This window comes from Nicotiana tabacum, chromosome 18 (assembly GCF_000715075.1).
Source record: "Nicotiana tabacum cultivar K326 chromosome 18, ASM71507v2, whole genome shotgun sequence".
In the NCBI taxonomy this organism is placed as follows: domain Eukaryota; kingdom Viridiplantae; phylum Streptophyta; class Magnoliopsida; order Solanales; family Solanaceae; genus Nicotiana; species Nicotiana tabacum.
Window position 1 is genome coordinate 81,753,852 of NC_134097.1, and position 72,089 is coordinate 81,825,940.

A 72,089-nucleotide genomic window follows, 5' to 3' on the forward strand; every position below is an offset into this window, starting at 1 on the left:
TTGGTAAACGTTTTCTATAATAAATCAACACCTTTTCTGAAATTTATTTTACTCTGTCAAAGACTATCAATTCTCTTATCAGTTTGTTTTCAAAATCAGTAGTTCTATTCAACACATAGACAAAAGGTTGATTAACTAGCTGGATCAGTCTTAGGCAACTGCATACGAGCAAACCTAATGCGGATTTCTTGTCTAAAAGTATGTGTTGAATCAGTCCACTTATCGCTTTAATTTATTAAGACCAAACCAGTACGTGCAAGACATGCTAAACTATATGCCTTTATTTGATTTAAGGAGGTTTACTTAAGCCCTATTTGCTTACATGCTTTCCCATACTTGTATTATATGTTTTGAATGTCGCCTTAGTATTTTGTCCTTTGAAACTCTCAAAAGACCCCAAATCCCTTTCCCTTTAGGATTAGTAGTCCTAAATGCCTCCTGGACTGATAGGATTGGGACGGGTACTAGCATGCAATAAGTAACGATACCATTCGCGCTTTAATATCTTAACGGGGTGGGGAGGGTAGAATATGGATATGATGACCGGTGCGCTAATATCACGTGCAACCCCTCTTCCGAGGAGTGATTGCTAGATATTGCATTGAAGTAATCCATATTAATCATAAACCTAGGACCCCCTTCCCTTTATTTGCCTTCGTCTTTTTTCGTAAAATTATTTAAAACTTTTTCATAAATTTCTGCCATCTCTACTTACCTTTAAAAGTTTTCAACCTAATTGCAAAGTTGAATGCAAGTCCTTATTTGAGCCTTGATTTTTTATTTGTAAAGTCACAATTGTAACATGGCCGGGAACCACACTAGTGGATCTTGAGGGGTGCCTAACACCTTCCCCTCGAGATAATTTTTAGCCCTTACCCGAACTCTAGTTTTCATCTCAAATCCTTCTAAACATGTCCTAATGCACTATAATCATTAGGTGACGACTCTTCAAAACTCCAAAACACAATTCTCGAAAGGGAATATAGTTGTCCTTCCCAATGTCGTATACCGAATTTCTATCCCCAAAAAGGGTAGAGGAAAAAAGGGGGCGTCGACAGGACTTAGACTCATACAAATATAGAGTCAAGGCTTAGACTCATGCAATTATGGAGTCAAGGCTTAGACTCATGTAAATATGGAGTCAAGGATTAGACTCATGCAAATGTGAAATCAGAGATTAGACTTATGCAAATATGGAGTCAGGACTTAGACTTATGCAAATATGGAGTCAAGCATTTGACTCATGCAAATGTGGAGTCGAGGTTTAGACTCATGTAAATATGGAGTCAGGGCTTAAACTCATGCAAATATGGAGTTAGGACTTAGAATCATGCAAATATGGAGTCAAGGATTAGACTCATGCCAATATGCAAATGAGAGAATAGCAGATAAGGGTAGAGGATATCTTAGCTAGGATATGTTCAACGTCCAACTGCCGGGTGGATGGTGAATTTGCTTTGGGAATGAATGTTATTGTCAAATGTGCCTGTGTTCAAAGAAAAATCGTAAGTTTCATGAGGGGAGGTTGGTTCTTGCTTCGTCTGCCTGACTTGCTCTGCTCCGCTTTGGAAGCCCGTTTTTTTAATAAATCCACTAGGCAGTGTGCCTTGGGCTAGTTTTTATATATATAAATCAAAATAAAAAAACACAAGGTCTGGAGGTCTTACCCTATAAAAGAAATAGAATTTGATGATTACATCCCTCCTATTGTCACTGTTGGATATGAGATACCCAACATTGACATTACAAAATGATCTACTAAGAAAATGTAAAGCAATGTCTAAAGATTGTATAAAAACTAGCCAATTGCATATATATTCACTTCCTGCATTTGCGCAAATTTGGTCTCCAAAATGGCCCTTCAATGTGTTCTACTCACCTGTTTCAAATTCCAAATCTATTGCATGTGATGGTATCCTGTGCATAATCATTTTACATTCCATTGCCATCTCAGCTCGAACTTGCCAAAGGTGTCTATTTCCTGCCTCTATCACTGTCCAATGCCAACTACATGCCCAGATTATTGTCCATATTTTGATCCTGATCCATGTCTGACCATATTCATTCTCTACCTTTCGGAGTTCCTTATATATCCAATTTACCATTACTAATGAGGTGCTCCATGTGCAGCTCTGCAATTCTGTCTTAAAAGCCCTTGAAAAGAACTTCTTCGACCATCTGTACCTGGTTATCTTTTGCAGCATGCCTATTATAATGCCTTCTTCTTTCTAATTCCAACCACATTTAGCTAACCAATCTATTCCAAAGCAATCCTGGGATATTGAAGTAAAGAGTGTTATTGGAGTTTTCCTCCACAGCATACCCTTCGATCCCACTTTATGTAGCCAATTTCCCGTGCCTTTTCTCGATTTCTTGTATATCCATGTAGATGTTCCATTGTTGCATATCCTCTATTGTGCGTCATTTGTCTTGACAAAACTACTGATGATCTCTTTAGTTCTTTGGACACTATGATGACTGCTGAACAACACAGATTTATAACCAAAAACCCCTGCATTATTGATACTCCATAGTGCCCTTAAATTATGCCTTGGTTCTATGTTTATGCCTACCCTTGATTACATTCCTGTGGAATGAGTACAATGTACTAATACCACCAACTGAAAGTTCCTCAAGAGGTAGGGCATAAATACAGTAACTTCTCCAGCAAAAAAGAAAACCATGTTAGTATAAAAAACATCACTATGCTCTCCTCCATTAAGATTTGAACATAGTGGTCCTGAGTGTGCTTTCCTTTATGATCAAAGTTTTTAGCCTTGAATTTTTCCTGGCTCCCTGTATGTGTTTCTAGTGATGGGCACTTCCATTTTGATCTTTTAATGCCTCTCCTTGATTGCCATCCGATACCCCTTATGAAGGCTAGTGTACCTTTCCTTTTCCATAATCTACTGTGTAGTGATGCTGATGTCCATAATTATTGCTCTATTTTTTCATTGTATTCTATCAGTATCTAATTGTCCTTACGTGAATTATTTTTCCTTTACTGACTCCATGGTGTAATTTTCTATCCTGCAGATTTGCTCCAGTCGTGGACATATGTACTGTCCCTTTTGGTAGAAATTTTGTATGAGTCCTGCAGCAGATTTATGTCTATACTTAGTTTGATTGCTTCCTGTGTAGTTATGATGTTAACCTCTAGTGGAGCATTCAGTCCAAGCACTTCATATGATGTTGTTTTAGCTTGCCAAGAGTACTTGCCTATCACATAAAATTTGGGCAGCAGAGTACCTGTCCTCATTTCTATGCATTTGCTTATCTTTGCTTTCCTTCCAGTGGTATGTGTGCCTACCCCTGCTTCCCTCCATTTGGAATGAGTACCAAGTACTAATACCACCAAATGGGAGTTGTTCAGGAGAAGGATCATGACCACAGAAACATTACCTACATAAAAGAAAACTAGGTCAGTAATAAACATGATCATTATACACTTCTCCTTATGGACTTGAGTATACTGATATAGAATGTTTCCAGAATTCCTCCCTTTCTTGCTACTCCTTTCCTTCTCCTCTTCTAAGTTTTTGCAACCTTCACTCTTATGTATGGGCATTGTAGCTTATCACTATTCACAATCTTCCTCCCCTTGATATCAAGCTCCCAGAAACTATGACACCCCAAAGGACCTGTGTCAGTAGCATAATTTGCCAAGTGGTCTACTAGCTGATTACCCTCTCTAAGTGTATGTGAAATTTGCATATTACATCTGCCCATTAAGGCCTTTATCTCCTCAACTTCTGCATCAATTGTCCATGGTAGCCCACACTCCTTGTATCACATTTTTAACCAACATCGAATCTATATGTAAATCAATGAGTATATAATCATTGTCTGCATAGAATTTCAATGCTTCCAAAATAGCCTTCACCTCAGCCTCTGTGTTTGTTCTTTCTTCGACTTCTTTTCCACAAGCATGGATAACATTTCCTTCCTCGTTTCTCAATACATACCCTATCGAGCTTCTTCCTAGATTACCCCTAGATACACCATCTGTATTTACTTTTATCCAGCCCTGCTTAGGAATTTCCCATATAACCTTAGTGTATTTCAACTTAGGTGTATACTCCTCCATCATGGTTATTAAATCTGGCCATTTGTGTGGGATATTCTATAAACTTGGCTTCCTAAATTTCACCAATGATTGAAGCATTGCTGAGACTTGATAAATAACTCTATGGACAGAAACTGGATCCCCATGTTTATAGCCATTTCTCCTTTTCCATAATTCCCACACTATGATCGATGTCAGAGCTTGTATGATTGGTTGTAACCTCGGAACTGTCTGCAAAGTCCAGCATCTCACAATCACTTGATGGAAGGTCAATCTCTCCACATTAATTCCTGTAACTTGTAGGAAATAGTTCCACACCTTTCTAGCAGCATATAAAGTGAAGAATAGGTGTGTCATTGTCTCTTCAGTTTGCAGTACACAACACCAGCATTTGGAAGCCATTAAGTATCCCAATCTTTTGAAAAAGTCATCCAAAGGTAACTTGTTCTTCCAAACCTTCCACATGAAAAATGACACTTTGAATGGCAGCCCCTTTACCTAAATATTTCTATATGCAGTATTAGGATCTCTTCTTCTTCTCACATAATCCCACATAGACTTTGCACTAAAACCACCTCTTGGTTCCAGTTTCCACACAGGTTTGTCCAACATTCCATCATGAATTGGTGGCTTCAATTGATGTTGGATATATTCAGATACATCTACAGGCAACAATTGATTAAGCAGCATCGCATTCCACCTATTCCCTTGTAACACTTCATACACGTTTTGTATAGATTCATCAAAGAAAAAATCAAGTGGAGTGACAAAATAAAGAGCACCTAGACCTGTCCAGTTGTCAAACCAGAACAGTGATGAACCAATCTTTGGTTTCCATGCTATTTGATGCTCTATATTGTCCCTACATTCGAGCATTTTTCTCCACACATGTGATCCACATCTCCAAGGAACGACGATAGCATTCAACTTTTTACAGTATTTTTGACTCATAAAAGCAGTCCACAATGAAGGCTTTGTTCTAAAATTCCACCAAAGTTTGCAAAATATGGCTTTGGACACATTATGTAATGATCTAAATCCTATTCCTCCTTTTTCAAATGGTAAACATAAATTGTCCCACGAGGCCCAATGTCCACTCCTTCCATCTACAAAATTACTCCAAAAAGATTTGGCCAACAACTTATGTATTCTACTGATCACAGATGGTGGGGAACTAATAGAAGATAGCAAATGTATGGGCATAATTTGTAGAACATGTGAAGTAAGGACGGCTCTACCTCCTATAGACAATAACTTCCCCTTCCATGACTAAATTTTATCTAGGATTTTATTGATTAATCCTTGATAATATTCGAGTTTTCTACGAGCATAGAAAATTGGGCATCCCAAATATGTAAATGGAAAGTTTTGTTTCCCTATTCCAGTAACTCTTTCCACTTTCCTTACCACTGCTTCATCCGTTAAATGATGTAAATATACAGCTGACTTATTTTTGTTAATTAGCTGTCTAGATGCTACCTCATATGCTGCCAAAACTTCCGTTATCAATCTTAATGAAGTTTCATCAGAAGAAGAAAAGATGATCGTATCATCTGCATAAGACAAATGATTGATCTTGGGGCTACATTTTGGCATACCATATCCACAAAAGTATAAGTTCAAGTGTAGATCATTTAGCCCTCTTGATAGAGCCTCTGCTGCAATAGTGAATAATGCAGGTGAAAGTGGATCACCTTGCTTTACCCCCCTTGTCGACTTGAAAAAACCATGTGGTTGCCCATTTAAAAACACAGAATACCAGTTAATTAAAATTGTTCCAAATACTAAGCCAATAAATCTCTCATCGAATCTCATCCTCCTCATTAATTTTGTCAAGAAAATCCATGACAATCGATCATATGCCTTGGCCATGTCTAACTTCATAATCACATTAGGACCTGCCTTGGTTCTCAACCTAATATCTGTAACTATTTTCTGAGTTAACAAGACATTTTCTACAATACTTTGACCTTTGACAAATCCTGCTTGTTCGTATGATATGAGATTAGGGAGTAAACTAAACAACCTTTCATGAATCACACGAGATAATACCTTGTTAATGAAGTTGCTAAAGACTAATAGGTCGCATATCTGAGAATGTTTTGATCTCCTTCTTCTTAGGCAACAACACTAGGTTCGTATGTGTAATGAACCTTGGTAATTCCTGCCCAGTAAAGAATGCCTTAACCATTTCAACCACATCAACACCAACTATATCCCAACATGTTTGAAAAAATGGCCATTGAACCCATCCGGGCCACCAGCACTGTCAGCATTAAGTCCAAAGACTACCTTTTTTATTTCTTCAACTGTAGGTATGCTTGTCAACATCTGATTCTGATCTGTAGTGACCATGTGAGGGACATGATTGATTATTCCAAATTCAGTAGGAACCTTATCTTCATGGAACCGAGTTTGGAAAAAATTCACAGCTTCCTTTGCCATTCCTGGTATATCTTCAATCGAGTCTCCATCCTTATTTTGAATTCTTTTCAACTGTAGTCTCTTCCTTTTACCACTGAAGCCCTTCTTTGAGGTCCCCTAGGTAGCACCTGACTGTTATAAAATAGAATTTTCAAAAAATATGCATTCATTGATAAAATAGAGTTGTTTTGGAAGCATATTGATATCTCAAGTAACTTTTGATGAACTCGCGACTGTGACACATTCAAAATGCATTGCAGCTTTCTTATGTTGGAATTTTGAGGGAACTCCTCAAAATTCTGGCCTAGTTTGGTAGATGATTTTTAACCGTTTGAGGATGGCGGACCTTGCTGAATCTTCTTTGGAATTTTGAGAATCCTTCTCAAAATTCTGCCCCAGTTCTTGGCTGATGACTGTCTTCCTGGCATGTGATGGCGTTGGCTGGACTTGCTCCGGAATTTTGAGGACCCTCAAAATTCTACCCCAGTTTCTGATTTTGGGGGAAATGAAAATTTTATTATGATATTACTGAACCCATAAGACTGCCTACGTATCCTCTCTTAGAAGGGAATCAGGTCAAGCATAGTTCAATTACATGAGGAAATAAAAATATGAAATAATCTAGGCATAGTATCTCTTGAATGCGTCTGAATTGATTGGTTTTGGCCAGATATCTCCATCCATCTCTGCAAGTATGAGTGCTCCTCCTATTAGTACTCTATGAACCATATACGAACATTGCCAGTTGGGAGAAAATTTCCCTTTGGCTTCGTCCTGGTGTGGAAAGATCTTCTTCAATACTAGCTACCCTGGTACGAACTATCTTGGTTTGACTCTTTTGTTGAAAGCTTTAGATATTCTTTTCTGATAGAGTTGGTTGTGGCATACTGCATTCTTTATCTTTCTATCGATAAGGACCAATTGTTCATAGAAACTTCTTATCTATTCTGCATCATTGAGTTCAACTTCTTGTATGACTCTTAAAGAAGGAATCTTTATCTTGGCTGGGATGACAACCTCGGTACCATAAACCAGCATGTAGGGGGTTGCCCCAGTTAACGTGTGAACTGTGGTGCGGTACCCTAACAAAGAAAAGGGTAGCTTCTCATGCCACTGCTTGTGATTCTCTACCATTTTCCTTAGTATTTTCTTAATGTTATTGTTGGCGGCTTCTACAGCTCCATTCATCTGAGGTCAGTAGGCAGTGGAATTCTTGTGCTTGATTTTGAAAGTTTCACATATAGGTTTCATCAGGTCACTGTTGAGGTTGGCGGCATGGTCAGTAATAATGGACTCAGGGACCCCGAATCGGCAGATAAGATGATCCTTGATAAAATCTGTGATGACTTTCTTGATTACAACTTTGTAAGATGCAGTTCCACCCATTTTGTGAAGTAATCAATGGTTACCAGAATAAACCGGTGTCCATTTAAATCAGTAGGCTCAATCGAATCAATAACATCCATTCCCTATGTGGCGAATGGCCAAGGTGAGCTTGTTGCATTGAGCTTGTTTGGTAGCACTTTTATCATGTCGGCATGTACTTGACATTGAAAGCATTTGCAGACATACTGAATACAATCCGTCTCCATGGTCATCCAAAAGTAACCTGCCCTGAGTATCTTCTTATCCATGATGAAACCATTCATATGCGGGCCATATGTCCTAGCATGCACATCCTCAAGTAGCTTAGAAGCTTCCTTTGCTTCGACACACCTTAGAAAACCCAAATCCGAAGTTCTTCTGTACAAGATCCCTCTGCTATGGAAGAAATGATTTGACAATCTTCGGATCGTGAGTTTTTGAATGTGATTTGTGTGCTCCGGATATTCTCCTTTTGATAAGTATTCCTTGATGTCATGGAATCAAGGCTTTCCATCAACTTCTTCCTCGACATGAGCATAATATGCCGGCTGATTATGGATCCTCACCTGAATGAGATCAATATAGTTCATATCTGGATGCTGTATCATTGGTGACAAAGTGGTTAATGCGTTGGCAAACTCGTTATGAATTCTGGGCAAAAGTCGAAATTCTATCTTCGTGAACCTCCTTTTCAATGCCTGCACATGGTGCAAATATGGCAATATCTTGGAATTCTTGGTAGCCCATTCTCCTTGCACTTGGTGCACAAGCAAATCTGAATCGCTGATCACCAATAACTCCTGAATGTTCATGTGGACTGCCATGTTGAGCCCTAGTATGTAGGCTTCATATTTCGCCATGTTGTTGGTGTAGGGAAATTTGTGTTTAGCAGATACCGGATAATGCTGACCCTTTCTGATACCAAAACTGCTCCAATGCCTATCCCTTTGAAATTTGCGGCTCCATCAAAGAACATCCTCCAACCGTCATATGCTTCAGTAATGTCTTCTCCTACGAATGATACTTTTATATCAGGAAAATACATTTTCAAGGGTTCGTATTCTCCTCCTACTAAATTTTTAGCGAGGTGATATGCCAATGCTTGTCCCTTGACTGCCTTTTGAGTTACATAGATGATGTCGAACTCACTCAGTAGTATCTGCCATTTAGCCAACTTCCTAGTAGGCATGTGCTTCTGAAATATGTACTTCAGAGGATCCATCCTGGATATGAGGTATGTAGCATAGGCACAGAAGTAATACCTCAACTTCTGGGCTGTCCAGGTCAAAGCACATCAACTGCGTTCGAGCAGAGAGTACCGTGCTTCATAAGGTGTGAATTTCTTACTCAGGTAGTATATGGCTTGCTCTTTTCTTCCTGTCTCATCATGTTATCCCAAAACACATCCGAAGGCTCTATCTAACACGGATAGATAAAGTAGCAAAAGGTTGTCCTGGTTCTGGCGGGACCAAAACTGGCGGTGTGGACATGTATTCCTTGATCTTATCAAAAGCTTTTTGACAATCCTCGGTCCAACTTGTCTCGACATCTTTCCTCAGCATCTTGAAGATGGGTGCACATATTATCGTAGAATGTGCTATGAATCCGCTGATGTAGTTGAGCCGTCCCAGGAAGCTCATCACGTTCGTTTTTCTTTTGGGTGGTGGTAACTCTTGAATAGCTTTGACTTTAGTCAGATCTAATTCTATCCCTCAGTGACTAAAAATGAATCCTAATAACTTTCCTACAGGAACCCTGAATGCACACTTTGCGGGGTTCAACTTCAAATTGTACCTCCTGAGCCTGTCGAAGAATTTTCTCAAGTCTGCTATGTAATCTGCGGCATCCTTGGATTTGATAATGACGTCATCCACATATACCTCTATTTCTTTGTTTATAATATCATGGAAAATGGTTGTCATGGCTCTCATGTAAGTGGCCCCAGCATTCTTTAGACCGAATGACATCATCTTGTAATAGTATACACCCCAAGACGTAATAAAAGCTGTGTTCTCATCATCTTCTTCATCCATCCAAATATGGTGATAACCTGTGAAGCAATCTACAAAAGATTGGAGTTCATACTTGGCATAGTTATCGATTAAGATGTGTATATTTGGCAGTGGGAAGTCGTCTTTGGGACTTGCTCTGTTTAAACCCCGATAATCAACACATACTCGGACCTTCCCATCCTTCTTTGGAACTGACACAATATTAGCTAACCATGTTGGGTACTCAACCACCCTGAGAACCTTGGCTTTGATTTGCTTGGTAACTTCTTCCTTTATTTTCAAACTCATGTCTGGTTTGAATTTTCTGAGTTTCTGCTTGACTAGCGGGCACATGAGATTGGTAGGCAACTTGTGAGCTACTATAGATGTGCTCAAACCAGTCATATCGTCATACAACCATGCAAAGATGTCCTCATATTCCTTTAGAAAATGGATATATTCTTCCTTCTCTATTGGTGACAAATGAATGCAGATGCGAATTTCTTTGACGATCTCGGCGTCTCCTAAATTTACTGCTTCTGTTTCGTCCAAGTTGGATTTAGGCTTGTTCTCAAAATTTCAGCTTCTCTGACAATTTCCCCGGGTATCTCATCTTCTTCCTCTGAGTCACTATTCTCATGTTGCGTTGCCTCATTACATGTCACAGTTACTGGTTCATCGGGAAAAGTAATAATAACACTGTAGAAGGGAAAAGTATAAAATAGTAATGAATAATGATAAAGGATAAATGCATTTGATTAAAACTGAGAAAATTGTTCAAACAAAGCTTGGCTCGGTAAATCGAGCGTTTATTTTGAAACAAAGAAATATTAAAACAAAATTGCCGGAAATTTTAAATGCCTAGAACGACTATAGAAATAAATCCCGCCCAGCTACCCAGGGACTCGGCGGGCTCGGGATGGTGTAGCGGTCCAGTTTCTAAGGATAGCTCCCTTCGGCACAGTCTTAATGGTGAGGCCTTCTTCCTCCCCCTTCTCAATTATGGCACTACAGTCCATATCCTTATCTTCTAAGAACAGATCCTTCAGCCCAGCTAGTGCTTCTTCTTCAACAGTTCCCCATATTGTGTCCGCCTATTGGAAAGCCTGTTTCAAACGGGGTATCGGTTGCTCAAGAGGGTAATACGGTCCACGCTATAGAGGAGACCACTCCCTGTATTCTTTCCATGTATACTGGTATCCGAGCCCAAAAGTGGTACCATGATTTTTCAGCCGCATTGGCTTGATGATAACCTTGGGGTTCTTTCACAACCCTTTGTCGGTTCATATCCGGACCATTCTAGTATGCTTTCTATTTTGTTACTTAACCACTTATCCTTCTCGACGGCATTGACCCGTTCAATGTGATGGTAGGTTTCTCCTCTTAGCCTCCTTCTATGTCCAATGGCTGGGATGGTTTGACTAGTGTAGATGGGGTTACTCCCATATCCATGAATGATTACCTCCTGGCGGTTCCATTCAAATTTTATGACTTGATGTAGTGTGGAGGGCACGGCTCTAGCTGCATGGATCCATGGGTGGCCCAACAAAAGATTATATGAGGCTGGTATGTCAAGCACTTGGAATTCAACGTCAAACCAAGTTGGCCCTATTTGCAAGCAAAGGTTAATTTCCCCGATCGTGGCCCTTACGTCGAACCAAGCCTTAACGTTCATGCTTCCGGTCTGTATTTCATGGAAACCTTTGTCCAACCTTTTCAGGGTATCTAGTGGACAAATATTCAGACTAGAACCTCCACTAACTAGGACCCTGGCAATGAACTTGTCTTCAAATTGTATTGTGATATGCAATGCTCGATTGTGATTTAGACCTTCAGGCGACAACTCATCCTCATGGAAGCTAATATTATGGCTCTCCAGCACCTGACCGACCATGTTGGCCATTTCTCCACCAGTGATATTATTGGGTACATAAGCCTCGCTCAGTACTTTCATCAAGGCGTTCTTGTGTGCCTCTGAATTCTGTAATAGTGACAGGATAGATATCTGAGTAGGGACTTTGTTCAGGTGATCAAAAACAGAATACTCTTTCGCCTGTACTTTCCTCCATAGGTCATCCGGTCCTATTTCAATGACAAGCTGCTTGGTAGTGGCATCCTTACTTGAACCTATAAGGTGTTCAGGTGTGTAAACTCTTCCAGTTCTAGTCATCCCTTGTGCAACATAAGATTCCTCTATCTTAGTCTTCCCTTTTCATCGAGCCTCGGCGACATAATCCTAGGGTATTGCCTTTGAGTTGAATGGGGGTGTGGTTGACACATTCACAGTAAAAGGTGTGACCACTTCTACCTTAAATGGAGCGAAGGTGGCTGCGGGCAGAGCTGTTTCCTCCTCGAATGGAACTGATGTAGTTACCTCAACATTAATAGGTGCCTGAGTCTGGACCATGATAGGAGTAAGTGTAACTGTAACCTTACAATCATCGCCTTCTCGGATAAGCCCGATTGACCCCTTAGGATCCCATTCCTCATTTGTTTCTATAACATGTACATCGTCACCTCTATGATCAGGGATGGAATTGTTGCAAACATTGGGTGTGGCTTCCTTTGATTGATTGACCTTATTGTTAATGAGTGTCTGAAACTTATCCTGTAATGTTCGACCCTCAGCAGTAGTGTGCCCTTTCATGCCGGAGTGGTATGTGCAGGTTTTGTTCGGATTGACCCATTAGGATGGATTTTCCAGTGCCACAGCAAGAATAGGAGTGGCATATCCTACGGCCTTTAACCATTCATACAATTGGTCGATGGGCTCAGCAATGGCGGTGTATTGTTTGGGTAGCTTGCGGCCGAAATTTGTTCTTGGTCTTGGATAATTTTGGTGATTTGGTGGTGATTGGAAGTGGGATAGTTGGGAATTATAGGTTTGATGGACAGTGACTGGTTGGGAATATCTAGGAGATGAAGGTTGATATGTAGGTGGTGATGCTTGGTATGTAGGTGGAGGTGTTTGGTATATAGGTGGAGGTGTTTGATATGTGGGAGGAGGTGTTTTATATGTGGGTGGAGGTGTCTGGTATGTGAGTGGAGTTTTTGGGCCTTGGGCCACCATTACTGCCCCAACCTCTCTCTTCTTCGATATGCCACCTGATTTGAGTTCCTTATTCATGGCTTGCAGTGCCTTGAAATTTATTACCATTCCGCTCTTGATTCCTTCCTCGATCCTTTCCCCGAGCTTGAAGATATCAGAGAATTTGTGATTTTCGATGACCATCAGTCTCTCATAGTGTTGTGGATCCTGTGCTCTAACGAAGAACTTATTCATATGTTCCTCATCCAAAGCGGGCATGACCTTGGCGGCTTCCAACCTCCAACGAGTAGCATATTTGCGGAAAGTCTCAGCAAGTTTCTTCTTGAGATTTTGAATGTAGAAGACATCCAGTGCATTCTTTGTGTTGAACCTAAATCGGTCCATGAAATCTGACGCCATGCTTACCCAATTGGACCATTTTTGGGATTCTGGCTAATATACCAAGACAAAGCGTTGCCAGTAAGGCTCTTATAAAGAGCTTCATTTGAATCTTTTCATCCTTTCCAACCCCAACAAGCTTGTCACAGTAGGTCCTTAGGTGAACCCTAGGATCACCTGTACCATCAAACATTTTGAACTTGAGAGGTTTGTACCGCTCGGGCAGTTCCATATCGGGCTGTATGCACAGATCTTCATAGTTTAAACCTTCTATTCCTCTATCGCCTTCAATACGTTAAACTCGGCTTGTCAATTTCTTGAGTTCTTCGGCCATGTTCTTAATGATCAGGTCCTTTTTGGAGGATTACGGTGCACATGAGAGCGGCTAGGTAGAATGGGGTATGGTTTCCACGTATATGGGGTTGCTCTGATAGGTGCTAGGAACTTGGGTATAGTGATTGTCATTGGTAGAGTTTTATGGATCAGAAATGAGTGGTGGTGTATTTTGAGGAGTGTGGTAAGTGGTGGTTGGTGGGTATGAGATTGGTTGATGCTGTGGTGGTGGAGTTGGTATCAACAATGGGTTGATATTTTATGGTGGAGTTGCGTATTGATTTGGTATGGTAGGATTTTGCGGTTGTTGGTTTTCTGTGTTCTGATGAGGTGTTGGGTTCTTTGTGTTCTATTGGTGGATATTAGGGACATTGAGGGTGAATGACAAGTTTGCCAAATTGCGGACCATGCTCAAGTTCTCCTTGCGGTTCTAGTATCTTTTGTTCAAGTCTCAAGACCAGGTCATTTGGGACCGGAGTATTATGACCATCGGAGGTCTCTGCATTCTCAATGTTTTCCTTTCGAATTCCACTTAAGTCGTCCATCTTTGATTTCCCTCTGCTTTTTGTGTTACTTGGAGGAGGAGGTAGAAGGCCTCTAGATATGGTATAATATGCTGACGAGGCCATTATGGATGAACCAACCTATGGGAATGGGATTAATGATAATAATAAACAAAACAAAAAGGTAACAAGTTAGTGGGGATCCTGAAATGTTTGCAGTATTTAAACACATTGCGAAATATAAACTCGTATCCTAATTCGGGAGCCTCGTTATGACCGAGGTAGGCCTAGGGACAAATAAATTTGGAGAACTTCAAATGCCAATAAATGCTTCATTTCATAATATAAAAGTAGACGGATCCAAAACGACACTAACATAATGAAAAAAAGTCACTACTAGCACTTGGCCTTATTACATTTTGAGGAAAACAAGTTAATCTAATCTATTTGGCCCCATGGGGACTTCCTTCGGGTTGAATTCTCTCGTTGATCAAATCCTCCAGCTCGCGTAGGTTCACCAGTAAAAATGCCATTGCCAGGTGTTCTCCTTCGTTTCCCTCAGCGTTCTGGCAGTCGGTGACTCTCTTCATCATTTTTCCTTCCAATTCTAGCAGACTGTATTCCAGATATTCCAGATTTTTGCTAGCTTTGGCGGCCCTCTCTTTCCACTCATTGATTTGGTCGTTTGATGGAAGAATCCTCCACCAGTTTAGCAAGAGTGGGGGCGTGCTAACCATACCGAAACTGGGGGCCTTGACGTTTTCCTACAAAACAAAAGGGTTAGGCCTTACCCCCCCCCACCGGACTCGACTATTTATACATTTATGATCATCATATTAATATTTAGTCCTCCAAGTTAATGCACAGGACGTGATTGCATCCGTTGGGATTATGGAAAACCCGATGGACTTTGGATAAGGCTTAACTTAAAGTATCATTATATGGACAACATAACTGACCCGACTAGGTTTGACCATGATGCATGCACAATTTAGATAGAGTAAGGATTCTATGGGGTTTTAGACTGGTACCCTCAAGCAGAAAACTCGAAGGGAAAGGCACGGAACCATCGGTTGCACCGTTGGTCGACTGATTTTACCGCAAATAAGCCTTTACGAATTTAAGGGTAATAAATAGAAAAAGGGCAACCACTCATTAAAGCGTTGTTATAGGATTTAAGACGCACGAGTGGAATATCATGTGGAACATGATTTATGCAATAGTTAATAACATGTAGGCAAGTATTTTCACGTAAGGAAAAATAAATATAGTATTTAAATAATTGAAAAGACAGTTGCAGAAAAAGGAAAACAAAGAGACAAGTCAGTTTTCAGGGGTAAAGAATCATAAATGTTTAAAAGAAACAACAGTTAAATTCAGATAAGGGAGCATGGTATGGGATAAGCATTTTTGGACTAATTTGTAAAAACAAGTTCATTATGGTAAGAGCCTAAAAATATCCCCAGCAACGCCGCCTTGCTGTCGCACCCCCTTTTCCCCTCCGCGGGGAGGAGTCCGGGTTTCGACATTCACAGGGTGTAATGACTCATTTCCTTTTGGGAATTGGGTATTTGAAGAGTCGCCACCTAACGGATTATGGTGCGTTAGGGCACCTAGAGTGATTAACTCTTGGATTGGTTTGCATTACCAGAGATTAGGGTAAGAGCTTGAAGTAACCTCGAGGAGAAGGTATTAGGCACCCCTCTTGGTCCACAACTGTGAGTTCCGGCCAAACTTATATTCACAAATTGGTCCATACAAATAGTTGAATCAAATAAGTTGCAAGTAAAGTGCATTGGATAGTTCAAGTAATAAGATAAAGGTTTGAACAAGTTTGAAATAAAGAGAAAAGATATGGTAAGGAGGGTCCTAGGTTGGTTATCCTATAGGATCACCCCACACAATGTCCGGTAAACACACAATCAATGAGGGGCTACACGTGATATTAGCGCGTAGTCATCATATCCCATATCTACCCTTCCCATCAACTTATTAGTTATGCAAAGCGAGTGTTTGGCCACTGATTCCTATTGTGTGCTGCTACCCGTCCCTTCTTAATGGTCCCGGAGGAATTTGAGACCTCTACCTATAGGTAGTTCTAGACGCATCCTTAAGATTTAGAAATGCGAAAATTCTAAAGAGACAGTCAAAATATTTAGGACATTTAAACATAAGGGAGCAAATAAGAGGCTCGAAGTTTCCTCATCTGATAAACGTACAAGTAGCACAACTCAAACACAGTTAAGGTCTTTATTAATTGAAGTCCTAAAGCAGGATATCTAAGTGGACATGCAGAAAATATACAAACCTTTTTATACCCAGAATTTATAACCTAGTAGTTGCCTAAGGACTCCTTTTTAAGAGCTTATTCGAATCAGAAACATTAAACGACAGAAACAGCTTCAGGAAAATGCAGCTTTTTATAAAATGCCCTAAGGCTTGCCTATATGCAGTATACTGTGTCCATACTAATGTAGAAACATACAGGGTTTCAAAATAGACTCCTTTAATACCTATAGGCATGATATATAATGAGATTTGAGAGAAATTGTTTCAGGAAATGTTAACACTTAATAAGACTAGTTTTAAAAGATGAACTAGGCGTAATGAGGTTGACTTATTAGGCTAATAAAATTATCAGACAACATTACGAGTAGAATACCTATAGGCATGGTATCTAGGCTTATTACTGATTTGAGACATAATGGTTTAGAACCTATAAGCATGGTTTCTAACATGAAAAATGCAGAATCTTATGAATATGGTTTCTAACATGATGCAAAGGAATTGAAAATGATATCCTATAGGCATAATTTCTATTAGGCAAAGCAATCAGATTTAAAAGAGCACGACCCTATGAGCATATTTTCTACTAATGCATGCAGATTTTAACAACAAAGTCCTAAGAGCAGGATCTCTACCCATATTACCTCATAAGTATACATCTACCCACCACTTTTACTAAATACCCCAAATATCTATTTACAAATTATTACAGGCCAATGAATGAATTACATAAGTGAACTAGAAAATTAAGAAGCTATTCTATAGGGAGCCTGCAATTAGGCCCAAGTTTCCCAAAGCTTCCAATGGTCTCATAAGCCTCATTCCATAGACAAATCAGAGTCTAGGTGCATCAAAATTCCATAAGGATCTCAAGGATCCCGGGCAGTGCTTACACCTAGACTTAGCAACCAAGAATTGAACTAGTGCAGCGTGGAAAAGCCAGCCTCAGTATGCTAGAGTTCAGAGGGTTCTCAAGAGGATCCCAAGGCAGTACACATACTAGAGGGGGCAGAACTTATTTGACTAAGAGTAAAGTGAAAGTGCAGGACACAAGTTGAAAGAGGTTTGTTTTGAAAGACTAGATTTAAAAGTCTATTTTGAAAGCAATTAGTAAAGCAACAAAGGTTGTTTGAAAGAGGTTGGGGTGGTAAAAAAATCAAGAACTTTAGGATAAGATCACACATAGAATCCAAAGGAACTCAGTAGTCACACAAGAGTCAAAGGGTTTGGGGATATATGAATATTTGGCTGCATAACCAAGCAAAGGTCTTAAGAACGGGTTGGACATGCTCAGAGATAGTTGGCACTGGCATAATCACAAATTAGTCAAGGAGAATGCAAACACATAGAAGGGGGGTGATAAGGATTTGGGATTCATAGGGTGGTAAGCATACAAGAAGTAAAAGACAACTAACAAGGCATGCTTTGAAACCTACATAAGGGAATACATTAATGTAAAGGGTAGGGGAGTCATACTAGCATGCTGATAATGTAACTTAACCACAAATTTCACAACAGAACCACTAGTAGAAGCAAGCTAGAAATAAAAGAAACTGAAACAATAAGAGAAGCATATTGTTGTTAGAGCTTTAAATTAAACTAGGATATATACCAGTGAAGATAGAAGTAAGCAAAACGAAAGAACCAAAGACACAGATGATTAACCTTGGCTTGCAGCCGGCTAATAGTAGCAAGTAGCACAAGAGAGAGGGGAGAATAGAGATTTTTAATAAGAGAGGAGTTTTTGAAAACTAAGTGTCCGTGTGTTGTTTATGAAAGACTTAGAGTATTTATAGTTGAAAGTAGGTAGTGAAATAAGGTAAAAATCATAGTAGAATACTAATTTAAGAACTCAGAATCAATCAATTAGAGAATCAAGGAAGTACTCCCTTAAGTTAAGGGAATCAAATCAAACGTGGAGATTCAATATCATATAAGGCAAGAAGAAAAAATCAGTGCATCACTAAAAAGGAAGGGGTCAAGATTCAGTAGCATAGAGTAGTCGATTAGAACTAAATTCAGAAAAACCCAATTAAGGAATGACTTAGTAAAACAAAGTACCATAGCAGATAAGGTAATGAAATTAGTTAATTTAAACAGACGAGTATAATTTTAGGGTTTTGAAAGAAAATCTTGCAATCAAGCCATCAATTAAGGAAATTAGAATCAATCAAGAGGGAATCATGATTCTGCATAAACAACATATAAATAGAGGAGATCAACAGACTTAGCAAATGATAAGGTTAACCGTATTGACAGAAAGAAGCAAGAGGTGAACAAACAAATGAAAATAGTCACACAAAAGTGACATAAGTAGGCTAGGAATTTAGTAAAACACATTCGAAGCATGGTAAACACAGAAGATTAACAAGAATCAGGCAAACAGGCTAGCACACAGAACCAAGGCAAAGAAAATCATGCTAACACACAGAACCAAATCACAGAAAATCATGCTAACACACAGAACCAAAGCAAAGAAAATCTTAAAAAATTAGGGCTTTTAACGGAGTCGAGTTAAAAAGCAGTAAGAACATAAAATCGGTCAAAATAAGCAAGGAAAAAGGTTTAATAATAAAAGAAATCGGTTAAAACAAGCGTTGAAGGAACTCTGAGAAATCCTAGTTTTCAAAGAAAGTAAAAATTATTTAAAGTAGAGGATCTTTTAGAAGAAACTCGAGAACAAGCAAATCATAGAAGGGAACAAGCTTAAAGTGTTAAAAATAACAGAGATCTTAAGAGATTCAAAAAAGAGTTGGGGTTTCAAAGGAAACCCAAGTAGAAATCGAGAGAACATGTTTTAAACTTCACAAATCGTAACACATATGGTGTGATTTTGCCCAAAATCTCACCAGGGAAGCCACGAACATGGAAGCAGAAACCTTAGATCTAAATCGGCATGGCCCAGGACTCTTGAAGGTCTTAAAGATGATGAGCAAGGCAATGAGAGACTCATTGGAGGCTTGGGTTGAAAGGATGGTCGCCGAAGATGACCGGAGAAGAAGGCGATTGATGGAGTCTAGGGTTAGGTTGAGAGAAGAGTGAGGGTGAGAGAGTTTGAGGGCGGCGGATTTGAGAAATGTTTTATGGTTGGGGGTTTGTTTAGAATTAAAAACGAAAGGAGTAATGAGGGCTGTTGATCTCTTAGATCAACGGCCGGGATTTAATGAGGCTTTAGGTTGGGTAGGAATAATTGAGGCCTGGGTCGGGTTAATAGATTAGGAGATTGGGCTGGGGAGGGGTCCGAATTAGGCTAATATTGAAAGCCAAATCTGGCTATGACTTAAATAGCCAATTTTCCATATTTTAATTTATAGAAAATATTAGGTAATTTCTGGAAAATAATTTAAGGTGCCAAAATAATTTAAAATACATAGTTATCATTTTAAAAATATAGCGGCCAATTTTATGCATATAAAACATAATTATATCTTAAAGTGGGCTAACATTGTAATTATATGTAATTTAGCTTTAATACTAAATGTAATTGTAAAAATACATAAATATTACATTAACCATATTTTGGCATAAGTATAGAAATCAAATAAATAAATTATCAAAACAATGATTTTGGAAATAATTATTGGGATTTTATGGATAAAAGGGGAGAAAATAAATTAATTTATACCCTTAAAATTATGGAAAAAATAATAAAAGCCTTGTGCATGCTTATATATGCATATATATGCTATTTTGAAGGTATTTATGCATATTTGAAAATATATAGGGAAAAATTAGGTATCAACAGTACCATGTAACTTCTTTGTAAGATCTCAAAAGTCAGGCATGTTAAAATTTGCAAGACCTTACAAAAGGCATTATCCCGATCTTAAAGTTAAGGCTATATATCCGAACTTATAAGACCCTAAAAATGCATACCCTCGATATAGACACCGAATCTACTTCACTCAGGGACTGAAAGTCTCTGGCTAAACACAATGACTACGGCCACAAGGCTGTACCAGCCCGATCACGTGACTCGGGGACGCGAGGCCGTCACTACAAAATCATAGGCCTTCAATTACTTCGAAAAAACTTCAAAAAGAACCGGTTAATCAGGCTACCCTCGGCATAAGCAAAAGAGCTTCGATTATATCAGCTCCAAACAACAGGCTTCAAAACAATTCAACCGTCGAGCGAAACTTCCTGAGGTGCTCAATTGCCTCTATCAAACGGCTCACAATCGAGGTTCTTATCCAACCTCGAAGAGTCAGGCGAAAATAAAAACTTCAAAAAGTCTTTCGCGAGGGAAAATAAAGCCTACATAAAAGGTCGTACCGGCCCAATACGTAAGAGCCACTATCGCCAGCTCAAAATTAAAGGTTGTACTAACCCAGTGCGTAAGAGGCACTGTTGCTAGCCTATATTAATAGGTCGTACCGACCCAACGCATAAGAGCCTAAGGGCCGGCTTAAAAGCTTAAGGGTCAATGAGCTTGAGTCAAAATCCGACTCGAAGACCGAACCTGAAATAGTTAGCTAAAAATGCCCCAGGGCAAATGCGTAAGAGCCTAGATGCCAGCTTATATTAGAGGAAGTACTGACCCAACATACAAGAGCCCACGAGCCATTCCAACAAGCCTCAGGGCCGAATTACAAATCGAAAGGTTTCTTTATATTTATGCATGTATGAAACAATGCGAGGCTACATTTACAAAGTTCTCTAAGAACACTGTACAAATAATCAAATAGAAAAAAGCCTAATCTATTTCCCTCTCGGGGACTGCGGCCCCATCGGCCTCTTCTCCACTACCTTCGGCATTAGACAAGAGGAATTTGGCATCGTATTCATTCGCCTTAGCCTGCACTATCTCTTCCGAGAGATTGAAGCCCCTAGCATGAATCTCTTCGAGGGTTTCCCTTCCAAATTTGCACCGGGCATACTCATTGCTTCTGCTCTCTCGATCGAAAAAACCTTTCAACTTTGCTCGAACATCAACAACGTCTTTTAAATAGACGACCACTTTGTTGTCAGCCTCAGCCCGAATTTCTCCAGCTTCAGTCTTGGCATCCACGACCTCGACCTTCATCTCCAAAAGGTCGAACTTAAGCCTTGCAATCCTGCTCGTCTGAACCAAGCTATTTTCACGGGCGTTCCGGAGCTGCACCTCGAGCGCGGAAACCTTAGCCAGTGCATGCTTCTTGTCCGCAATATGGACAATTGTCTGAGCCCTTAGCTCGTTACACTCATGCTTGGCCTGGACGACCTCGCCCCAAAGGCATTCTAGATCCCCTGTCTTGCTCTGAAACTGAGGGATCAACATATTAATCTCTAAGGATAGAAAAAGGAGCATGCACCCCCTCAGAACAAAGGTTACCTACTTCTCAAGGTGTCTCTCTTAGTTCAGGCTTCAATTCTCCTCGTACTGAAGGTGCCTCAATTCTTTTCCCCTTTCATCACAAAGAAGCCTGAGGGATTTCTCCCTATCCAAGGCTTTCCTTAACCAGGCTTGAAAATGGAGCAGCTCGGACTTGAGCTTGTCGAAACACTATGAAAAAGAAGCTCGATAAGAAAATAAAAACGTAAAATCGGAAGATCAATGAAGTCGACTAAAGATCACCATAGAACAAAGCTGCTGAGCCTTCTCAAAGGTCGAGCATACGCCTGCTGGCCTGGTATCACCCGCCCCAGTCAAACAGATCTCGGTGGGGGTACGGTCGCTCGAGACCCTACTTGATTTAGGCAGTCCCTGGTATCGAACAGCCCTCAAAGTACCTTCGATGGAGGGTGAGGACGATGGCTGAACACCTGTATCCCTCGAAGTACCTTCGGCGGGAATGAAGACGGCGGCAAGAGAGGAACCACTTTTCCAAGGCTAGAAGCCTCAGACACCACAGGATCAGCAGGTACGTCTTCTTTCAGCCTTCGAGTAGGGCTTGCCTTGCTATGAGCACTCTCATCCTCCAAGGATCCCTTCCATTTATTGTTAGTCCTCGATCCTAAAGTAGACGATTTTTCCTCCTCCCCGAGGGGGGGCACAACCTCATCTCAGAAAAATCTCCAATGCCTGCGGTAATGAAGTTAGTACACATAAAAGAAAGTACCTTTCAATCAAGCCACACACCACGTTCTGTGATGTTTTGCCTCCCATCTACCCTTGGCCAAATCTCACCACTTATGCTCATCGCAAGTCGAACAAGCTACCAGTTTCCGAGACCAATCCGCCAGGTCGGGAACCTCGTATTGTATCCATGGGATTGCTGCAAAAAGAAAAGGAAAGAAAAGCATCTTTATAGAGTCCGCCTTAACCATGGGAAAAAATAATAAGAATACAAGTGTACCACTTACGTGTGAAATTCCATTTCTTAGGAAATGGAAGGAACTCTGCGGGGATAATATCGACAGTCCGCACTAGGATGAAATGACTCATCCACCCTTGATCCTCATCTTCTTTGTCGCTAACAATAAAGGGACGAGTGGATCGACATCGCAAAATAATCAGGCCTTGATGATGCAAAGGCTAGTACAGTCTAAAAAGATGACTGAGGGTGAAATCGAGCCCGTCTTCATCTGCAAAATACCTTACAGTCAGAACTATCCTCCAAAACGATGGGTGAACCTGTGCCAGGGTAATCCGACATCTCATAAAAAATTAAAGCACGACTCTATCGAGGGGCCCAATGTAAAGGGGTATGTATACACGTTCAAAAACCCCTCGACATGAGCCATGATGCTCTCTTCCGGGGAAAGCACTTGCAGTACCACCTTTTATCCCCATCCGAAGTCTTTTCTAACCACCTCGAGGTGCTCCTCCCCTATTGAGGAAATAAACCTCGATGCATGCTCCCAATGACCGTGAACATTGGGAGGTCTCTCTAATGCAAAGTCCCTCCTCGTGACAAAGCACCTCGAGGGTAGTTCACCAGATACCGGGAGTGTGCCACCGACCGAGCACGAAGTAGAGGCAGAACTCTCCTCTCCTTGGTGAACGGATTTTGGCATAGCAGCCATGGAAGGTAAAGGCTTGAGCGAAAGCTTTTGGAATGGTAAGAGAACTAGCATAGAAAAGAGCTCTATAAAGGGGTTAGTTACTCAAAGTAGCGGAGTCTTCAGATAAAAAATAAGCAAATGCATATATATAGAGCAAGCAATGACTGTTTGCCTGTCCTGAAGGCCAATTAATTCTGACCATATCAGTACCATTTTGTGGGGAAGTGTACCGGTGGGACAATCCCGGTCACTTCACAACCGTGGCACATAAATGATACTGCCACACAGCGCTCGGGGGCCATTAAGACCCCGAAGATTCCTATTGTTACAAGCGTCGATTCTAAAAGGCTATCGACCTAATCTCGAGATAGTGCCCGATCTCGAGGGTCCAGACTACTCCGAATATGGGCTCCGAAGAGCCAACGTCAAAATTCAACAGTAGTGCTTTACACACACATATATAGATTTAAAGAAAACTATATAAATAAGAAAACCCAATATTTACACTATAGTTTAAATTATACTAAGAAAAATACTATAGCTTACATTTAAAATTCTAATTAGAAGAAAACAATTTTTTTTTAAAAAAATTTCTTTTATTTAAAAATAGGAATAACACTTATACTCTAAGAATGTAAATATGTAGTTAGTATTTTTTTTTAATTTTCTAAAATATAACCTATTAAGAGTAATATAAAACTTTAAAATATTAAGATTAGACCTTAAAAATAATATTTACACTAAAATAATGTAAAACCGGGAGAGGTAAAAAATTAGTTGTTCACATCAGGCCCCTCTTTGCATGGAAACATGAAGAGTTTTTAGGCAAAGAAAGTAAATAAGGTGACTGATTTTTGACCTCCCTATTGTTTTAAAAAAAGGAAAATAAAAGAATAAGGTGCGACCGAGCCTTGGTTTTAGACATCCTATGTATCCCGGGTTATAAGGGAATCAGGTCACGCGTAGTTCAAGTAAAAGAAGAGTGATGGAGTATTCTTAGAGGGAGTGTCGAGTGAAGTTCCGTCGAGGTTCCGATCCGTGGTTCCTACAATTACATCAAAATGAAAAGAAAATTACATACTCTTGAAATCTTAGAGTTACAAAATTTCTATCTAAATGCTATCTAGAGTCTTGTCTTGATTCCTGACTTGCTTCTCCCATTTACTTCAGACTTAAACTTGATGCTCTTGATGAAACAGGCTATGAAATATTCTCGCATGCTTGTTTCTTGGTCAAATGATGGGAAGATGGATCTTGACCATATGTCTTCGCATGCATTACATCAAAACTGGTTGTGGCTGGTATTGAGATTAAACGTTCCACTTTCTCTGGCAAGAGCTGGAATCTTATTTTTGCACATCCAATCCGTGCTTTTCAGAAAAACCTACAAGCCACCACAAACAAACAAAACGAACAAAAATTTTCTGCCCAAGTTTGCACTAAGAAATTTTTGTGATTTATTCAAAACACATTAAACTATCTTTCCAATTCTAGAGTAAGGAATTGAAAAAGACATTTTTTCTTATAATAGGGGATGTCATACCCCGTGTTAACAAGAAAGAAGGCAACCAGGGGATGTAGTACCCTGTGTTAATAATAAGATAAGGCTCGTGGCACTCTAGGGTACTACTAGAGAATGTAGTACCCTATGTTGGCAGAAAGTAGTGCAGTCAGGGGATGTAGTACCCTGTGTATGTAATAAGATAGGCTCGTGGTACTTTGGGAGGTTAATAGGGAATGTTGTACCCTATGTTGCATACAATGAGGCTTGTGGCACATTGAGATGCTACTAGGGGTGCTTCCAGGTAAGGGGTGCTGCACCAACAGGACTACGCCTCTCAAAAGCCTCCCACCAAGTGAAGGCAGCTCTAAAAAACTGATAAGTAGTGAAAGCAACCCCGCTGGTCTCTAGAATACCCGCTGTACGAAGCATCCTCTGACACTTATCCAAGAAACCCTGGGCATCCTCTCCCTCTACACCACTGAAAGTCGGAGGCTGAAGTCTACCAAACCTCTCCAACCTATGTTGCTCATCCTCTGGCATGGCAGGAACTACATAGTGCTGAGCAGCTACAACCGGCTGGGCTGGATGCGCCCCCAGTATCTGAAGTCCTTCCACAGCCTACTCAGGTGTGCAAGCGGCGAGAGTCTGAGTGCCTCCCCCGACCTGAGAAGTAGCTGTGGCTGTAGTGACTAAAACCGCCTGAGCTAGGCCAGTGCAAACTGATAGGATCTGAGCCAATGGCACTCGGGATACTACTAGGGAATGTCGTACCCTATGTTTGCAATAAAATGAGGCTCGCAGCACTCTGAAATGCTACTAAGGGTTGTCGCACCCTATGTTGGCAGAAAATAATGCAGCTAGGGGATGTAGTACCCTGTGTTGGCAATAAGACGAGGCTCGTGGCACTCTGAGATGCTACTAGGGAATGTCGTACCCTATGTTTGCAACAAGAAATGCAACCAGGGGATGTAGTACCCTGTGTTGGCAATAAGGTGAGGCTCTTGGCACTCTGGGATGCTACTAGGGAATGTCGTACCCTATGTTTGCAATAAAATGAGGCTCGTGGCACTCTAAAATGCTACTAGGGAATGTCGTACCCTATGTTGGCAGAAAGTAATGCAGCCAGGGGATGCAATACCCTGTGTTGGCAATAAGGTGAGGCTCTTGGCACTCTAGGGTGCTACTAGGGAATGTCATACCCTATGTTTGCAATAAAATGAGGCTCGTGGCACTCTAAAATGCTACTAGGGGATGTCGTACCCTATGTTGGCAGAAAATAATGCAGCCAGGGGATGTAGTACCCTGTGTTGGCAATAAAACGAGGCTTGTGTCACTCTACGATGCTACTAGGGAATGTCGTACCCTATGTTTGCAATAACATGAGGCTCGTGGTGCTCTGAAATGCTACTAAGGGATGTCGCACCCTATGGTGACAGAAAATTATACAGCCAGGGGATGTAGTACCCTGTGTTGGCAATAAGATGAGGCTGGTGGCACTCTAGGACGATACTAGGGAATGTAGTACCCTACAGTGGTAGAAAGTAATGCAGCCAAGGGATGTAGTACCCTATGTTGGCAATAAGATGAGGCTCGTGGTACTTTGGGAGGTTAATAGCTAATGTTGTACCCTATGTTGCATAAAATGAGGCTTATGGCGCTTTGAGATGCTACTAGGGGATATCGCACCCTATGTTGGCAGAAAATAATGCAGCCAGGGGATGCGGTACCCTGTGTTGGCAATAAGCCAAGGCTCGTGGCACTCTAGGATGCTACTAGGGAATGTTGTATCCTATGTTTGCAATAAGAAATGCAACCGGGGAATGTAGTACCCTGTGTTGGCAATAAGGTGAGGCTCTTGGCACTTTAGGATGCTACCAGGGAATGTCGTACCTTATGTTTGCAATAAAATGGCGTTTGTGGTGCTCTGAAATGCTACTAGGGAATGTCGTACCGTATGTTGGAAGAAAGTAATGCATCCAGGGTTGCAGTACCCTATGTTGCCAATAATGCGAGGCTCATGGAACTCGTGATGCTACTAAGGAATGTCGTACCCTATGTTTGCAATAAAATGAGGCTCGCGACACTCTGAAATGCTACTAGGGGATGTTGTACCCTATATTGGTAGAAAATAATGCAGCCAGGGGATGTAGTACCCTGTGTTGGCAATAAGACGAGGCTCGTGGCACTCTAGGATGCTACTAGGGAATGTCGTACCCTATGTTTGCAATAAAATGAGGCTCGTTGTACTCTGAAATGCTACTAGGGGATGTCGCACCCTATGATGACAGATAATAATGCAACCACGGGATGTAGTACCCTGTGTTGGCAATATGATGAGGCTCGTGGCACTCTAGGATGATACTAGGGAATGTAGTACCCTACGGTGGTAGAAAGTAATGCAGACGGGGGATGTAGTACCCTGTGTTTGCAATAAGATGAGGCTCGTGGCACTTTAGGATACTACAAGGGAATGTTGTACCCTATGTTGGCAATAAAATGGGGATCGTGGTGCTCTGAGATGCTATTAGGGAATGTCTTACCGTATGTTGGCAATAAACTGAGCCTCGTGGCGCTCTGAGATGCTACTAGGGAATGACGTACCCTATGTTGGCAATAAACTGAGGCTCGTGGCGCTCTAAGATTCTACTAGGGAATGTCGTACCCTATGTTTGCAATAAAATGGGGCTCGTACGCCTCTAAGATGCTATCAGGGAATGTCGTACCCTATATCGGCAATAAACTGAGGCTCGTGACGCTCTAAGATGATACTGGGGAATGTCGAACTTTATGTTTGCAATGAAATGAGGCTCGTGGCTCTTGGAGATGCTACTAGTGAATGTCGTACCCTATGTTGGTAATAAAATGAGTCTAGTGGCGCTCTGAGATGCTACTAGGGAATGACATACCCTGTGTCGGCAATAAGTACATCCAAGGGATGTAGTACCCTGTGTTGGAAATAAGGTGAGGCTCGTGGCGCTCTGGGATACTATTAGGGAATGTCGTACCCTATGTTGGCAACAAGTAATTCAACGAGGGATATAGTACCCTGAGGTGAAGATAGGATATTCCCTATAATGAAAGTAAAAATAACATGATTACGTGTACATTATAAGGAAATCAAGGATTTGAGAACTTCACTTGGTGGTGTTCGTCTTTTCACAAACTGTTTGTTAAAATTGTTTTGTTCCTGTTCTGAAAAAAGAAAGATTTGTTAGTTCTAAAATGGAGGTAAGTTTGTGGCCTTGATTATTTCAATCTCTTGATCTCGGCTCATCTTCTTTAATGATTTCAACTGATTATTTCCTGAATACCAACTGCATTTCTGACTCTGGAGAACCGTTAGCTTTTCTAAACTTTGCCATGACAGTACTTAACCTTTTTCAACTTTATGTTGCCTTTGTGAGCATTTCGCTTTTGACTTCTTTCAAAGTTTTCCATTTCAATGCATCAGCCAATCATGACCAGTAGGGGTTGACTTGATGCCCTTGTCCAGGCTGAGCGCCTTTTGAATATATCAGCTCGCTTCAAACGAGAACCCTGTAAATCATATTTTCCATCTTTTCTTTGCCTTATTTTTGGAACAGAGTTACACCAAAAGGGATTCAAAGAAAAAAAACAAACAATGGAATAGAGAATGAGTTTAAAACAAGAGGTGTCCCTTTTGGGGAACAGAAATACAAACATATGTAGGAGTACATGCAGACTTCAATGAACATGACATGCCTTTTGGACTGGATGCTTGATCTGTATAAATTGTTCGATTCTCAGAAACTCATCACAATTTTGGATTTGAAAGCGGGAAACCTTGCTCATGGTTGTGTTAATGCCATGGTTGTGTGGATCCTCTTTTCGATCAACAGTTCCCTTTACGGGTTTTCACTAGTTGATATCTCTCATTACTCTTGTCGCCATCATCTTGTAGTGCCCTTTGCGGGTTTTCACTAATAAGACTCTCTCATTTTTATTTTCTCTACTCACCATCGCCCTACAGTGCTCATCAAGGTTTTTACCAATAAGACTCTCTTATTTTATTTCTCTCATTTGGTTGCATTTGATCTAAGTAACATATCCTCCAATTCTTGAACATTCTCACTGATTGATTGGAAGGACTTGAAAGGATTTGGGTAAAAATAATTTGGATTGAATTATATCTTTGGAACCTTTCAGAGAAACCATCGCCGAATCATTGTAATATTTGTCGCAGTTTTCACTTTTGGGGAATGTGGATTTTTTTGGTATGTCCGAACCCTAGAGTGAGGCTACCTATGTATCCTTTCGGAATCAGGTCGGACGTAGTTCAATTAACTTGAACTTGTTTTGTTTTATGTTTTGTTTTCATTTTCATTTTCTTTTGCTTCTTTTCTTTTCTTTTTTTTTTTCCTTTTTTCTTCTCCTTTTTTTTTTGTTTTTTTTCTTTTTCTTTCTTTTCTTTGTCATTTTTTTAATAATAACTTCCAGATTCCAAAGAGGGTAATCAAAGAGAGGGAACCAGCTCAAAGAGTTTGCAAAAGGGTTAATGGTGTTTGGGTAGCGAGAAAGAAATCTTCCGTCATGCCATTTAGAGAATGTTAACCCCAAATAATGAGTTAAACGTTGTAACTTTTGATTGCATCTGCGTTGACTATTGTCTCAAAGACATTTCCTTTGATGTCTCCCAAATACAATGATCCATTTGGCAATACTCTTGTTATAACATATGGACCTTTGCAATTTGGAGTAATTTTTTCCTTAGCTTCTTCATGGTGCGGGCGAATATATCTCAGGACGAGTTGCCCCACTTCAAATTTCTTGGGACGTACTTTCTTGTTTTAAGCATGGGCCATTCTTTGTTGTACAACTGCACATCGTAGCCTCCGACCAATCACTTTCCATCAATCAAAGACAATGTTCAACCGAGTCTTGACTAAATATTCATCATCGATCTCGGCTTCAACAATGATCTGAAGAGAGGGAATCTCATTTTCGTTTCAATTCTTTGTTTATTTTCTTACAAGCCTTATATTCAACACATTATGTTTCTTGGTTCATTATTTCGAAATCTGCAGCGTTTTAGGATCTGGGTATGAAGTCCGCAAGCATATCATGTTATTAAAATCTGCATTTACAGAACTGAAAAGAGAATAAGAAAGGTGACATGATTAAGAAAAGATACATTCATGGATGATGAAATATTGATTTCATTTATTTGAATATTTTAAAAAAATATAGAAGGGTTTACATCAGAACGTAAGACAGAAAAGTAAAAACATTCGGATGACACACTCAAATAACTCGAAAGGCAGAAAAAATAGCAAGACCGGCTACCGAGACTCCCGTCTGATAGGGAAAGTTTCTGGGTTGGCGCCCGTTTTTTTGTTTCTCTTCTGCCGCGGCAATGTCTACTATGTCTTTCAATGCTGGATCCAATTTTCCATCATCAAATCATCCCGAGCAGGCCATGTCCTATTGCTTAAATCTGGTAAAGTCAACCCCATATTTGTCTTCATTTTTTATGTTTCACCGCCAACTTGCCTAGTCACTTTTTTATGACCTTCGATCAACAACAATGGTGCTTGTTCCATTTGTTGAGAAGATGTTTTTACTTCTGCGGGATCTTGGATTGTTTGCATGATTCGCCATTGAAAACCAACAACCGACCACCAATAACTATCTTTTAGTTCAAAACAACAAGCATGTTAGAATAAACACTCTCTCTTCTTCTTTTTTTAACCACTTTATTCTCTCTCTTTTTTAATCTTTTTTATCTTTTTTTTTTCAAAATGATTCGATCAAACCAGATGTGGGTTGCCTACGTATCATGTGGAGACATGAATCAGATCTTGCGTAGTTCGTGAAGATCATGAATAAAATAAATAAACTAACTCTTTTTTTTTACTTTTTTTTAAAAATCTAATCATAAAAGCTCTAACAAGGAAAATATTTTTGAACTTTGAATTCTCTATCTCTTTTTTTTTGGTAATTAAATCCTTATATTAACCACCAAAGTAATATTTACAAAGCAGTAGGTCAGCTCAACCTAACTTCCATACTGGAAACAATCAATCAATCCACCATCTAATTGCATGTCAACTATATCTATTAGTATTTACATTTTGCTAACAAAATTTTAGTATAACCCTCAGCTCTCATACTACATACACATGCTATCTTTTTTGCGAGGATGTCCCATGTTGTAGCTGTTTTCTCAAAGACTCTTAAGTTTCTTTCAATCAACAATGCATACACATATTCTGCAACTAACATTTTGAGTATTCTAGCTATTTGAGATCTTCCTTTTGTCTTCTGTACTACCCATTGTTGCCACTCTGTCCATGAAGATAGACTAGCTTGCATTTGAATCCATTGCATGAGTCTGCTCCACAATTCTCTGCCACACATTCTGCAAATATATGCTCCTTTGTTTCCAAAGCTTGCTTACAAAAACAACATATTTCATCCACTTGAATCTTCCATTTCTTCAGTCTGTCAGCAGTTTGGAGTCTACCATGCATTAGCAACCATAGTATAAATACTACTTTTGGCCTGGCCTGGCCTGATTCTGATACATTAGACCCTTCCATGCTATCTTTGGCATCTCTCCAATCAGCTTCACGTATACCTGTTTGATCATTGTCTTCTATTTGCACTGATTGCTATTGATCCCTGCCACATAACTTTTTGCTTCAAATATTTTCTTCAGCATCCAGGAAGTCTGTTGTGGTATCCTCATAGTAAAAAAAAGATTGATCTTTAATGTAATACCTATGGATCCATTTGATCCACAATTTGTCCTTCTTATTTGCCAGTTCCCATGTAGACTTTGTTATTGCTGCTTTATTCCACAATGCCAGATTAACCGAGTTTAGTCCCCCTGCAGCTTTAGGTGAGCACATCTTCTCTCAAGATACCGGAGCCTTTTTTTTGTGATCACATTCTCCCCTGATCAGACATAACTTTTACAATAAGTTTCAATTGTCTTGACAACCTTAGCTGGCATGATGAAAATCTGAGCCCAGTATGATTGAATACCAAAGATGACATGCTGAACCAATTGAATTCTACCTGCATATGACAATTTCTTAACCGTCCAAGATGAGATTCTTGCCACTATTTTGTCAATAAGTGGCTGCCATTGCATGATTGATAGCTTCTTAGAATCAAGTGGTATGCCTAAATATTTGAAAGGCAGTGACCCCTGACTATACCCCAACTTTTCTTGTATCTCTTTTTGAGCCTCCACACTGACTCCTCCATAATAGATGGAACTTTTTGCTAGGTTAGCACTAAGTCCTGAAGCTGCTAAAAAAATCTAGAATCTATCATGTATTAAACTTACTGAAGTTGCATCTCCTCTTGCAAAAATCAGAAGATCATCTGCAAAACTCAAATGAGTTAAGTCCAACCTTTCACACAAAGGATGAAAATGGTATGCTTTCTCTTGCTTTAAGGTCTTTAAATTCCTGCTAAGATACTCCATGGCTATGGCAAATAAGAAAGGTGACATAGGGTCCCCTTGCCTCAATCCTCTAGCTACATCAAAAGGCTTTGTTGTTTCACCATTTACAAGAACTGTATAGTTTACTGTTGTCACACATTCCATCTCTTTTTTTGTTATTTAAAATTTTCAAAAGAAAGACTTCTAAACAAGAAAGAAAATATTTTTGAATTTCCATTTTTGGTAGTTTAAGGGAGAAAGAAATATTTTTTGGATTTCGTTTTTTTTAAAAAAAAATTTGGGGGAAAGACTTCTAAAAAAAGTGGAAAGTATTTTTGGATTTTTGAATTTGATGTCTTAAAGAAAGACTTCTAAAGAAGGAATTAAAGGAGAATAGTTTTTGGATTTTTTGAAAATTGGGGGCCGGACCAGATGAAGGTTGCCTACGTATCTCACATTCGGTGAGAATCAGACCCGCGTCGTTCGGTTAAAATAACTAAAAAAAATTATTTTTTGAAAATTTTAATTTTACATACAAGAACCTTTCAAAATATTTTTAAAAAAATGGGTATTTTATGAAAACATGGAAATTTTCTCTTTATCTCTCCTCTGTTCAATCAATCTATCCTAAAGTCGGTCAACATTTGAGTGAAACCTACCAAATAATGTTACATATAGCACATAAAAATGAACATGTTGGTTTGAAATTTTTTTACCTGTCCTAGATGGGCCCGGCCCCTATGCCGAGTTTCGCTAAGTCCAATGCACATGATGCAAATAAAGCGTAGCCTACTAGGGATATTCATTGCTTGTGGCTTGTTCTTATAAGTTTTCAAATCCTAAAGGAGATGGTATCTAGACCTGGCTTACCCGGGTGGACAACCCGAGCCGAGGAGCGTCAAGCATCACCACTAGTAGAATAACACTGGCTAGCTAACAGCTCTCCCGCTTAAACATGTGTGACTAAATCCTTCACCAGAAGCTGGTAGACTAACTGACTTTATATCAAGATAGAAATTTTGTGATGCTGGTAGGCAAACACAACATAACTACTTATTAGAAGACTCAGAGGGGTGCGAGAGAGGATACAATTTATATTACAGTTCAAATAAATATTAAAACGGTAAATAAACGACAAATAACATATTAGACTTCCAAACACAATAATATCCAAAACATGATGAAAGCCAAACAAGAATCAATATACAAAGCTCGAATTCTTATTAATTATTCCCCAACAGAGTCGCCATAACTATCACATCTCTTTTTTTGCCACGCAACCTTATTGCGAGATTGAGTTAGAAGAGTTTTTCCAATTAAAGTGACATTTTGAAAAGAGATTATTTATTATTTGGAGTAGCCACTTGGAATTGAGTTTTGGTGTTCCAAGTCACCTTTTAATTGAATCCCCTTTCAAAAGGAAGGTTTGACTCTTAATTTATGGTGTACGAAAATAGATGACTGAGTGAGGAATTTTGTTGACTGAGGGGAAGGTGTGAGGCACCACTTGAGTCTCGTGGTTCTAGCACGGTCGCCTTTATTGACTAATGTAAGGCTTAAATCAATTTTTAGTTATTCTTGTATTTTATTGATCATGACTTATTTATTACCACTTAATTAATTATTATATTTTATTAATTATGTTCACCAAGATGCAGAACGCATAGAAGGCACTTCTTTGAAATTAAATGTTAAACCTAGATACTGACCTACCTTGGATGTCCTATTTTTATGCAAGAAGAAAGGGAGACTATTACAAGGGTTTAATCACTAAAGTTATGGACAAACTCCAGTCATGGAAAGGCAAACTCCTATCTGTAGGAGGCAGAGCTGTTTTAATCGCAAATGTCCTGCAGAGTATTCCAATTCATATGTTGTCAGCAGTGAATCCACCAAGTCATGTGATCAACAAAATACATAGCATTTTTGCAAAATTTTTCTGGAGCAGCAATGTGGGAGGGAACACTAGACATTGGGCATCCTGGATTAACCTTTGTATGCCTTATGAGGAGGGAGGCATAGGTTTCAGGTCCTTACATGATGTATCCAAGGCACTTTTCTGCAAATTGTGGTGGAATTTCAGGACTAAGCCCACTTTATGGAGTGCATTTATTAGTCAAAAGTACTGTAAGAAACTAAATGCAGTAATTGTACCTTGGAAGCGTGGATCACACGTGTGGAGAAAAATGATAGAATGTAGGGATTTGATTGAGCACCAAATCTACTGGAAACTTAGAATGGGATCAGCACAATTCTGGTTCGACAATTAGACTGAGATGGGAGCCTTATATTTCCAAGTGCCTGCAGAGTTTGGCATCGATGAGGATATTAATAATGTCAATGATCTGGTTGAAAATGGTATGTGAAATGTGGATAAAATTTTTGAGAGCCTACCTAAAGAGTTGGCACACCACATTGTGCAGAACATTAGACCACCAACTGAAAGCTCACAGTTAGATACTCCTTTCTGGATGCTTGAAATAAGGGGACATTTTACAGTAAAGTCCGCATGGGACTACCTGCGAAGAAGAGACAACCCAAGATTAGCTTACAAGATGATATGGGTAAAAGGTTTACCTTTCAAGATATCTTTCTTCCTGTGGAAGGTGTGGAAAGCCAAACTGCCGCTGGATGATTTCTTGCGTAGACTAGGATACTTCATGCCTTCTAAATCTTGGTGGTGTGCTGATCCTAAGGAGGAGTCTTTAGTACATTTGTTCTTCACATTAAATGCAGCTAGAAGTGTTTGGAGTTACTTCCTGAGGGAGAGCAGGAATTGCATTAGATGGGTTGTCTTTACATCAAGCAATTACAAAGTGTCGAACAACACCAGTAATACCTAGATTGAAGCCAGTGTTACAAGCTTTACCTGCATGCATAGTATGGGAGCTATGGAAAAGAAGAAACAGTTTGAAATATGGAGAAGCAGTGTCAGTGAGCAGAGTTATTTACCAGGTGTCATCTACTTTGCAATCGCTAGTCAAACTGAAAAAGCTAGGACTACAGGTGCCTCACAAGTGGCTGGACTTACTGACAATGATGGAGCAGTACACACCTCGACTGAAATAAGATAAAGTGTTATGGGAATTCCTTCAAGAGGATGGATCAAAGTGAATACGTATGGAGCATGTAGAGGGAACCCATGGAGGAGTTCAATTGCTTTCTGCATAAGGGATGAGGCAGGTGATTTGATATATGCAGAAGAAAGGGAGATCTCTGAAGGAACCAACAATGTATCAGAAGCAGTAGCTATTGCGGAGGCATTGAAGATGTGCAAAAGTCTTAATTATTTACGGATACGTACCCGCGCGATGCGAGAATTTAATTCAAAAGGGATGAACAGCGAGAGATATAATAGAAAAAGATGTATATGTAGCATTAATCATGAAAAAGACTAAAGTCCTCTCCATTGTTGTATCAATTAAAAGTGTCTTTGCTTGTTATTTTTGCCTTTAAAAATACGTTTGGAACATTTATGCATACTATTTTCTTCCATATTTTTGATAATAATATATTGCATATACGCGCGAGATCATATGTCGTACCCGCGCGATGCGCGGTCAATATTAAAAAAATATTAATTAATTTAAATTATGATCAGGCTTGTTTGATCCTATTAGATCGTATTGCTTTAATAAAATTTAATTGTCATCTTGTTTGTCAATACGATATACCCAATAATGAAATCTCTATTAAATCAAACGTACTTATATAGTCAGTGAATAACTTTTTTGTTCTATTTTTCTTTATTATATTAAACAATATTTAGTATTCGCTTTCTTTTTGTAATATATGAGAAGATATATAATTTATTACTATTGAATTTTTTTATTTTAAATTTTATTCTGTTGTTCTTAATAATATTATCTAAATTTTAGTGAATAAAATCTATGTTAAACTAACGGGACTTATACAGGCAGCGCATCGAATAACGTTTTTGTTATGTATTTTTCTTTATTATATCTTTCAATATTTAATACTATTACTTTGTTAATAGAAAGTTTCATTAGCATATTACGTTATTTAATATTTTTCTCTGAAGTTTTTTTTATTACTTTATTTTTATTTTTTTATTTTTAAATAATTTTAAAACTCCAACTTAAAACTACTCCCCAATTTGAATTGCTAATTTATTATTTTTTTAATTTTGTTTTTTATATTAAAATTATATTAAAACTCCAACTTGAACTACTCCCCAATTTGAATGGGTAGTTTTTTTCTCTTTTTTTCGTTTTTTATAGCTTTTTATTTTAAAATAATTTAAAAACTCCAACTTGAAACTACTCCCACCCAATTTGAACGGGTAGTTACTTTTTTATATATTTTTATTTTTATTTTATAATTATAGTTAATTATAAGATATTTATTTTTATTTTAAAATTATTTTAAAACTCCAACTTGAAACTACTCCCTGATTTGAATGGGTAGTTTTTCTTCTCTTTTTGTTTTTGTTTTTTATAGATTTTTTTTTACTTTTTTATTTTAAAATAATTTAAAAACTCCAACTTGAAACTACTCCCACCCAATTTGAATGGGTAGTTTTTTTTTATATTTATATTTTCGTTTTTTATATAGTTAATTATAAGATATCTATATTTATTAATTCAAATAAAGTAATCAATTAATATATATATATATATATATATATATATATATATATATATATATATATATATATATATATATATATATATATATATATATATATATATATATATATATATATATATATATATATATTCATATATATGGTAGTTTTATATTTTTTATTATTTTCGTTTTTATATATATTTAAATTCAAAAAGAATAACCAATAATTAATTATTAACTAAATAATAAATTTAGTAACTAATTATGCCATGTGGCTTTTTTTAGGCTGCCGCTTGGCTTAACGAAAGGGATTTTTCCTCTCCTTTTAGTAATATATAGATTCTGTTGTTCTTAATAATATTATCTAAATTTTAGTGAATAAAATCTTTGTTAAACTAACGGGACTTATACAGGCAGCGCATCGAATAACGTTTTTGTTATGTATTTTCTTTATTATATTTTCAAATATTTAATGCTACTACATTGTTAATAGAAAGTTTCATTAGCATATTACGTTATTTAATATTTTTCTCTGAAGTTTTTTTTATTTCTTTATTTTTATTTTTTTTATTTTCAAATAATTTTAAAACTCCAACCTAAAACTACTCCCCAATTTGAATTGATAATTTATTATTTTTTTAATTTCGTTTTTTATTTTGAATCTCACATTTGAAAGTACTCCCGATTTGGATGGGTAGTTTTTCTTCTCTTTTTTTCGTTTTTATAGCTTTTTTTTTTTTGCTTTTTAAAAATAATAATTTAAAAGCTCCAACTTGAAAATACTCCCACACAATTTGAATGGGTAGTTATTTTTTATATATTTATATTTTCGTTTTTATATTATAGTTAATTATAAGATATCTATATTTATTAATTTAAATAAAGTAACCAATATATATATATATATATATATATATATATATATATATATATATATATATATATATATATATATATATATACACACACACACACACACACACACACACACACACACACACACACACACACACACACATGTATTTTTTATTTTCGTTATATATATATATATATATATATATATATATTTAAATTCAAAAATAATAACCAATAACTAATTATTAATTAAAAATAACTACCAATTTGAATGGGTAGTTATTTTCTTATATATTTATATTTTCGTTTTTTTTATTATAGTTAATTATAAGATATCTATTTTTATTTTAAAATTATTTTAAAACACTAACTTGAAACTACTCCATGATTTGAATGAGTTGTTTTTCTTCTCTTTTTTTTGTTTTTTATAGTTTTTTTTTTGTTTTTTTATTTTAAAATAATTTAAAAACTCCAACTTTAAACTAATCCCACCCAATTAGAATGAGTAGTTCAAACTTTTAAATATATTTATATTTTGATTTTTTTATTATAGTTAATTATAAGATATCTATATTTATTAATTCAATTAAAGTAACCAATATATATATATATATATATATATATATATATATATGGTAGTTTTGTATTTTTTTTATTTTCGTTTTTTATATATATTTAAATTCAAAAATAATAACCAATAACTAATTATTAATTAAAAATAACTACCAATTTGAATGGGTAGTTATTTTCTTATATATTTATATTTTCGTTTTTTTATTATAGTTAATTATAAGATATATTTTTTTATTTTAATTATTTTAATACTCCAACTTGAAACTATTCCACGATTTGAATGGGTGGTTTTTCTTCTGTTTTTTTTTTTCGTTTTTTATAGCTTTATTTTTTTTTGCTTTTTGATTTTAAAATAATTTAAAAATTCCAACTTTTATATATATATTTTATTTTTTATTATAGTTAATTATTAATATAGATATAGATAAGAAATCTATATTTATTAATTAAATTAAAGTAACCAATTAATATATATATAACCAATATATATATATATATATATATATATATATATATATATATATACACATATATATATGGTAATTTTTTTAATTATTTTCATTTTTTAGATTTTTAATTATTTTAATACTCCAACTTGAAACTATTCCCCGATTTGAATGGGTAGTTTTTCTTTTGTATTTTTCTGTTTTTTATAGCTTTATTTTTTTGTGCTTTTTGATTTTAAAATAATTTAAAAATTCCAACTTGTTTTATTTTTTTTTTTTATAGTTAATTATTAATATAGATATAGATAAGAAATCTATATTTATTAATTAAATTAAAGTAACCAATTAATATATATATAACCAATTATATATATATACATATATATGGTAATTTTTTTAATTATTTTCATTTTTTAGATTTTTAATTATTTTAATACTCCAACTTGAAACTATTCCCTGATTTGAATGGGTAGTTTTTCTTTTGTTTTTTTTCTGTTTTTATAGCTTTATTTTTTTGTGCTTTTTGATTTTAAAATAATTTAAAAATTCTAACTTGTTTTATTTTTATTTTTTTATTATAGTTAATTATTAATATAGATATAGATAAGAAATCTATATTTATTAATTAAATTAAAGTAACCAATTAATATATATATAACCAATTATATATATATATACATATATATGGTAATTTTTTTTAATTATTTACATTTTTTAGATATATTCAAATTAAAAAGAATAACCAATAACTAATTTAATAACTAATTATGCCATGTGTCATTCTATTGTTCCGCCATTTGGCTTAATGAGGTGCTTTTGTCTTCTGCTTTTAATTATAGATAGATTTGAAACTACTCCCGATTTGGATGAGTAGTTTTTCTTCTCTTTTTTTCATTTTTATAGCTTTTTTTTTGCTTTTAAAAAAAAAATAATTTAAAAGCTCCAACTTGAAAATACTCCCACCCAATTTGAATGGGTAGTTATTTATTTATATATTTATATTTTCGTTTTTATATTATAGTTGATTATAAGATATCTATATTTATTAATTTAAATAAAGTAACCAATATATATACATATACATATATATATATACACACACACACACACACACACACACACACACACATATATATATATATATATATATATGGTAGTTTTGTATTTTTTTTATTTTCATTTTTTATATATATTTAAATTAAAAAATAATAACCAATAACTAATTATTAATTAAAAATAACTACCAATTTGAATGGGTAGTTATTTTCTTATATATTTATATTTTTGTTTTTTTTATTATAGTTAATTATAAGATATCAATTTTTATTTTAAAATTATTTTAAAACACCAACTTGAAACTACTCCATGATTTGAATGAGTTGTTTTTCTTCTATTATTTTTGTTTTATATAGTTTTTTTTTGTTTTTTTATTTTAAAATAATTTAAAAACTCCAACTTTAAACTAATCTCACCCAATTTGAATGAGTAGTTATTTATATTTTGATTTTTTTATTATAATTATAAGATATCTATATTTATTAATTCAATTAAAGTAACCAATATATATATATATATATATATATATATATATATATATATATAAATATATATATATGGTAGTTTTGTATTTTTTAATTTTCGTTTTTTATATATATTTAAATTCAAAAATAATAACCAATAACTAATTATTAATTAAAAATAACTACCAATTTGAATGGGTAGTTATTTTCTTATATATTTATATTTTTGTTTTTTTTATTATAGTTAATTATAAGATATCAATTTTTATTTTAAAATTATTTTAAAACACCAACTTGAAACTACTCCATGATTTGAATGAGTTGTTTTTCTTCTATTATTTTTGTTTTATATAGTTTTTTTTTGTTTTTTTATTTTAAAATAATTTAAAAATTCAAACTTGTTTTTTTTATTTTTTTATTATAGTTAATTATTAATATAGATATAGATAAGAAATCTATATTTATTAATTAAATTAAAGTAACCAATTAATATATATATAACCAATTATATATATATATACATATATATGGTAGTTTGTTTAATTATTTTCATTTTTAGATATATTTAAATTAAAAAAAATAACCAATAACTAATTTAATAACTAATTATGCCATGTGTCATTCTATTGTTCTGCCATTTAGCTTCATGAGGTGTTTTTGTCTTCTGCTTTTAATTATAGATTATTTTCTTATATATTTATATTTTTGTTTTTTTATTATAGTTAATTATAAGATATCTTTTTTTATTTTAATTATTTTAATACTCCAACTTGAAACTATTTCCCGATTTGAATGGGTAGTTTTTCTTCTGTTTTTTCCGTTTTTTATAGCTTTATTTTTTTTGTTTTTTGATTTTAAAATAATTTTAAAATTCCAACTTGTTTTTTTTTATAGTTAATTATTAATATAGATATAGATAAGAAATCTATATTTATTAATTAAATTAAAGTAACCAATTAATATATATATAACCAATTATATATATATATATATATATATATATATATACATACATATATATGGTAGTTTGTTTAATTATTTTCATTTTTAGATATATTTAAATTAAAAAAAATAACCAATAACTAATTTAATAACTAATTATGCCATGTGTCATTCTATTGTTCTGCCATTTAGCTTCATGAGGTGTTTTTGTCTTCTGCTTTTAATTTTAGATAAATTTTAACTTTTTAATAACTCTTTTTTAAGAAATAAAAATGGAGGTTATATACACACACACACATAGATTTAAATAAAACTATATAAATAAGAAAACCCAATATTTACACTATAGTTTAAATTATACTAAGAAAAATACTATAGCTTACAATTTAAAATTCTAATTAGAAGAATACAATTTTTTTTAAAACATTTTCTTCTATTTAAAAATAGGAATAAAACTTATACTCTAAGAATGTGAATATGTAGTTAGTATTTTTTTTTAATTTTCTAAAATAAAACCTATTTAGAATAAGATAAAAACTTTAAAATATTAAGATTAGACCTTAAAAAAATTATATTTACACTAAAATAATATAGAATCGGGTGTGGTCAAAAATTAATTGTTCACAACCGTTAGTCTTCGTCGGCCGTTAATAGCTTAGCATCGAGCTCGACCTCGAGACCCAGTATTGCCAGGCTCGAGGCCCCGATTCTCAATCGCTCGGTTTGCCTAAACGCACCATTTTCAACTTCTTATCTTATTTTCTAGTCTCAAACTTAGCATCGACTGCCTAACAACTAGCATAAAAACGGATCACGTATTTTTAAAACCACAAAGTCAAATTTAATTGTAATTACCATTTTTACGGTAAACAAGATCGAAACGGCCCAACTTAAAAAGCTTAAGGGCCGATATATAAGAGCCTCAAGGCCAATCTTAAAAGAGCCTAAGGGCCGATATATCAGATCCCAAGGGCCAACTTCGAAAGGCTTAAGAGCCAAAAACTTATAGTTCGAGAATCCGCTCTCACTTCGATCCGAACTCAAGGTTCACAATATCCCGAGCTTACATCAGATCGATTTAAACTTAGCTCAAAGATTATTATATCTATCGATAAAGATCTAAGGGTTTTGTAACACCCCGAACCTTAAACCAATCCTCAGATTAATCATACAAATGAAGTCTTCCAAAAATAAAGACAATGTTAAATCCAGCACAAACCAAAGACAAGATAAAAGTTCCGCTCATATTTCCAAAAAATGATTACAGGAAATATTCACACAAGGGAGGCTTACAAGGAAACAAAATAAAGTAACCTAAAACTACTTCAGGGTCACATCCTTAGCAGCCGCATCTTCAGGAGTCACATCATCAAAAGCCTCACCCTTGGGGACTTCATCCCCATATCCTTCACTCTGAGAGACACCGACTGAATCATCCTCATCGGAAAGCAGAGCGGCTGCCTCTTCTTCCAAAATCTTCTCCGCTTCAATATCAGTTGAATGGTCGAAGACGCACGCATGTATCTCCTCGAGGGTCATCCTCAGGGATTGTCGCATAGCATGGTCAAAGGCACTTGATAACTTAGCCTCTGCCATATAGAGATCTCCCTTGCCCAATCATTAGCTGTTTCAGCATCGGCTCGATACGAAGCCATAATTGCCGCAACATCAGATTTGGCCTTGGCCTGCTCAACAACAGATCTAGCTTTAAGCTCCTTGATTTTGAGGCCCCGAGCTAGGATCTCCTCCTTCACACCTCGAAGATAGTGTTCGAGCGAAGCCAACTGCTCTCTTAGAGTTTACTTCTCAGAGGCAAGATTGTCCATGCCTTGCCTCCACCCCAAGGTATCGGCTTCTTTCATCTTAAGCTCCTCCTGAAGCTCCGCCTCTAAGTCGGCCTCCTAATGAAACTGCGAAATTAAAAGTGTCAGTCGCTAAAACAAACAGGTACATAACAGACCTTCAAGAGCTGTGTTACCTTCTCAACATACTCGGCTCAACCTTGGCATGCCTGCGTCAGCTCAACTCGAAGATCGTATATCTCTATCTCTTTCTTAGCATAGAGGGCTTTGACGACGTCCCTCTCCTCCAAAGTCTTCTTAAGCTCAGCCTCGCACCGAGCAAGATCAGCTTGGGACTTGGAAAATGCCCTTTTTTGGAGCACCACAACCTTCATGAAAAAGGAAAAAGGTAGATTTAGAACAACTACAAACAAAGGCCCAGACATATAAAATAGGAAACTCACTTCTTTAAAGAGATTATGAGCCTCATCAAAAATGAAAGAGTCATCAGGGTCAAGACCATCTTCAAGCCCAGCGAGACATTCTTGAAAGATGTCATGCCCTTCATGGCTTGCTTCCACTTTAGAAGACCTCATATTATGGACATCTCAGATTTGTCCCTCGAAGAACTCGGGGCCAGGAGGTGAATCATCCATGTTGATCACCCTAAGTGATCTACTTGGGGCATTTTCTCTTATCTAAAGAGGCTGGGGGTCAGGTCGTTCGGCCTCACCCTCCAAATGATCTCCTAGGCGAGGTGCCTTCTTTCTGGATGATGGTTCGGGGACTTTGTTTGTCTCCCCTTGAAATTTCTTCGGATCTGGATTGAGCCACATCAACTTCCACCGGCTTGATGGGCTTCGAAGCATCAACATTTTTTCTTTTCTCACAGGTTACCGGCAGGCAGTCATCATCTTCTTTTTCCCCATGATCCCGAATGAATTGGGTCGTTTCCAGAGATAAGGTCGTTGTATCGGCCTTAGGCCTTTGATCCACGCTTTTCTTTGACTTCGGGGGATTTTTAGATGACTCTCTTCTTATTTTTCTTTCTTTGGAAGGCTTCGAAACCCCCACTTTATCAGCCGGGGCCGGCCGCAAATCATCGGTGTTTCCAAGACCTACATGAAACTGAGGTTAGTATCCTATAGTAGAAGCACAAGAAAACAAACAAGCAAGCTCACCATGTTTTGGGCCTCCCATCGACCCTTGGCCAGATCTCTCCAGCAACGCTCCGAGTAAGAGGAGGCGGAGGCCAGCTTTCAGACCCAGTCCTCGAGGTCCGGGACCTCACCAGGAAACTAAGCATCAGCTACACCATCGTGAAGGGGTTAGACCAATGAAAAATATAAAGCCATGGAAAATAAAAGAAATTAGGGTATAAACCTACTATGTACTCACGTTTCATATTCCACTCCTCGGGGAATGGCATCCAATCGGCAGGAATTAGATCGGAGATCCTGACTCGGACAAACCGGCTCATCCTCCCATGGTCTTTGTCCTCATCGATACTAGCTAATAGAGATTTTAAGTATCGACGTTGCAATTTTATCAAGCCCCCATGATAAAGTCGAGGACTGTATAGTCTGATTAGATGATCGAGGGTAAAGGACATCCCCTCGATTTGGCTAAAAAAGAAACTAATTAAGTAAACAATTTGCTAGAAGGAGGGGTAGATCTGGCCGAGCGTCACTCGGTATCGTTGGCATAAGTCAAGAATAACTGGATCTTTGGGACCCTGAGCTGGAATCGTAGGGCCTAACGTAAATGGTAGGTGTATACGCTCAGGTATCCCGCTTTATACGTGGTGATGTCCTCCTCGGAAGAAGGAATCACTATTTCTTTATTATCCCATTTACAATTTTCCTTTACTTGCTTGAGCTCGGCCTTGGTCACCAGACAAACATATCGAGACATGGGCTCGCATCGGCTTGGTGTCGAAATAGGTTTCTCGATTTTAAAATCGGATGTTATTTCACATGGAGGAGGAATACACTCCTCGATACGAAGACACACTATTGGTTTACACTTAGTCGATCGAGAAGATGATAAAGCTTTTTCCTTTTGGGAAACCAGTTTGGAGGTTTTAGCCATCGCAATACGGAACATCCAAGAAAGTGAAGAGTATTTATAGTGAAGAGAAGGGAAAGCTCAAGGAGATTAAAAAAAAGGGTAATGAGACTTTCAAAATAATATGGGAATAAAGTTTGTAAGGTTGTGGAATGTGTATATTTATAAATGTCACTTAAGCGTGCTGAGGAAGCCAAAAGGCCGACCGTCAGCCGCCTCCAATTAATGATCTTGGAAATCGTACAAAAAGCAACTTTTTAGTCTCTTCAACCGCTGACATTGCAATATTTGCATCAGGACCAAGGCATCAAGGATTAATTCATCAAAAATCATAAAGGGCAATCTATAAGTCGAGTTCGAGTAGGGTATCCACTCGGCCACTAAGCTCAAGGGCTATCCGAGTTCAAGGAATCACTCACTTGAATACGGTGAAAAGGCCTAAGAGCTATCCTTACTATGAGTTTGAGCAAATTCCCGCTCGACTATAAAAGCCTAAGGGCTACCCGAGGTGGAGAAGTTTCCCACCCAGGGACTGAAAGGAAATCTAACAACTTATTTCATCTCAAGACCTTGCTCTCACCTAACTCGAGCTTGAGAATCCCGATGTTCTAAGTTCACCTTCTAGCTTAGCTCGAGGATCAACAAAAACCTCAAAGTGTATTGTATTGATCGATTAAAAACGTAAGGGTATATTATGTCCTAAGCTCGATATTTGGGATAGTCATTGAAATCATAAAATCGAGTCTTTTACAAATAGAGATAGAATAAAATTCAGCATGGGCCAAAAGGGTTACAAAAAGATCCTTTTATACTTCCAAGAAATGATTATAAAGTATAACCATAGCATCCATGAAGGATATTTATAGAGGAACAAAGAAGCAAAAAATAATAGCCTAAGATCCTTATTCACTTTTAAGGCCACGACCTCAAGAAAATCATCTCCGGAAATCCTCTTCTGGGGACACCTTTTCCGATCTTTGGAAACGTTTGGCAGAAGGCCCTCGATAAATGTGATTACATCTCCAGCAGCCGAGATTGAGCGTTCCGTTGAAGTTTTGGGTCATAATACATTAAGAAAGAGCAAAAAGATTGTGGGGGTTGAAAGATGCACGAGCAATAATCCAAGGGTGTTTCTGTTCCAGTGCGGGATGCAAAAGTTAGTAGATGATAGTGCCAACTCATTCCATGGAAAGCAAAAGGAATGAAGCACCACACCAAGTTAAAGTTAAGAGAGATGAGCAGCAGTGTAAAGTTCGCATATCTTCTGATACGGGAAGAATTCAGTGCCCTTCTCTCGTTGTTTCGAGCCAACAACAACAGCCCAATATAATCTCACTTAGTGGGGTAAAACTTTAAAAAAGGGAGCCTTGGCGTAACTAGTAAAATTGCTACCATGTGACCTTGAGGTCACATATTTGAACCACAAAAATAGTTGATTATAGGAAGAGATAGAGAAGGGAAAAGGCTAAACATTGATGAAGAAGGAATGAGTGTAGTTTTTGTTCAAACAAGTGACCCCCTATTTATAGAAAGCCAATGACGGTTCGGCTGCACTATTGGCTGACCAAGGCTGGCATAATTCAATGCTTTTAGGGAAATAGACCGGCGGGACATTTATATCACTTCAAGCTCCTACATCACAAGCATGGCATCATCACGAGAGACTCGGGAAAATTGAGGTTCAAATCGTTTCTTATTATCTTAGTCTAAGAAATATGGGGACTATCTGTGTACGGTCAAAACCAAGGAGCTCGATTTTGAAGTCTTAAATTGGGCTATGAGTCCGAGTCCGGGCGACTCGAAGTAGGGGTCGGACCCAGCTAAAGGATACACATCTCGAGAAAGTAGATCGAAGGCCTAGCACGACCTACATCGAGGGTATTACAATCTCGAGGACACTCAAGAAAGAGCAGGAATTCCTCAAAGATACATGGATCAAGGTATAAATTAAAGGATAAGATTTGTACAAAATGGTAGAGGTCCGTACTAGGTTGTTATACGCCTCTACCAATGGAATTCTTACCTCATTTAAGAATGTACTATATTGGGGTTTTCTCCTCCTATATAAAGGATATCCTAATCATTTTGTAATGATCATCTCACATTATTCACTGCAATAGAATATTCTTCTCTGCTTTTCTTGCTTAACGTGCTCAACAAGTGTTCTTCATCTTTATTGTTTTTACTTTATTATTCATACTTCATTGCTCTTAGATGACCTCGAGGTCCTCAAGAAAGTTGAGCTCGAGGTTCTTGTTGTTATAGCAATTCTGGTTTGGGTCATCAATTCTTCTTACTTAAATTTAATATTACTTGTATATTCACATATCTTTAAAACCACAAATTACATTTAATTGTTACCCCCATTTTTTGAGGTAAACACAGGTCATGGTGAACTTGAAGCTCTTCCTCCTATACCTTTTATTTGCCAATCTCACTTAAACGTTTAGCACTCAATATTATGATTCATGAAAGGTTAAATCTTCTCTCACAAGGGAATGTCACAAGTACGATTTTAAGTACCATAGGCTTGCCCCTCATGTAGATCACCACTAATACAATCTCACTAAGTTCAAAATCAAGTAGGACTTCTTTCGTGTTGTATTGAAGGATTTTGGATTATGGTAGGTGTTACACCCCATATTTTCATACGTGAAAGTGCTCCATAAATAAATTGATGAAAGCTCGAAAATGAGGTGTTTCATCCCGCATTTTTATATGTTAAAGTTTCGTCGTAAGTTAATCGACGTAAGCTCGGGAATGCGATTATTTTGGGATTATAAGTATGATGCTATTTCAAAACAAGGGATAAGTAAATTCGTGAAGGTGAGAAGGTAATGAAATCGAAAAAATGGGTTTTGTCGAAGTTTGGCATTTTGGGATAAAAATACGGTCCGAGCTAAAATACCTGATATTTATGGACTAGTACCATACAAGGTACCACATAGCCATGATAGTAAAGTATATAAGGTGTGTTAAAAGTGAGTAGTATTTTAAGTAATTTGGGATAATATTTATTATGTGGATAATCAGGTAATTATTGATTTTAGTGGGAGATTAATAATTAATTAAGAAATTAGTGATTAAATAAATCAAGATCTTGGATAAGGTTACTAAGACAAAATGTGGCATCCATACTCATGAGTCATTAAGTGACTCTTGATAAATTTTGCAAGGTGGCGATCTTTAAAGAAGGGATTGAAATATTACTTCTTAAATCCACGACTTGCATTATTCACAAAAGGATGGAATTCACAAGAAAAGCCATAAAGGCTCTAACATATTACTTCAGCAACTACCTTGCTAGGTTGTGATCAAATTAACAAAGGGATCATATGGAATTTTCTACAAAAATTCATACGAGATTTCATAAGATAATAGCAATGGGATTTTGCAAATTTAAGAGGATACGATGCAATCTTTATCAAAAATATCATACGGATTTTTCTCTACTCCGATCGTGCCGTCACGTGTTTGTCAAAATTAACGTGTGTTAGAAGAATTATCAAGATAATGGACTCTGGTATGTTAAGGCTTATCCCTTCTTTCTTTTGGCATGATCTATGTGACACGAACGAAACGAGCAAATGCACAAATTCCATAAATGACTCTATTCTTAGAACTATTAGAGATGTCTATGTTCTTGAGTTACCATATGTCTTATTATTCTATCGTCTGTTCATGGGTCTCAAAAATACATAGTTGATAAAGTTTATCTCATGATATTAATCAAAGGCATAATGGTCTTATGAAACTCCGAGAGATTTTATTGAAGTACTTCTCATGCACTGGATTCATTTTTAAATGTACATTGACCCATGACCAGACGACATTGTATACGCGTATATATATATATATATATGTATATGTATATGTATATGTATATGGGATATGCTATATGGGAAAAGGTTACAACGTTATATACGCACCACTACCTGATCAACTGGTATATGTTGATGATTTTGCCCACAGTGGCCGAGATGATATGATGGGATGCCTTCAGAGGCTTGATGATGTTATGAACACATGTACCTATGCACGACATGACATTCGTACACATATGCATGACACTATAAGTATTTCATGATTTACAAAGTTATCCAGACTTACAGATTGAGTCATTTACTCTATATTTCTTCCATGTGTTTTATGTACTTATTTATGTGCCTTACATACTCGTTACATTATTCGTACTGACATCCCTTTTGCCTGGGGACACTGCGTTTCATGCCCGCAGGTCCCGATAGACAGGTGGAGAGTCCTCCAAGTAGGTTATCGGCTCAGTGGAAGATGTTGGTGCACTCCATTTGCTCTGGAGTTGCTTGTTTGGTCAATAGGATTTAGACGCGTATTGTTTGGTATGGCGGGGCCCTGTTTCAATCATTATGTTAAGTGTACTCTTAGAGGCTTGTAGATAGATGTCATGTATATGGATATTTGTATGGCCTTGCCGGCCTATGTTTTGACTTTACAAAATGATCATGTTGGCCTTATAGGCCCGTATATCACATGTATAAGTTTTTATATCAGGCTGGGTCTTCCTATATTGAGTGATCCCCTATGTTTATTCTGGTTAGACTATGTCGACCCATTTGGCCCATTTGCCAATGAAAGTACAATAAGAAAGATATGTTATGTTGATACTCGGTTAAGTAAGGTGCTGGGTACTCGTTGCGGCCCATAGGTTTAGGTCGTGATAAAAGTGGTATCAGAGTTGTTCTGTCCTAGGGAGTCTACAAGTTGTGTGTAGTAGAGTCTTATTTATGGGTGTGTCATGCACCACACTTATAAGCAAGAGGCTACAGGGCATTTAGGACTGTCACCCTTTCTTATTACTCTAGATCGTGTGGTAGAGCTCATTGTAAGAACTCAATTTCCTAAACTCTATCTTATTCATAATACGATGATGCCTACATCTAGAAAGACGGTTGGTAAGAGATTGAATGTGGCTATGGAAGAGTTGAGTCAGAGGGACTCGATTTTGCATCATGCTTATGATGAGTAAATGTGAGGTCTTCAGCAGACCATGTGTGTACTAAGACATATAAGCTTCTTGATAAGGAGCCTTAAGGCAAGAACATATATCCACCCATATGGTAAGAAGTAACGAGAGAGTCAGGAGGTACAAGCAACAAGTAAAAGAAGCGAGATGAAGAAGGGTACGAGGTACCCAGTTAATGAAGATTAGCAATATTTACAATTCAAGTAGAGAAAGATAAGCAATCTAAGTCACTTTCAATAGTAACAATGATATATACAGTTAGCTACACCCATCTCAAATATGCCCTATGTGAGCTAACAAATAAGGCTTACAAGAAGGACGATATATCAGGATCTAGTTTGGGTTAGGGTAACCCAAAATGATGGATGGATTGATAGTGTTAGTTGACATTTCTGAAGGATATTGCAAATGTGACAACAGATCTCCTTGTGAGACACCCAGATGGTAAAATCTAAAATAGTACAACCAGATATATATATTACAAATAGGCACTGGAAGCCTTGAAGGGATAAATATTATATTAGAACGGCTCTCGTCCCTGGTAGAGAAAAAATGTTAGGCAATTCAAAAAGCCAATGCATGGAGCAAGGGTAGGTAAAAACAAAAGAATGGCTTGTTTGAGTTTCTTTTGAATACATCGATAGACATAGATGATAGCAGGAAATAAGAAAAGATTTAGTGAAGCATTATAAGTAAGATGTGATACCTGAATGACAACGGTAGAAAAAGAAGAATGAAAATGATGACATTATAACATAGTCTACAGTCAAGTGAAGGAAAAGACCAAAGGTGATAGGCCTTGAGACAACGAAAGAGTATAGGACATAAAGTCATATCCTCATTTCAAGAAATAAGTTCGCGACTCTAACGTGATTATCAGAAGGAAAAGTTAGACCCCAAAGTAATAAGAAATCAGTATGAGCTAGTGAACAAGGTAAACTAAACATGAATTGGGGACTGAGTGATTTGATAATAGTTGGCGTCATGAGAATTTCAGATTGCATTCCGGCAATAAAAGAATGGACGACAGAAGAATAACCTTTAAAGTTCATTCAGGAAGACGCTTTCCTAAAGCAAGCAATGTGAGCAAAGTTAAGTTTAAAGAACAAAGTGTGCCAATTACACTAAGTGTCACCCTCCTGAGTAAGGAATTTTGTTATCCTTGGTGTATAAGGATTACCTCATGGCGGGTATGAGTCATTGATGATGTGAGAAGATGCCAAAAAGGTAAAACATCTATATGTAGATCATCACAACGCTAAATCTTAGTACTTGCCTAAAGGGGGGAATATGGAGTGATGTGGCATTAAGTCTGAATTAAGTGATTTTAGTAACTATGGAATAATAAAGTAAGAATGCGATAAGACTGAGAAAGGGATAAGATTGTACTTATCCAAATTTTACAAGTATGTTGCAATTCCAGAACCTTATGCAAACGATGTCAAGGGGAGGAAGTAAAGGTCCCTGCCCGAGATGTTATTGATAGATAAGGAGCTAGTGCAAGACATAATTTAAGACAAAGGAAATGACCCAAAGAGAATACGCGGAATATTGATATGAGAATGGGCCAACGAGTAGTTAGTAGTTGATTCAGGAAGGGCCTAGTTATAACTAGACAAGAGGATACAAACAAATCAATAGATCGTTCAAGATAAACAGAATGAACCCCAACATGGGAAATTCAGTCTCACAGATATGACATCATGACCTTGAGAAATACTCAAATAGGAGTTGGGTTAGTTAAAGATATTGTATGAGTGTTATAGAAATAAAAGAGAGTCCCACTAGGAGGACAATCACAACTTCAGTTTAGAAGCAACCATATGAGCACATGAGTGTGGAGGTAAGTAACAAAGGATAATTATAGGTAAGTCTGAACATCAAAAATTCTGTCGGGTAAGCAATATAACAAGCTTGTAACTTTATAAGAGCCAGAAGGTCCTCCATAAGTATTACAATGAAAAACTAGTTGAGTAAATAAGAATGAAGTCTTCAACCTAAACATAGTAACTAGAAGAAGAAATGGTCTTCTACTAGCAGTCTCACTACAACATTGTATGCACTCCATAAGAAAGGGGTCCGGCACCTATCGTGGCTAATAAGCGGGAAGTGAAACCAAAAAGTAATGGTCGAAATCATATGAGTTACACAAAGGAAAAAATAAATTTTCCGGCATGTGTGGGCACTAAGATAAGCCAAGTATTCATGCACCAAGTGGCAAAACGACTAGGAAAGGCAATTACTCTCATTTATGGAAAGTTGAGAAAGAACAAAAGGAATTATTCAATAAATGATCCAGAGTTAGTTACGTTATGAACGCACTTAAAGATTTCGGAGTATTACTATCACGACCCTAAAACTGACCCGATCGTGATGGCGCCTAATCGTGAAACTAGGCTAGCCGACACAAACCTCAAACCAACCAGAAATTTATAATAAGTCATTTTAAGCGATTAATTAACTGAAATCCCATAATATAAGTTAAAATTAACAGTGAGGAAAATATATAACACAGCCCGACATCGGGGTATCACCAGTCATGAGAAACTACAACTCGTCTAGGAACAAGAAAAGACAACATAGTCCAAAAATAAAATATTACGACAACTAAATAAGATAGGAAGGAAAAGCACTGAGCTGCGAACGCCAAGCAGCTACCTAGTCAACTCTGGAGACTTGCTGGAGGATTGATCAGCACTCACTATCACGTCCCGAGACTCCTGGATCTGCACACAAGGTGCAGGGAGTAATGTGAGTACGCCAACTCAGTAAGTAATAAAAGTAAAAGCAACTGAGCAGTAAGAAAATAGGTAATTTCACGTCATAGAACTACAACAAAACAGTATATGTGCAGAATAATACAATAAATCAATAATACTCATAAAAATAGCCCAGTTCAGTAAAACCTTATTAAAACACCTTTCAATAGTTTCAAACGAGTGATGAAAACAGTGAGTAAAAGGATAGAAACGTAAATAGCCCCTCGGGCAAAACATGTACCACAACCGCCCCTCAGGCAAAATATCAACAAAACCAGCCCTTTGGGCTACCTCACAATCACTCGTAATCAGCCCCTCGGACAACAACATGAAACAACAATAGCCCCTCGGGTAATATCACATCTCTCACACTGGGTACCCACGCTCACTGGGGGTGTTCAGACTCCGGAGGGGCTCTTACAACCCAAGCACTATCACAAGTCATCTCGTGGCATAATAAATCAGTCCCTCAGCCTCTCATATATCACAAATTAGTACAACCTGTTGCGGCGTGCAACCCGATCCCATGATATCCTCACAGTATAGGCCCTCGGCCTCACTCGGTCAGAAATCTCTCAAGCCCCTCGGGCAACAGTAAAACATGATGCTCAGCCCAAAATATCATTTAAAAATATCAAAACAGAGTAAATACGGTTGAGTTATGAAAACAATAGAATACAACATGACAAAGTACATATATTAAGTCAAAACAGTGAGGAATAGCAGTAAAAAGCCCCTAAGGGTCCAAAACAGTTGGCACAAGGCCCAAATATGGCGTTCAACTCAAAGCATAGTAATAATTTCCAAAATACAATGATATCAAATAGGTTTTAATCAAATACACGACTTAACAATTGTACGGGATGGACCAAGTCACAATTCCCAATGGAGCATGACCCCACGCTCGTCATCTAGCGTGTGCGTCACCTCAAAGTAGCACAACGATGTAAAATCTGGGGTTTCATACCCTTAGGACAATATTTACAATCATTACTTACCTCAATCCAGTCCAAAACTAGATTCATACCATCAAAATATGCTAAAGGGACAAGGCCCACTCGAAAATAACCAATTTACATAAAAAAAACCTGAAATTGGCCAAACCCGACCCCCGAGCCCACGTCTCGAATGTCGATAAAAATCATAGCACTATAATCCTCATCCTCCCATGAGTCCATACATACCAAGAATATCAAAATCGAACCCCAAATGGCCCCTAAAATCCCCAATAGAAACTCTCCAATACCAAGCCCTAATTCTCAAATTTAAACCCTTAATTTCCAATAATTTCAAGCCTAATCAGTAAAATAATGCCATAGGATCGAGTAATGGGTTCAAAAATCTTACCTCCAAGCGTTATCCCTTGAATCCCTCTTCAAATTCTCTAAATTATGAACTCTTGTTAGTCTTTGGAAGAAGCTAATATAGAATTATTACCCGTGGCAATTTAACATAAACTCGCTTATATTTGTAAAATCGTGAAATACATTGGATTGTTACTTGAGTATAATTCCCGATGCATCCATATTTGTAGCCATCGATCATTTTACTTGCTTTATAGGTTAGTTTACATCTCCGCATTTAGGTATAGATATTTTCTCAAATCAATTCTAAGTGTTTGGCATTGCACAACAAGTGATAATGCTCTTACATTCCTAATCGCCTACATATTGTTCTCTGTGGGATTCGACCCCTACTCATAGTTGGGTAAATTATATTGCATGCGACCGTGTCCATTTACTTTTTAGTAGTGTATTTGGACGTTATCAAGACCCCAATAGAACCGCAACATATGTGCCTATAACCAATAATTCATAACGCCTTGCAACACGGAAACATATCTCATAGATCACCCAGAACGCTGATAAGCTTAACAATAATAGAATCAACACATCTCTCAACAATAGCAAATTGGAGTCAACAAAGCAGACTCGATGCAGAACACACATCCATATTGGCCTACCAATGAGCCCCTTATCAAGGAGTTCCTGAAGCTTCTCCTTCAACTCCTTTAACACCGCCGGTGCCATACGGTACGGTGCCCGGCACCAACTCAATACCGAAATCAACAACCCTGTCCGACAACATGCCCCACAGTAGGAAACACATATGAAAACTCCCTCACCACCGGAACCAAATCAATTGTAGTAGTCTCTGCACTAACATTCCTTACGAAGGCCAAATAAGAAAGACAACCCTTCCCAACCATCAGCTGAGTCTTCAAAAATGAAATCACTGTACTGGGAACATAACCCGTCAAACCTCGCCACACAATCCGTGGCATCCTCGACATAGCCAACGTCGCTGTCTTAGCGTAACAGTCCTGAATAGCACGACGCTAAGACAACCAATTCATACCTTATATCAAATCAAAATCCACCATACTAAGCAACAAAAGATCCACTCGGGTCTCCGAACCCCGATAGATACCACACAGGGCTGATACACGTGAACCACAACCACAACTGTATACGATGAAATCAGAGGGTCCAATTTCTTATCATTAAGGAATTTCGGGGGATCATTTTGATACCTCGAGGCTGCGAGGCTGTGGTCGATCTCCCTCCTTCGAGATTCGTAGATGCCCGGCCTAACGTCAATGTCGGCCGCGGTCATGATGGGACTGGAGAGCTCCCTAGGCATGCAACTAATACTGGCAGAGCTTGGTGTCATCTAGTTGTTCCATCCCCCTACTTTTGTAATTAATGCTTTTGTACTATGTTGGAGTTCCCCTCCTATATAAAGGGGGCCTTTGACATTTTGTAGGGTTCGCTTATTGCTCCACAATAATTATAAAAAGCATTCTCTTTGCTCTCCTATACATTCTCTTGATATTATTGCTTTCATTTATTGTCTTCATATTTGTTCATCATTCATTGCTTATCATTGGCCATAAAGAGCCTTCATTGATTATTTCATAACTGTTAGCCCTACCTCGATCACCCATGATAGCTCGAGTCCAAGCCCTGGAATCGACTTCAAGGCCCCAAATCGACCGGCCTGAGGCCCCGAATAGCTAACCCAATGGTTTGGTTATAGCTCTTTCCCTAACTTTATTTCGTCTATGAGCCTCATATACTCAGCATCAACGTCTTAACAAACTAGCATAAAAATAGATCACGTATTTTTAGAGTCCCATCAACAAATTTAATTGTTATTACCATTTTCAAAGTAAACAGTCTGGCGCCCACCGCGGGGCTAAAAATAATAGTGATTATATTCTTGCTAGTTACGTCACACAACACAAGTTATCTTTCACACTTTTTCTTGTCCAAGATCTTCGATTTTAGGTCAATATGTCTAACTCAGTGAATGGAGGCGAAAACAACAATCTCGAGGACCACGAAGAGAACGATGTGGATGTTTCGAGTGTTGGTGTGCTACCAAAAAACACTGGGAATGCGCCAGAACCAATCCCCATGGACGCGGTCTCGTGCAGCACCCAACACATCGATATAAGCTCGCATACCGACATGAGCGTGCATCAGGGAGATCCATAAGAAGCTCAGAAAACCCCGACCAGTGAAGAACATGAGGTTAGACTTCATGTTATTTAGGAAATTTTGCAGGCACAACAACTAGCTATAGCTCAGATGCAAAGCCACCAGAAAACTCCCAACATGGTAGCATCAGGGATAACTTCCCCAACTGGACAAGTACCAGAGAGATCAAGCTATAACGGGTCGACGACTAATCCCGCCATCATAAAAATGCTCGAGGAACTCACTGGGAGGATCGAGTCGGGCGAGAAGATGATAGAAGACAACGATAAAAAGTTCGAAACCTACAACTCCAGGGTCGACCAAATTTCGGATGCACCCCCGGTCCTGAAAGGTATGGATTCGAAGAAGTTCATACAAAGGCCGTTCCCAGAGGAAGAGGCCCCGAAACTCATTCCAAAGAAGTTCAGAATGCCGGAACTCCCGTAATACAACGGGACCTCAAATCCCAATGAGAACATTACTGCATACACATGTGCAGTAAATGGCAACGATATAAGGGATGACGAGATCGAGTCTGTCTTACTAAAGAAGTTCGGGGAAACACTCTCGAAGGGGGCCATGATGTGGTATCACAACCTAGCTCCTAACTCCATAGATTCATTTTCCATGCTAGCAGACTCCTTTATAAAAGCACATGCCGGTTCCATCAAAGTAGCAACGAGGGAATCCAACGCGTTCAAAATCAAGCAGAGAGAGAATGAAATGCTGCGAGAGTTCGTATCTCGCTTCCAAATAGAACGGATGGAGCTACCACCGGTGTTCGATGACTGGGCAGTGCAGGCTTTCACCTAAGGTCTGAATAAATGAAGCTCGGTGGCTTCAAAACAGTTAAAAAAGAATTTGATCGAATATCCCATCGTGACCTGGTCGGATGTCCATAACCGATACTAGTCAAAAATTAGGGCCGGGGATGACTAGCTGGGAGCCCCCTCGGGCTCAGTATATCTAATCAGGCTCTTGGAGAAGGAGACAAAGACAAAAAAAGAAAGATACCAACCGTATACCGAAGATAGAAGGAATGCCCCGAGGCGCAACCCACCTCACAACGATCGAAGTATAGATCGAGGACAGAACCCTCGGGGACTCATCATCAGAGCCGGATTCGATAGGAACACGGGACCAACAAAGTCATGTCGCTTATTAAAATACAACTTCAATGTCGATGTATCAGACATTGTGTTTGCCATCAGCAAAATCAGAAACGCCAGATGGCCCAGACTAATACAATCGGATCCTTCACAAAGAAACTACAAATTAGTATGTGAATTTCACAACACGCACGGGCATAGGACTGAAGATTGCTGGCGACTCCGAGAGGAAGTGGCCAGTTACTCGACAACGATAATCTTCAGGAATTCCTCAGCGACCGAGCCAAAAATCGGTCTTGAGAAAAGGAAACAACCAAAAGGGACAAGGCGGATGAGCCGCATCATGTCATCCACATGATCTTTTAAGACGACTGCCACTAGCCAAAACGCCGAAGTCCCCTCCAGCAGAGGGACTAAGGGATAAATCGACAAAAAATAGCATCCGCGAGACCATCTCCAAGGTTTGAAAGCACCATCACCACTAAGGTATAACCATCTCCTTTTTGTTTTATATTATATTTCATGTTGACCTTACACAGGCGCCCGACCGAAGCAGTCCAAGCACTGAACCAACTCAAAGACCTTAAGGTTTTAAACCATCTGTTGTACGTTTTTCCTTCGACCGAGTTTTTATCTTGATAAGGGTTTTTACCAGCAAGGTTTTTAACGAGGCAACATCCACATGCTACCTAAGGAAGACTCGACAAGTATTCCGGGCTTCTTTTTGAAATCAACCCCGAATACTAGAGAGCATACCCCATGGTCATATTAGTAAAATGATGTATCAGGCCAAACGGTCGAACGAACCGTGCTTATATAGTCGTTTCCCCTACAACGAAACTATGTATACTTGTGTTAAGCAATCAAAGAATGCCTTTTGTCAAAGCAACTCATGCTCCAAACGAAACTCAACATTTTTTCTAAAATGATTCCTCCATCAAAAGTATCCCGAATACTCGGAGACTAGAGTCAACAATTCGATACCAGCATGACCTCAGGATCAGAACTCCAAACTCATAAGCCCTCAATGAGGCAGTATGAAAATCATGAAACATCTCCAAGGCCAAAAGTGACCCGAACACTCAGGGACTGGCGCCGATATCTCCAAAATCGAACGACCCTAGGGTCAGGATCTCCAAACTATAAGCCCTTGACAAGGCAATATAAAGTCTGCAAATAATGGCTCTCGAGTCAAGAAATCCTCGATGACTCGGAGACTGCAGTCAAGCGCCATCTCCATTGACTTATCAAAACCCAAGGCCATAAGACCCCAAGCGGGAAGACTTGGTCCTGTAAGACATACACAAGGCAACAACTATATCTGTAAGACCTTAAGAAAGGCATTGATCACACTTATACCAAGTATCCAAAACTGTAAGACCTCAACGACATGTAAAACTATAAGACCTCTACGACATGTAAAACTGTGGGACCTCAACGGCATGTAAAACTCGTAAGACCTTACTTAAGGCTTAGATCCGATCACAAAGTTTCAGCTATATATCGAACTTGTAATACCCCTAAAAAGGCATACCCTCGATATAGAGGCCGAAACTACATCATTCAAGATTCAAAGGCACCGGCCAAACACAAGTGACTCCGGTCACACGGTTGTACCTGCAGAACTAACGCGACTCGGGGATGGACGACTGTCGCTACAAGGCATAAGAGCCATTGTCTCCAGCCCACACAAGCCTTCAAATTACTCCGAATCTACTTCATAAAGAATCGGTTAAATAGGCTACCCTCTATATAGGCAAAAAAGCTTCGACCATGTCAGCTTCGAATCACAGGATTCGAGCTACTCAGCCTTCGAGCCAAACCTCCTAAGGTGCTCGAACACTGCCGCAAGTTACTCGAAATCGAGGTTCTTCTTGAACCGACGGCGAGTCAGGCAAAATTTACTTCAAAAGTCCTTAATGAGAGGAAAATAAAGCCTACATAAATGGTCGCATCGACCAAGTGCATAAGAGTCATTGTCGCTAGCCTAATGAGCCTCAGGTCTTTACACACAAAAGGTCGCATCGACGTAAAGCGTAAAAGCCACTGTCGCCAACTTGAAATCTGAAAACTTGAGGGTCAAAATGAGCTCGAGTCGTAACCCGATTCGGAAAATAGACCCAAAATAGTTAACTATATATGCCTAAGGACAAAGCGTGAGAGCCATTATCACCAGCTTACATTAAAAGGTCGCTTCGACCCAAAGCGTAAGAGCCACTATCGCCAGCTTTGTTTACCGTGAAAATGGTAATAACAATTAAATTTGTTGATGAGACTCTAAGAATACGTGATCTGTTTTTATGCTAGTTGTTAAGCAGTTGATGCTAGATATGTGAGATAAAATAGAAAATGCGAGCTAAAGTAGAGTTACAGTCAAACTGAGGGGTTAGCTTTTCGGGCCTCAGACTGACCGATGAGGGGCCTCGAGGTTGATGGTTAGGCTCGGGCTCGAGCTACCAGGGGTAATCAGGAAAGTGCTAATAGTTAGGATATAATTAAGAGAGGCTCTGTATGGCATGTGAGAAACAATAAATGAAGAAAAAGTTTGAAGATAATGAACAAGAGCAATAATATCGAAGGAATATGTTGGAGAGAAAAGAAAGAGAGTTGTTATTTTTCTTGTGTAGAATAGTTGGAGCATCAACAGACCCTTACAAAATGGTAAGTATACCCTTATATAGGAAGGGAGTCCCAACATAGTACGAAAAACATTAATTATAAAGATATGGAGATGGGACGGCTAGACGCGACACCAGGCTTTGCCAATGCTATTTGCTCGCCTTGGGAACTCCCCATCCTCGGCATCGTCGTTAGGTCGAACGTAACTGGAAATCTAGGGAGAAAACTCGACCGCTATCTCGCAGCCTCGAGATCTCGATATGACTTCCCGAAACACCTTAATGATGAGGAATTGGACCCTCCGATTTCACCATATACAGATAGTCTTCGCATTTTCTGGAACGAAGTAATAGGAAACGATTTTGTGCTGCTGTTCTGAGGGCGTCCGTGCCGTTACATCAACTCATAAGAGCATTAAATGCCATGTCACAGAAAATTGTGCAAGGGTCATCGTCAAGTGCAATTATCGAGGAATCCACAAACTGCTATTGGATCATCCTTTCCACTACCCAAACGATTCTTATAATTACATCGACTGTTTGATAATCCTTATCTTCATAGCATCATCAAATTTGCGAGTCCATACCCATCTTCTTTTACACTCTTCTATCTTGCTTTCTGAGAGGAAAATTTACCATTGCTATGGCGAGGACTTCTAGAACGATTCCTCAACGAAATGAAGCTACATCTTCATCTCGGTCATCTAAGGAGAAAGTGAAGGCAGTGCACACCTTGGAGTAGTGCACTTCCTCCTAGCTTGATATGTCAAAAGATTTTACCGTCGATACCACTTCATCCACACCGGGCCGATGTGAGCATGTGTCCCGATACATTAGTGTCGTGACCAGCATAGAAATAGTAAGGACAGACTGCCGATAGAGCGAGGTGGTGGAGATTGAAATTCCCTGCCCTTATGAAAATATAACGGACTAGAAGGCTAGATTTCTTCATGTGTATACTTACTCGCTAACCTTGGGTCCTGCTGATCCCCCTGAATCTTCTCCCCCAGAAATAGATCCGGTTATCCTTGATTTTTGTGATAAGTATCAAGTGATGCACGGTCAGATCTATCCCTCTGTCTGGAGGATAGTATTGTTGCTCCATCATTTCACCGAAGGAGTTGCGGGCGAGGTTTTTACCCTCAGCCATTTGACTAGGTTGTACAACCCTCGATTTTATCGATGTTTGATCAGGCTCCAAAATCAATCTAAAAATCCTTTTTCTCGAGCATCGACGAGGGGAAGGACCGAGAATGGATGAGCAGGTTCGTCCGGGTAAGGACCTCAGACATCATTCCGGCCTAGAGGATGCCCTTCTCGGAGAGGTGGAACACACAGCGTAAACGACTCTCCCTTAACTATGTTATTGTACTTTCTTCCCTTTCCCCCAGAATGATGACCTATTTGTCGTTTTACGCACCCGCTATTTGGTGCCTCGAGCCAGTTTCAGACTTGTCGGGGTGGATCAGATGGTTGGACACCGCGTTCCCATATCATGTTCGGTTTTGGACAAACCTGGCCAAGGAGCGATGGGTGGCCAAGAATCATGGTAGGGCATTTTTCTATTTATGTCTTAGATTTATGTCTCTCCCTGCATTCCCGATGCTGACAAATTATGGTTATCGTGCTTGTGCAGGCATTTGGCGAGAATATGGAAATGAGGCCACCCCCTAGCGGTGGGACGGAGGCTTCGAAGCCTGGAAAGGGCAAGAAGAGAGAAGGCAAGGCGGTTGTTGACCCTCATGTGGCAAAGAAACCCAGGTCACTCGAGTATCAAGCTGCCACAAGGACCTCTGCTTCAACTTCAGGGGAAAATCCCAGCACTGAGGATAAGGACATTGATGAGGGCCAGTTAGCACGGAGGATAAGGTTGAGTGTGGGAGCCTCACAGGTGCCTCAATCGGAGGTTGCAGAGTTTGGAACAACCGACTCAGGTCGCTCCCACAGATTGGAGACCTTTGAGAGGGGTATTAATGTGGCCTCAAATCGCACGACCATGTTTGGCACAATTTTCGTTGGGGGGACCGCTGCCATCAATCGTGAAGGGTCAGGGCCTGGAGCTTTTCAGGAGCAGGGGTTGCCTTTTGGAGAAATCGACGACATGAATGATTTCATCTCATGCTTTTAGCTCTTGTCCAGGGAACTAAGGGACGCTCGAGAGGAAAAACACCATCAAAGCAGGGATTCCTCTCTAAGGGAGAGGCTCCCTTGCCAACATCTTTGACGATGTTAGCGATAGTATTGGTCTTGATGTTCCTGGCCCCGTCAAGGTGGAAGAGAGATTCATGCAGCAGGTGATAGCTATCTTTTGTATATTTCTTTTCGTCTTGGGGTTCATTCTTCGTCTTTCTAACTTTTCCATTATGCCGCAGTGCAAGGATATGCATGATCATGCCCTCTTTCGCTCTGCGATGAGCTTTATTATCGTGAAAAGAAGTGTTAGAAGCCTCGATGCTGCGGGATTCGGAGGCTCACTCTATCCGAGGAGAGAAAGAATTAGCAGAGCTCCGAGCTGCTTTGGAGAGAGCGCTTTGGGAAAAAGCTAATCTCACTGCGCAGGTATTTTGCCCTGCTTGTACCCAACCTTTGCTCTCACATTCTGACACAAATTGTTTTACCTTTCTTTTGCAGGTCAAGCAAAATGGTTCACAGGTTAGTCGACTAAACGTGGAGATCCTCGGGTTGACGAAGCAAAGTGAGGTAGTTACTGAGGAGTTGGCATCATCCCATGATCTTCTCAAGAATGCTCGGAAGGAGGTTGCTCTCTTAGCTACGACCAAGTCCGAGATTGAAAGAAATGCTACCACTTATCTGGATGATGCAACCACGGTGAATAAAATAGCTCGTGACGTATCGATAGTAGCCGAGCAGAAGCTAGCTCAGGCTATTAACATGCTAGGGCAGAGGCAGTGAGAGAAACCCTTGTGGAGATCGGAGCCAGGGGCATCGATCTGCCAGTTGATCTCGAGGAAGCCCGCGAAATTGAGAGAGAACATGTGCTTTTAATTGCCTCAGATGAGGGCGAAGATAGTAGTGATGAAGAGTAGTCCCCAAGTCATTTTGCATCCTTTCTTTTTCCTTTTGTATGCAGTCCCCGGGGGATGGATCTTGTAAAGAAGGCTCTTGTGGATATGTTTTCTTTTTGGCAATGTAAAAATAGGGACTTTTCTTCTTTCCGTTTTTTTTATTCCTTGGCTTTCGTAGATTTAAAATTTTTGACTTTTGACGTTAGCCTTTCGAAATCTATTCTTGGAGTGACCGGATATTCAAATTGGGCCATGCCCCGGGGTTAAACCGACAACTTCTAATGGGCCAGTGCTAGCGATAACGAGGAGCCCCCGAGGCATCGCAGTTTCTTGAATTCTGCGGGGCAGTAAAATTTGCTTAATCTAGTAAAAGGACCTCGGGGCAATTCTGCTAGTACGTTTCCTTAGGGGTGGGTGATGTTAACACGACCAGAATTAATTAGCCTTTTGGGTAGGCGGGCAGTTGCTGCTTCACCCCTATATATTCATTCACTAGCCTTTCCAATGGTGATTCTGCTATTTTGAGAGACTATCTCTTCCACAGAGCCTAGTGTTTTTGTGCTAGTTCTTCTGTTGCTTCAATTCAAAATTTTTTCTCAAATCCAGATCTTTCTCCCCCTATTCTATCGTAGTCATGACTGCTATGTCGATGTCCGACTGCTAGGGAGAGGGGAGTTCTTGCTATGCTCCGTATTTGGTTGGTGATAATGATGCACCGCCGGTGCCTGGTGAGCGGGCTTCGGGGTGCCTTGCCTCGAGGAGAGATATCACGTTGGGGAGGCCTCCCAATGTTCCAGGTCACTGGGAGCACGTGTCGAGAATCATCTCATTAGTGAGAGATGAAGACCTCGAAATGATCAACAAAGATTGCGGATGGGGAGAGGGTGTGGTATTGCAAGTACCTTCTCCTGAGGAGAGCATCATGACATACGTTGAGGGTTTTTGAGCATATACATGCATGTTTTTGCGTTGGGTCCCCCCGATCGGGCCGTGATTGATTTCTATCGGAAATATCGGGTTACCTTGGTGCAGGATCACCCTTTCCTTTGGAAGATAGTGCAGATTTTGTCGATAAGGTTGGGATAGAGTTCACCCTCATCCATCTCGGGAGGTTATATTGACCACTGCGCTACCGAGGTTTGATCACTCTGCATCGTCGATCCACCCGACCTCCTGTCATCGGTAGCGAAGAGGACGAGGACCATGGATGGATGAATCGGTTTGTCTAGATTCGAATGACCGATGTCATCCCTAGAGAATTTTTGCCATTTCCTGAGAAATAAAACTTCACACGTAAGTGTCTCACATGAAATATCATCGTTTTGATCGGAGGCGGGCTCCTTAATGACATCTTTCCGTTCCATGTTTGCAGCAACTCATTGGTTGCCGAATGAGGTCCCCAATTTGGCCGAGTGGTCTCGTAAGCTGGCAGCTTTCTTGATTTATGATAGGCGCCGATGGCGAGATCTATCCAAAAAGAGATAGAAGGCAAAACATCATGGTAGGTGTCCGGTATTTTGTTTCCTGAAAATGGCACTTTTCTTATCGGCTCATTAACTCAACTGCTACAGGTATTAGAGATTTTTCTGAAATGAGGTTGTGTCCTCCGAGAGAAAAGGAGAGATTGCCGGCCTTGGGATCGAGGATTGGTGACAAACGAAAAGAAGCCCCAAGGTGTGAAGGGGCTTGCAGTGGGGCGACTCTTTCTCAGCGGTTAAGAAGGAGCAATTCAATCGGTCCACCATCTTCTAAAGGTAGTAAGCCATCGGTTATGCTCGGCCTTTGGCGAGGCTCAACGGCTCAGCCTTATGGTGAGTTTTTGATCGTTGTGAGATTTTTCCAATCCCGCGCTCTTCTCTTTTTTTATTTAGTTTTATTTCGTAGGCCTTCGACAAGCTTAAATCCGATCTGCTTCGCTATGAGTCCCCGTTGCGGGAGGCTTTAGGTAGGAAAAAAATCCCTTAAGCTTCATTATGCGAAAAAGGAAATCTAGTTGGTTTCCCTACTGTGCGAGGTGGACCGGAGCCGGAGCCGTGAGATCTGCCTAGAAAAATATGTACCCTACATCCCATGCTAGCTTGCACTCCCCTTTTCATCTCGGCGGATTAATATTTTAACATTTCAGTTGGAGAACAAGGCAGAGGAGATGGGACAACTCTGGGCGAGGTTGGTCGAGCTAAACATGAATTCAATGAGGGTGCTCTAGCCATTGTTTCTGCTCTTGAGGTGCAAATCCAGACCGTTCGTGCAAATGATTGTGCACAGGTGAATATGATCGCAAGGCTTTCGTCCGAGCTTTCGAAGGCAAAGACCGAGGTGGTAAATGTCTGGGCCGAGGTTATGATGAGCAATACCAAGGCGGGATAAAAATCAGTGGCCTATATAAAAAGTGCTGCCATTGTTAAAGCTGAACTGAATAGAGCCCTTGATCGTACAAGCAGTAGCAAGGAGTATGCGAGGTGCAAATCTCAGAGGGAAGTTCTCGAGGAGATTCACTCCAAGGGCTTTGATCTCCCGGAAGAGATTGAGCAAGCCAAAGGGGAGGAGTATGATGCCAAGTTCATTCTGTTCGATGCTAAAGATGGCGAGGAAGGGGCCGCCGGGCCATAGTCACAGAGGGGAGACATTTACTTCTTACCTTGTTCTTGTGTACATAGCTTTCACAGTAGGTTGGAAATGGAGCTTGTATTTTATCACCTGTATGTATAAGGGGAAACCCCGCAATTTGTGTCTTCTATGTTTCTATCAAGATTTGAACTAGGTCGATTCGACCTTTGAACTAGTAGAAATCTTTAAATCCGTGGTATGGCCATGAGGCTCGTTAGGCCAGCGATAACGGCTCTTACCCTCTGCCCTCGGGCATATGCATTTTCCGAGTCGGGTTTCGATTCGAGCTCAATCGTCCCTCAAGTTTTGTATTTGTGCAGGCTGGGGACAATGGCTCTTATGACTTGGGTCGAAGCGACCTTCTATATGTATGGCCTTGAGGCTAATTAAGCTAGTGACAATGGATCTTATGCTTTGCCCTTAGGCATGTATAGTTAACTATTTTGGGTCCGGTCTCCGAATCGGGTTACGACTAGAGATAAATTTGACCCTCATGCTTTCACATTTTAAGCTGGCGACAATGGCTCTTACGCTTTTGGTCGTTGCGACCTTTTAGTGTGTGGCCCTGAGGCTCGTTAAGCTGGAGACAATGGCTCTTAGGCTTTGCCCTTAGGCATATGTAGGCTTTGTTTTCCTCTCGTTAAGGACTTTTTGAAATGATTTTGCCTGACCCGTCGTCGGTTCTGGAATAACCTCAATTTCAAGTCATTTGCGGCGATGTTCGAGCACCTCGAAAGGTTTAGCTCGTAGGCTGAGTAGCTCGAAGCCTTGTGATTTGGAGATAACATGGTCGAAGTCCTTTTTCCTGTCGAGGTAGCCTGTTTAACCGGTTCTTTTAGAAGCAGATTCGAAGTAATGTCCTATGATTTTGTAGCGACAGTCGGGCATCCTCGAGTTACGTTAATTTAGCTGGTACAACCATATGACCGTAGTCATTTGTGTTTGGACGGAGCTATTTTTGGTCCCGAGTATAGTATCTTAGGCGTCTATATCGAGGGTATGACCTTTCACGAGTCTTACAAATGCGATATATAGCCTAAACATCGGGATTGAACTTATGCCTGTCGTAAGGTCTTACAAAATTTTCATGCCTTTTGAGGTCTTACAGTTTTGTTGGTACTTGGTACAAGTACGATTCATGTCTTGCTTGAGGTCTTACAGTTTGTTGATACTTGGTACAGGTATGACTCATGCCTTGCTTGAGGTCTTACAGTTTATCGTTGTTGCCTTAAGTAGGTCTTACTAGACCGAGTTTGCTCGCTCGGGGTGCCTCGGGTTTTTAATTGAATGGAGATTGGCAACAGTCTCTAAGTCATCGAGTTTTCTTTGGCTCAGGAGCCGTTACTTGTTGGCTCAGAATTGCCTTATTAAGGGCTTGTGATTTTGGAGATTCTGACCCTGAGGTTATGTGCTTTCTGAGTTTGCGATGCCAGTCTCCGATTGTTCGGGACATTTTCCCTATTGGAGTAGGAGATGTTTTGGCGAAAGATATTCTTTGATTCTTTGGCATAAGTACATATTGTTTTGTTACTTGTGAGCCTGGCTTATGCGGGCATAGTTCATTTGACCATTTGGCCCGGTACATCATTTTTATTGGGACCTTGTTTGTCGTTTCCTGGTTCTTCCAAGTGGATGACCTCTCAAGGGGGTGCCCTCCAGTGTTCGGGGTCGATTGCAAAAGAAGCCTGGTACACTTTTTGGGTCCTCCTTGGGTAGCGTATGGATGTTGCCTCATTAAAAACCTTGCCGGTAAAAATCCATTTTGGGATAAAAACTCGGTCGTAGGAAAAGAGTACAACCGACGCTTTGGAACCTCGAGATCTTCGAGCTGGATCGCCATCTCGACTACTTTGGTCGATGGCCTGTGGAAAAGTTATCATAAAGTAAAAAATAGAAAAAGTGGGAGATGATTATACCTTAGTGGCAATGGCACTCTTGAGTTTTGGCGTTTGTTTGGCAGACGTGATATGGACCTTTATTTGAATACAGCCGAGGGTGTGTCTTAAAAGATCATGTGGAAAACGTGTTGGGATTCGTCTACTTTGTTCCTTTTGGTTGTTTTTCTTTCTCTAGACTGGTTCTTAGCTCGGTCGCTGAGGAATTCCCGGAGGTGTCCGTTATCGAGTAGCCGGGCCACTTCCTCCCAGAGCTGTCGGCAATCCTCGGTTCTGTGCCTGTGTGAGTTGTGAAACTTACAAATCAAGTTATTGTTCTTTTGTGAAGGATCTGACTGTATAGGCCTGGGCCATTTGGCGTCCCTGATTTTTCTAATGGCGAACACGTTGTCTGATATATCGATGTTGAAGTTGTATTCTGATATGCGAGGTGCCCTTGTTTGCCCCGTGTCCCCGTCGAATCTGCCTCTATTGATGAGTCCCCGAGAATTCTACCCTCGTTTCACCAATCGATCGTTGCGAGGCAAGTTGTGTCTCGAGGCATTCCTCCTATCTTCGGCGTATGGTTGATACCTCTCTTTGTTCGGTTTCGACTCCTTCACCAGGAGTCTGCTTGGATATACTGAGCTCGAGGGGGCTCCCAGCTAATCATCCTCGACTCTGATCTTTGACTGGTACCGGTGTGGACGTCCGACCATGTTACGTTGGGATACTCGATCAGATTCTCTTTCAGCTGTCTTGAGGCCACTAAACTTCGCTCATTCAGACATTGAGTGAAGTCCTGGACCTCCCAATCATCGGAGACTGGGGGGAGTTCCATTCGTTCCGTTTGGAAGCGAGATATGAATTCTCGAAGAATTTCATTCTCCCTCTGCTTAATCTTGAATATGTTGGACTTGTTGCTACTTTGATGGCACCGGTGTGTGCCTTTATGAAGGAGTCTGCTAGCATGGCAAATGAGTCTATGGAGTTAGGAGCTAGGTTGTGATACCACATCATGGCCCCCTCCGAGAGCGTTTATCCGAACTTCTTCAGTAAGACGGACTCGATCTCATCATCTTTTATGTCGTTGCCTTTTACTGCGCATGTATAGGCTGTGACATGTTCGTTGGGATCTAAGGTCCCGTTGTATTTTGGGAGTTCTGGCATTCTGAACTTCTTTGGAATAGGGTTCGGAGCCGCTTCTTCTGGGAACGGCCATTGCACGAACTTCTTCGATTCTACACCTTTCAAGACCAAGGGTGCGCCCGGGATTTGGTCGACCTAGAAGATATAGGTTTCGACCTTCTTATCGTTGGCTGCTATCATTTTCTCACCCAACTCGATCCTTTTGGTGAGGTCCTCAAGCATTTTTACGATGGCGGGATCGGCTACCGATCCGTTATTTCTCGACCTCTCTGGTACCTGTTCGGCCGGGGGAGTAGCTTCCGGTACTACTATGCTAGGAGTCTTTGGGTGGCTTTGCAATTGAGTGATAGCCAACTATTGTTCCTGCAGTATTTCAAAAATAACATGAAGACTAACTTCCCGTTCTTCCCGGGCTGGGGTTTTTCGAGCTTCCTATTGGTCTCCATGTTGTATGCTCCTGTCAGTGTGTGAAGTTTTGTCGACCTGTTGTGCGTCCTGTGAACCTGCATCGCTGGAATCGGTCCAGGCGCGTTATCGGGGTTCTATGGTGGCGCACCAATAATTGGAACAACCATACCATTTTCTCTGTGGTTTTCAAGGTTGTCGTTCTCAACTCAATTCACTGAGCCAGACATTTTGACCCGAAATCGAAGATCTTGGACAAGAAAAAGTGTGAAAAATAACTTGCATTGTGTAATGAAACCAACAAGAAATTATCACTATTATTTTTAGCCCCACGGTGGGCGCCAAACTGTTTTCCGTGAAAATGGTAATAACAATTAAATTTGTTGATGAGACTCTAAAAATACATGATCTATTTTTATGCTAGTTGTTAAGCAGTTGATGCTAGATATGTGAAGATAAAATAGAAAATGCGAGCTAAAGTAGAGTTACAGTCAAACTGAGGAGTTAGGTTTTCGGGCCTCGGACTGACCGATGAGGGGCCTCGAGGTTGATGGTTAGGCTCGGGCTCGAGCTACCAGGGGTAATCAGGAAAGGGCTAATAGTTAGGATATAATTAAGAGAGGCTCTGTATGGCCTGTGAGAAACAATAAATGAAGAACAAGTATGAAGATAATGAACAAGAGCAATAATATCGAAGGAATATGTTGGAGAGAAAAGAAAGAGAGTTGTTATTTTTCTTGTGTAGAATATTTGGAGAAACAACAAACCCTTACAAAATGGTAAGGATCCCCTTTATATAGGAGGGGAGTCCTAACATAGTACGAAAAACATTAATTATAAAGATATGGATATGGGACGGCTAGACTCGACACCAGGCTCTGCCAGTGCTATCTGCTCGCCTTGGGAACTCCCATCCTCGGCATCGTCGTTGGGTCGAGCGTAAATGGATATCGAGAGAGAGAACTTGACCGCTACCTCGTAGCCTCGATATCTCGAGATGACTTCTCGAAACACCTTAATGACGAGGAATTGGACCCTCCGATTTCACCGTATACAAGCTTACATTAAAAGGCCACTTCTGTCAAAGGTGTAAGAGCCATTGTCACCAGCCCGCGCAAACGTAAAAGCCTGAGGGTCAAATGAGCTCCAGTCGAAATTCGACTCAGAGACTAAACCCAAAACAGTTGAACAAAAGCATAAGAGCTCAAGCGCCAGATTATACTAAAGGTCGTATCGACCAAGCGCGTAAGAGCCCCCCGAGCCAGCCTAATTAGCCCTAGGGTCGTATCATCAGCTCTAAAGATATTGATCTGGCTAAAATTTTGGCAAACAGAAACCCAGAAGATACAAAACTGTGAGGTTCCCCTCTTATACACACAGGTAATAGAATACAAGCTCCGTTTACAACATACTATGAAAGCTATATACATAAGAACAAGAAGAAAGTAAACGTCCCCTCGGGGACTATGGTCCGGTGGCCTCGTCCTCGCCATCTTCGGCATCAGATAGAAGGAACTTGGCATCATACTCCTCCGCCTTGGCTTGCTCAATCTCCTCTGAAAGATCAAAACCCCTAGCGTGAACTTCCTCGATAATTTTCCTTTGAGATTTGCATTTTGCGTACTATTTACTACTGCTCGCATGACCAAGAGTTCTCTTTAGCCCAGCTCTGGCAGTGGCAACACTCTTCAAATAGGTTGCCTCTCTCTCATCCTCCCTAGTGCTACTCATCACAGCCTCAGCCCGGGCATTCATCACCTCGGTTTTTGACTTCGAAAGCTCAAACTCGAGCCTCGCGATCATGTTCGCCTGCATAGAATCACTCACACGAGCGGTCCGAATTTGTACCTCCAAGGTGGAAGCTTTAGCCAAAGCACTCTCCTTGACCGCAACTTGGGCATCTGCATGGACACGGACCGCAGTAGAATTTCGCAGCCGCATTCAAGTAAATCGGTGGGGTCTACATCTGCTATATATAAATAGGGGGTCCCTAAACCTTTCATACTTTTCAAACCCTAAGTTCCCATCGAACTATAGCACTGTTCACCTTCATCTGTTTGGGTCTCAATCTCATTTCACTAATCAAGAGTCCAATTTCCTCTTAATTTCACAACTGGTATGCTCAAATCATTGCGTTGATTTTATATTTTGATTTTCTTTTCTCTTAATTTTAATTTTTTCTTTTTAGGTAGGCACATGTAGCCATTTTTGATTTTCAAGAAGCTTAGAGTTGATTTGGAACAATAATTCTCAATACAGAAGAATTAAGTTGGAAGAGTTGACCAAAGGTTTGACTTTTGAATAAATGACATTGAAAGCGAGATTTGAAGGTTCCTATAAGTTTGTAAGGGTATTTCGGACTTTAGTGTATGTTTTCGTTTAGTATTAGATGATCTGGGAGCCATTCGACTCTTATTATTGGATATTTGTATTTTTAAGATTTTGAATTAACTAAGTTTGATTTAGAGTGGACTTTGGTGTTATTGAACTCTGGGAGGTGTTCCTAGACCTTGGATAGGTTAAATTTGTTGATGGGAACTTGTGTGTGAATTTTGACCTTGATCCGGAATGTCTAAGTGAGATTCGGACGCGTTCGGCAAAGTTGAAGGCTTGAAAGTTAAAAGAAGGATTTTGATTGTTGATTTATTGTTTTGAATCTATTCGTGGGGTTTCGAGACTTTGGATAAGGTATGAGGACTTGTTAGTGTGGTTGGACGAGGTTCGAAGGCATCGGGTGTATTTCAGGGTGGTTTCGGACTATTTCTCTATAACTTCAAGTTGCTGGTTTCGGGTGTCAGAGGTGTGCATCATGATCACGTAGGAGATATTGCAATCACAAAGGGTTGTTGGAGCTGGAGAAGAATCTATTCCTCGCGATCGTGGTTGGAGGTTTGCGGTCGCGATTGATGATTTGGTGGTGCTTCACGCTTGCATAGTGAGGGTCACGAATGTAATGTGTAGCGAGTGCTGGTCTGGATTGGAAGTTTGAGCTTCGCAATCGTGTACTTGTGAGTTCTGGGGGCTGAATTTTGGCCTTTGCATTC

General features: G+C 39.2%; 1 protein-coding gene across 1 annotated transcript; it reads right to left on the reverse strand.

The window, feature by feature from the left end:
- Nucleotides 1-31,113: 31,113 nt before the first annotated feature.
- On the reverse strand, nucleotides 31,114-32,405 carry LOC142172559 (uncharacterized). The gene is made up of 3 exons (XM_075236208.1): nucleotides 32,142-32,405; nucleotides 31,766-31,931; nucleotides 31,114-31,424 (listed from the first exon to the last, which is right to left on the reverse strand). The coding sequence occupies exons 1-3, from the start codon at nucleotides 32,403-32,405 to the stop codon at nucleotides 31,114-31,116; spliced, it is 741 nt and encodes a 246-aa protein (XP_075092309.1).
- Between the last annotated feature and the right edge of the window lie 39,684 nt (nucleotides 32,406-72,089).

Excerpts from the sequence above, each read along its gene's own strand:
- LOC142172559 (XM_075236208.1), bottom strand. The coding sequence starts at position 32,405 with ATGGAATGTGTGACAACAGTAAACTATACAGTTCTTGTAAATGGTGAA. Across the intron at positions 31,932-32,141 it reads CAAGAGGAGATGCAACTTCA|CCACTTATTGACAAAATAGT; the intron begins GTAAGTTTAATA and ends ATGCAATGGCAG. Across the intron at positions 31,425-31,765 it reads CAAGACAATTGAAACTTATT|GTATACGTGAAGCTGATTGG; the intron begins GTAAAAGTTATG and ends ATGATCAAACAG.